Here is a 72,089-nt window from a genome sequence, read left to right as displayed (position 1 = left end):
TGAGCGGTGGCACATGTTGGAAGCCGTCTCACATCTTCATGGCGGTTCTAGTCCCAATCGACGGAGTCATAACTAATCATGTTTGCATTAAACTAAGACTATGTGAGTCTTTTGCCTCATTTCCGCTCGCAATGTACATCTCTCGTTGCTTAGATTTTACATGTGCACAGGGAATTTATGTCATAGGTATCTTTGTTGCGATGGAAAACGGTCACTGCCCTTGGCACCACAGACTTGGATGTGGTGTAGACCAATGAGAATCATAAGGTAGAGGAGGTCATTGCTATGTATGAGCAATGGTTGCAAGAGGAAAAGTATAGATTTGTAGGGTTGGACATTGAGTACACCCGTGAGAATCTTTATAGGCGATGGATAGTTGTCGTCCTGCAGCTATCAAGCGCGAACACATTCGTGTCCACCATTGTTTCACGGCAAAGGGGCAATCTGAGGTGCTCGATAATTTTTCCGGGCGCAAGGGAATAATCTGTGTTGGCGTCGACACTAGCAGAGACTGGAAGGTCCTTCTACAATCCCTTAATGTGATTCCAGAGATGCTCTACGTTGACATCCAGAAGGAGTTCTAAATTAAAGGTGGCCGAGAAAGGGACTCTATGGCAGACCTTGCAGAGGCCATCATACACCTCTCATATGCCTGCATGAAGAACGAATTCATGCCAGGATACCAAGACTATTGGGAGTGGAAGCCATTTACTACTTTGTTACACTTATCTTATGTTGTGAAGGATGCGTGCGTGGGCTAAGAAATGTATAGGAGGATCCTGGTCATGGAAGACGGGCTACGTCACCATCCTATCCGATCAACAGTGGCGGCGACCGGTCAGCCTTGAGGGACGGGTTGTGCATTTGATTCACAACGAATGAGGCATCATCGATGACTTGCAGTCGGCCAAGAAAAACATCTGCCCGCTAAACTGTGATTCCTTTAATGTCCATGTAGGATTGGTGTATCAGGTTAGTTGTAGTTACATTTTGTTGTTGTTTTCTATGTGGTCGATGCGTCCGTTGTATCTTGTGTTTGTTAATAACAATGAATAGTCATGGGTCCTGCAATTTGAGTTTCCTTGTGTGTTTATCGTCTTTGAGATTAGTCCCGACACTTTCACTTTGTTGATGCTTTAAGTTTTTGTTTAGTTCTTCCAGTATAGTATTACAATGTCGTTTATATAGTAATTCGTTTGGCCTCTTGTGATTTAAATATTTACATGTTGCCCATACGGTTGCTTAGTTTCTTAGTTGTAGTTTCAATTACTTTGCTTAACTTCTGGGCTGCAGCCACATGTTATCAAAAAAATCACAAAATAAAGCTATGGGCAATGATCATTGTCGAGGCTACGGAAACGCGGTATGAACATAGTCATTTGCAAACACTTAAGGAATTTTTTTCAAATAGTTCCCTGAACTGCCAGGCTGTAGTTGGTCTCTACGCCACTGTCGAACGAAGCATGAACAAGCCGACATGGGGCCCTAGCCGGCTAGAACAAGTGTCGGTGATGGTCCAGGCAAGTCACCCCCTCAAGGGCCGCTATGAGTTGTCTGATCTGCCCATGGTAAAATCGGACGCGCAGCTAAGCCAGGATGGTCGAGCATGACGTGACCGGGTAGAAATTATGGTTATGTCTTAGACCGAGCATAAAAGTCGGGTATGTGGGAGACAGCTATGTGAAATGGCTATTGGGTTGCCCTCACAAGCCAAAGAAGAATATGGGAAATGACCATCATTATCCTTCACTAGTAAATATACAGGGCAAATACAAACACATTATGGACATGATCACTTGCAGACCATTTGGAACAATCTTACATAAGAGATGAGCATGGGCGATGTAGATACGAACATCCATCAAACATTTCATCTAAATTTTCGATCATATTAGTTGCTTCTCTTCTTGATCTCTTCAAATAGTTCCCTTGACTTTCACTTTCATATAATTCGCTTAGCGCATCTCCTTCTTCCTCCAGCGAGAGGAACCCAGCATTTGGGTCCATAGAAGGGCCAAGCACATCCACTACACATGACTGCAGTGGCGCCCGCCTGATTAGAGCGCTCTCAGTGCCTTCCCGGAACGCGGGGGAGTGGCATTGCGCGGGTGCTAGCTGGCTAGGGTAGTTCCATCCTGCCAGAGACGAGACAGAAAAATTCTTGCATGTGTGTGCTTGACCCTACCGGGTTGGTTCCCTATTATGGCGGGCACATAGAATCGCTTGCTTTGCGCCGGGATGTTTCCCTCGGATGACTCAAAATGCCTTGGAATGGACGGTTGGTTGATCGGCCTAATAAGTTGGTCATTTTCACAGGCGTCACGTAAACACAGCCTTGCATACGTCTCTCCAACAAGTTGCACACCCAGGCACGATGCAACGCCTTTATTCAAGCTTTGCCTGCCTGGTACTTGTCGTCGCGCACCTTGTCCCGCTTACACACATGTGCGGCTTTCCTGGGTTTGTTATTCGCGTTTGCAAATAACTGTCGCCTTTGTCACCATCCACAATTGGCGCAGAGACCAATTGCAGACTGAAAATTAAGCAAACTATTTGAAGGACTTTGTCGCCACCCATGCTATCCCGTCGCGGGCATGACAGCCAAGATGTCCAAGGCTTGCATCATTCTTGGAGTTGTGTGTGTCGGCGTTCTGGGAACGGGGTCCCCAGACTTGTCTGCCTGCGGCCCACGGTGTGGCGCTACAAGCGGGCCCGTATGGCCCATCTTCACCAAAAAGCATTCAACACCCTGGCGACGGGCCAAGCCTCGCGAGGCAGACGACACAAGACCTCCTCGGGAGCGGCCTCACCAGGCTGGCTCACGAGGGGCGGAGAGAGCAAGGCAAGGCAAACCTCGCGAGGTTCCAATGACGTGAGCCATGATGATCGAGACCAGGCGGGCGCCAGCGCGCACAGTGTCCTTGTTTCCTCTTTGGTGCTAAGGAGGCAAGCGCAGGCGAGGAGTACCGAGGCGTCAAGCAAAGGTTTCCATATCGGTGCAACGAGACCAAGACCAGCAGGACGGCAAGATGGAGGTCACCATGGAGCCCAAGGCGGTGTCACCACCAGAGCCTTTGGCAGGCGAAGACTGCTTTTGTCAGGATAACTTGTACTAGCTGCCGCCTTTCAAATTGGCCATTGTGGCATCCCTTCCCGCTCAATATTTGGGGAGAGGACCAAGGCCTCTATAAATAGGATTAGCCACCATAGTAGGAGGAAACGGAGCCTCAGCCATCTCATCTTGGAATAGATCCAACCCATCCTCACACCCACCAAGCACAAGAACACCTCACCTCAGGAGGCTGTTCTTCCGCTTGTACCGTTCAACCTCAGCTCAAGAGGCAATCCACCACACCACACTGGAGTAGCGTATTACACCACAACGGTGGCCTGAACTAGTATAAATCTTGTGTCTCTTGTGTTGCGAGTTCGTCAAGCTTGCCTTTGAGATCGTGGCGAGGTTGAGGGCATGAGTTGGTAGGGGGAGATCTTCATGCGCACCCGGTGTTCGAACCTTGAGGGTTTTGCCGGAACCCGGGATCCGACATTTGGCGCGCCAGGTAGGGGTGCGCCGAAGCTTTCCTTTCGTCGATCCGCGTCCCGTCTCCTCGTTGTCTCCATGGCAGACGCTCGCCGAGCTCGCGCTAAGCGTCGGGCCGCCCTCACCGCACGTGCCGTTCAGACGGCTCCCATTGGTGGGCCACCCCGTCGTTCTCCGTCGCCTGCGGCCAACGCCGTCACTGGTCCGGCGGGGAACAAGCAGCAAGCCTCCTCGCTGGACCCTTTGGTGCGGCGGGACGGCCGCACTGCCACCCCATCGCTGATCCCGGTCGGCTCGTCGTATCACAACTGTCGCACTCCCACGGACATGCAGGCCGCGTTGTGCGTGGCGCGCAAACTCCTGCACTACCGCCACATCGACAACCTCTACGAGGACTGGCTCAACCGCATCGCCGAGCTTGTCAGCACCGCAGGGGGCTCCCTGTGCCGTCCCTCTCGCTGCCTCGCCCTCCGCCAGCTACGGGCGACGTGGCTCATGGAGCGCCTCCACCACCTCTGCCCCAAGACGGCACCCTAGCGCCAAGGCGTGCGGCCCCCCGGCGTGATCCACCGCGTCGGCCGCCTGTACGCGAAGAGGAAGCTACCAAGAAGTCCCTCGTTCGCAAGAAAATGCTCATGCGCTCCCGGCGCCACTACGACAAGACCGTGCGCCGCCTGTGATGGCGGTGCAAGGGCATCAAGGCCAGGCTCCGCATTAGCAAAGGGTCCCGGTGGCCACCGCGGGCTGCCGCGCTTTCACCCCTGAGCTGCGTAGCATCGCCTGGCCAGGCAAGTTCAAGCCATACCTGCCTCCGTGCTATGACGGCACCCCCGACCCCGTGGAGTTCCTGCAGCTCTACGAGTTGAGCATCGAGGCGGCCAACGGCAACGAGAAAGTCATGGCAAACTAGTTCCCCATGGCTCTCAAGGATGGCGCATGATCGTGGCTCCTGAACCTACCTCCAGGCTCCATCTCTTCCTGGAACGAGATGCGCGACCATTTCATCGCCAACTTCAAGGGCACTCGTGACCGCCCTCCGGCCGCGGGTGACCTGCGCCATGTCAAGCAACAACCAGGGGATACCCTCCAGAAGTACATCCAATGCTTCAACAACGTTCGTCTCAAGATCCCCAAGGTGGCGGACGAGGCCATCATCTTTGTGTTCTCCGATGGCGTCCGCGATGCCAAGATGAAGGAGGAGCTCGCCATCCACGAGGAGCTGTGCACATCCCTGGAGTTGTTCAACCTGGCGACCAAGTGCGCAAGGGCTGAGGAAGGGCGCATTTCCCTTCTTGAGCTCCCAGCTGCCGACCTGCAGGAGAAGAAAGCCAAGACCAAGGACGTGAAGTGCAAGGGAGCGGCCGTACTCGCGGCAGAGCCGGACACAAAGCGCGGCAGGGACCAGCCTGAGTCATGCAAGAGTAGCTGATCGTTCTGCACCTTCCACAACGTGCACAGCCACAACACCAATGATTGTCAAGAGCTCAGGGCCATTCGTGACGGACGCTTCGGTCGATGCCCCGAGCGCAACGACCGAGGCTACGGCCGAGGAGGAGGACGTGGCGGAGGACACTGGGACGACCGAGGCCAATGCCAGGAGTGGCGCGACCGGACTCGTGAGGACCACTGGCAGGATTAGCCTCGCAAAGGTGCCTGGAGGGATCAGCCTCGCGAGGACCGTCCTCAGGGCAATGCTGGGCTTCCTCCACTGCCGCCACCACCAAGAAGGAACGACGACCACCACGAAGACGAGGGGGCTAGGGGCTTCCAGGAGCCGCGTGCTATCGCCTGCATCTTGGGCGGAGCTCAAGCCCGAGCCTCACAGCGTATCTTCAAGCAGTTTGCTCACGAGATGAACGCAGCCCTTCCTAAGCTCGAGGCTACACGCCCGCTCAGGTGGTCCAAGTGCGCTATTACCTTCAGCTCGGCAGACCAGCTCAAGTGCGCGGCCACCCCTGGTGCTCTCCCGATGCTCTATTCACCCGTCATCAGCAACGTGCAAGTCACCAAGACTCTCATCAATAGCAGCGCAGGGCTTAACGTCCTGTCCGTCGAGATGTTCGACAACCTTCAAGTGCCCTATGATTAGCTTCAGCCTACCAAGCCTTTCTTAGGAGTGACCGACGGCTCCACCACCTCGATAGGTCGGGTCCGCCTCCCGGTCACCTTCGGACAGCATGACAACTACCGCACCGAGCTCATCGACTTTGATGTTGCCCACATCCGTCTGCCGTACAATGCCATCCTCAAGTATCCAGCCCTGGCTAAGTTCATGGCGATGACCCACCACAAGCTACAACGTCCTCAAGATGCCAGGAAGCGGCGGAATCATCACAGTCCCCTGCGAAGAAAGAGACGCAGTGTGCTCCCTTAAGCATGCCTTCCAAGCTGCAGCAATCGACGACCCTGACAGCAAGGGCGAGTACCCTCCTGAGGCCATCCCCAAGAAGAAGAAGCAGCTACTCTGTACTGGGCCTCAGGAGAATGGCGCCGCAAGTGGCACCATGTCAGGATCAGCGCCCGCGCCTGGGCGCCTCCCTTTGTCGCATAGGAAGGCGCGCCCGACGCCCTCCTCGGGCAGGGCTCGGGGGCTCTCTTCTGGAGGGCCTTAGACCTTGCCAGCATTACGAGGGAGGCGCTCGGGCATCATTTGGAGGTGTGCTTCGTGGCATGTTTCCCTCAGGAGGACACGGGGCGAGGAGCGCCCAGCGCTCAGGAGTTCATTACCAAGACCACTCAGGAACTGCAGGATGCGAGGGCCATGCGGGGCGATCGCCGCTCACCTGGCGCAGCCCCCCATCCAGGCGAGGATGCCGGGCTGCGCGTCTGCATCAACGTCCCAGGGCTCAACAGGGCCGCGTCTCAGGAGCTCTTCTAGCCTTCGTGCATGGGACGCTGCAAGGGCCCACCGCACAGCTACGTTCGCATGCCATTCGGCCTACCGAGCGTGGCATCCGCCTACCAACACAACTTGCGGCGCGTCCTGGTGGCTCAGGAGGCCAGGCACCGCGCAGTCCTGGCAGAGATGGAGATGGTCCTCAAGGAACCGCTTGGACCCCCAGAGCCTCCCGAGGTTCAGGGCCCCAGTGGCTCGTGAGGAGAAACCCCTTCGCCGCACACCTGGAGCTGCCCCAACATTCCTTCATCAACAGAATCAGGTGACATTTTCCAAGTTTATTTAGCTGGGAGCGCCCTCGGGGCTGCAGCCACATGGGTCCGTCCCTGTGGCGTGTAACCCTTTTTATGTCTTTAGCTTACCTTGCTGGCGGCGCCCCTCGGGCAGCAGCATCCCCAAGCCGCCCGGGCCAGACCCAGTGGCATGTTTGCTTTCCATGCTTAATCTATCTATGACTATCACCTGCTTGATTGTCACCTACCATAGGGGCTGCACACGCTGGCACGGCGCTTGTGCTTGGGTCCGTCCCTGCAACATCGACAAATCTGAGCGGCCGAGCTCTCGCCATGCGCGCCACCTCACCAGGCCCTCAGTGCCTTCATTCTCTGGCGGAGCAATCAATGGCCGCCCGGCTATCATAACAGCAACATGTTCCCTACCTCATGCTGACTTGCAGGAACCTCCCGAGGACCACGACAGGCGGCACCGCGGGCTCCCTCTTCTCCCTGGTAATCCGCTTGCATGCTAAAAGGGGGCTCCTGAGCATCGCGACTCAGGAGCTCTTACAAGCTCTCTAGCCCTCACCCCCTGGCCTTGACCACAGCATCGCGACCTGGCATACTAGCGGCGGCTGAGCTCGCTTGAGGGCCGGGACCTGAGGACATAGAGCGCGAAGGAGAGCGTGGGAAGAGGAGGAGGCTCGTACGGGCCTGACCTGGCTAAGCTACGACTGCCTATGCACGAGCATGGCGTCTCGCGAAGGACCGACCCTGGACTGCCAAGATAAGTTTCACGCTCGGGTCAACCAATCGCTATGGCATAGAGTTCTCATTTGTGTTGCCCCGCTGCGGCCACGTAGTCTCCCTTTCCTACCTCTCGGCGGTTGCTTGCGCGCCAAAGGGGACCTCCTGAGCATCGCGTCTTAGGGGCTCTTACTGGACCTCAAGCCGCTCACCTCCTGGCCTTGACCATGGCATCGCGACCTGGCATACCAACGACAGCTGAAACCTGCCTGGGGACCGGGACCTGTCGGCGTAGAGCACCAAGCCGTCGTGAGGTTGGAAAGGGGAAATCGAGCCGAAACAGAGCACGCACACGCACAACTTCATAATAAGGATAATATCAACAAAGGACATTGCGGATCCTTTACATGCCCCCACGGGGTACTTCTCGATTCCTCGCATGGGAACAAAAGGAAAGAACTTCTAGGATCCCTATCTACATGTGCCCCAGTGGCCGACACCATCATCAACAGTGGGCCACGGGAAGCTGGCGCCAACCTCACCTAGATCAGTGGCGGCGGCGGCCGGACGCTGCAGCCCTGCTCCGGGCTCGGCAAGAGCTTGGGGCATGTATCTGTCATCGCTCGTCTCCGGAGTCTCGTAGAGCTCGGGAGAATCGCTGGACTCCCAGGCATCGTTGCTACTTCCAAAGGAGCTACTGGCGACATGGAGAGCAGGCCCTGCCCCTGATGCTACGCCGTCCTGACGACCCCTTCTAGAGTAGCACTCCAGGCGGCGGCCTTCTGCGTCGAAGACCTTGAAGGACAGCATGGAGGCGCCGTCGTACTCGAAGTGGATCGCGAGGGCACCCTCCGCACGGCACACTCGAGCGACCTCACCCCAGCCTCGGGTCATGAATATCTTGCCCGAGGAGACGGCCTCAACTTCTGCCCCAGTCGCTGACGCGTCGCAGTTGGCGTGCTGCAGCCAAAGCTCGAGAGGCCCCCTCGGCGGCATCTCGGCAGAGAAGAAGGAAGGGAAGCGGATCCAAGTGCTCGGAGGCATCACCGCCCACAGCACAAGTTCGCGCGAGGAGTCCGTGGCGTGGACTCCAGGGGCAGCGACGCGCGCCACCGCGGTACGACAACCATGGCCGCGGCGCACACGGCGTCGCTCGCCGCCTCTTCCTCCTGAGCCCTCGGCTTGGGCGTATAGGGGCAACTGATACCCAGGAGGAGGCCACTCGTACCAAGGCCTTGTCACCTCCTGCACCACCACCACGTCACGATGGTGGACCGGCCTCTTCTTCGGCAGGAGCGGCCCTGGCTCGTCGCGGGGAGTCTTTCCTTTCTCCGCATCGAAAAACCTTCGGATGGGCGCCATTGGTGTTACTATTGGCAATGGAGCAAAGGGGGAGAAGCTAGCGGAGTGGGAAGAGATGGGCGACGGGGGCTCTGCCCCCCCTCCCCATTTATAGCAGAAGAAGGCCAACCAGCGCCCCCCACGATCACAGGTGATGATGGTTTTTCCTTGCATGCAGCAGGGACTCATTAACTCGGGCAGCTGCCGAGGCAACGTAGGGAAGCAGAGACGCCCACGCCCAATCAATCGCCACGCGTCGACCAAGGCTGTAGGTTATTGGGGCCCACGGTGCTCCGTGCTTGCCCTTTGGCTTCGCCTCGAAGCCAGGCCCGAGCGCGCCTTGGGCCCGGGGGCTACTATCAGCGTTCTGGGAAGGGGGGTCCCCAGACTTAACTTCCTGCGGCCCACGGCATGGCGCTGCAAGCAGGCCCGTACGGCCCATATTCACCAACAAGCATTCAAGACCCTCACGAGGGGCCAAGCCTCGCGAGGCGGACGACACAAGACCTCCTCGGGAGCAGCCTCACCAGGCTGGCTCACGAGGGGCAGAGAGATCAAGGCAAGGCAAACCTCGCGAGGTTCCAATGACGTGAGCCATGACGATCGAGACCAGGCGGGCACCAGCATGCAAAGTGTCCTTGTTTCCTCTTTGGTGCTAAGGAGGCAAGCGCGGGCGAGGAGTACCGAGGCGTCAAGCAAAGGTTTCCATGTCGGTGCAACGAGACCAAGACCAGCAGGACAGCAAGATGGAGGTCACCATGGAGCCCAAGGTGGCGTCACCACCAGAGCCTTTGGCAGGCGAAGACTGCTTTTGTCAGGATAACTTGTACTAGATGTCCCCTTTCAAATTGGCCGTTGTGGCATCCCTTCCCGCTCAATATTTGGGAAGAGGACCAGAGCCTCTATAAATAGGATTAGCCACCACAGTAGGAGGCAACAGAGCCTCAGCCATCTCATCTTGGACTAGATCCAACCCATCCTCACACCCACCAAGCACAAGAACACCTCACCTTAGGAGGCTGTTCTTCCCCTTGTACCGTTCATCCTCAGCTCGAGAGGCAATCCACCACACCACACTGGAGTAGGGTATTACACCACAATGGTGGCCCAAACCAGTATAAATCTTGTGTCTCTTGTGTTGCGAGTTCGCCGATCTTGCCTTTGAGATCGTGGCGAGGTTGAGGGCGTCAGTTGGTAGGGTGTAACACCCACGATGCGGCTATATCTCCCACGTGTCAAGGCACGACTTAGAGGCATAACCGCATGGTGGTTTAGTCGCAAGTGAGGTAATCTTCACACAATCCCATGTATTGAATAAGAAAGGGATAAAGAGTTGGCTTACAATCGCCACTTCACACAAATAATAAATTAAACATACGTCATCTAGAGTACAATCAAGGTCCGACTACGGAACCAAAATAAAAGAAGACAACCCCAAATGCCAGATCCCCGATCGTGTCAACTGGGCACCACTAGTGATCAACCGGAAAGGACACGTAACAACGGTCAAGATCTTCATCGAGCTCCCACTTGAGCTCGGTTGCATCACCTGCACGGGTATCATCGGCACCTGCAACTGTTTGGAAGTATCTGTGAGCCACGTGGACTCAGCAATCTCAGACCCGCGAGATCAAGACTATTTAAGCTTATGGGTAGGGAAAGGTAATGAGGTGGAGCTGCAGCAAGCACTAAGCAAATATGGTGGCTAACATACGCAAATAAGAGCGAGAAGATAAGCAACGCAACGGTCGTGAAGCTAGAAGTGATCAAGGAGTGATCCTGAGACTACTTACGCACAATCATAACACAAGAACCGTGTTCACTTCCCGGACTCTGCCGAAAAGAGACCATCACGGCTATACACGCGGTTGATGCATTTTAATTAAGTCAAGTGTCAAGTTCTCTACAACCAGACATTAAAAAATTCCCATCTGCCACAAAACCGCGGGCACGGCTCTCAAAGTTTATACCCTGCAGGGGTGTCCCAATTTAGCCCATCACAAGCTCTCACGGTCAACGAAGGATATTCCTTCTCCCGGAAAGACCCGATCAGTCTCGAAATTCCAGGTTACAAGACTTTTCGACAATGGTAAAACAAGACCAGCAAAGCCACCTGATGTGCCGACAATCCCGATAGGAGCTGCACATATCTCGTTCTTAGGGCAACACCGGATGAGACATCCTACGAGTAAAACCAAACCTCAAGTTTCCCCGAGGTGGCCCCGTAGTCTACTCGGTTCGGACCAACACTTAGAGAAGCACTGGCCCGGGGGATTAAAATAAAGATGACCCTTGGGTTGGCCGACCCAAGGGAAAGGTATAGGTTGTTAGGCAAATGTAAAACCAAGGTTGGGCCTTGCTGGAGGAGTTTTATTCAAAGCGAACTGTCAAGGGGTTCCCAAAACACCCAACCGTGTAAGGAACGCAAAATCAAGGAACATAATACCGGTATGACAGAAACTAGGGCGGCAAGAGTGGAACAAAACACCAGGCATAAGGCCGAGCCTTCCACACTTTACCAAGCATATAGATGCATTAATTAAGTAAGAGATATTGTGATATCCCAACATATCCATGTTCCAACATGGAACAAACTTCAACTTCACCTGCAACTAGCAATGCTATAAGAGGGGCTGAGCAAAAGCGGTAACATAGCCAAACAACGGTTTGCTGGGAAGGTGGGTTAGAGGCTTGACATGGCAATATGGGAGGCATGATATAACAAGTGGTAGGTAGCGCGACATAGCGATAGAACGAACAACTAGCAAGCAAAGATAGAAGTGATTTCGAAGGTATGGTCATCTTGCCTGAAATCCCACAAGGAAGAAGAACGAGTCCATGAAGAAGACAAATGGACGTAGTCGAATGGATCCTCACAACTCCGAAACGAAACCGAAGCTAACGAGGGAAGCAACCCGGAAAGAAACAAGCAACATAGTAAACAACCATCGCATAAACATGGCATGATGCGCAACCAAGTATGATGCATGTCCGGTTTAATGAGGCATGGCATGGCAAAGTGCAACAAACAATACTACAAATTAAGTGGAGCTCAATATGCAACGAGTTGCATATTGACAAAACACCAGATTCAAACATTTAGTTCTCTCCTGTTTATGTACCCAACAATATTAAATGTTATTAAACATGGCAAGGGGTGAAGCATATGAAAACTACCTATCTAGACAATTTTAAATGAGGCCAAAACAACAAGCAACAAGTCCGGAAAAATCCTCATGTGCAAATTATGGATTTGGTACTGTTCTGCCCTAAACCATATTTTAGAGTTGTTAAACATGCAAGATGACCGCACCAAGTTAAACTAGGCATTTTTCTACCTCATTTTCATATAAAGTTTATTACAAACCGAGTTACGGTTAATTAGTTATGAAATAAAGCATTTTAGCATGGCATTTAAGAAAATTAAACGAACAGCAAGTTTAAACATTTTAAACATGCATGAAAGTTGGATATTATGAAACTAGATGAAATTCTAGTCATTTTACATATATAAATTATTTACATGCGATGCACGGTTTGTGAGTTACTATATGGATGAAGTGCAAGGGCTAAACTGTAAAACTGCAGTTCTGTGGAAAATAGACAAATTCGTTTGGCAGAAAAAACAAGGACTGGGCCGAAACTGGCAGGCCCAGAAGTGCACAGGGAAGCTCGAGGGGGCTGCTCACCAGGCCTCATGGGTCGGTCGGTGGAGGAGGCCGAGCAGGCCGGTTGCTGGGCCGTCCACGCGCTGGAGCTGGGCCAGGCCACGCGATCGAGCGGGGAGGCCACTCGTCGTGCCCCTCGTCCTCCCGCACGATCAGGGGAAGGGGTGGCCATGGCAGGGGACGACGAGGTCAAGGTGTCGGGGGAGGAGGCCGGGACGGCGGGATCCGTGCAGGGAATGGATGGATCTGGTTGCCGGGGGTCAGATCCGGGCAAGGACGACGGAGGATGGAGCAGCGAGCTCCATGGCGGCACCGGATCGAGGGAAGAGGCCGGCCATGACATCCTGTAGAGGAACAGCAAGATGAGTGGGAGAAAGCCAGAGAGCCAACGCGGCGGCGGGGCTCGCCTGATGGTGGAGGTCGTCAGTGGCGAGGGTGCTGGGGTCCGGCGAGGCAGCAGCATAGAGGCGGCGATGGCGGGGTTTGATCTGGATCGGAAGCTCCTCTCTCGATCTGGATCGCTCGGGCGAGCGGGGCCACGGCACGGTTCGGGCGCCGATGGGCTTCCAGGGCCTAAACTGGGCTTCGGCGGGCCCTCGGCGGTGGGACGGGGAGGCAGGGCGACATCGCGCGCGTGGGTTGGAGGAGGGCACGGTTAGGTGGCGGCGGGGCTAATGGAGGCGCGACAAGTGGCGGCGGAGGACTTGCCCGGCGCGGAAAACGAGGCAGAGATGGAAGGTGGCGGCGGCTGAGGGTTAGGGGAGGCTAGGGGTAGGTTTTTTAGACTACGATTAGTCCGAAAATGGACTAGGGGGTCTATATATAGCAGGTTTTGCTAGGGTTTGGGTCTAGGGGGTTTCTGGAGCGTTTCGGAGCCTCCGATCATGATCGTGCGGTTCCAGACAGAGGGGGAACTAGGTGGGGTTTGTGGGCTGTATAGGAGAGGTCTCAGGCTGAGAAGAGAGAGACGGAAATGTAGCCCGGCAAGGTTTCCGGAGACCGAAAACGTCCAATGAAAAGACCAGCTAAAGTACCACTATATGTTTAACGGTTGGGCTATCAAACGAGCTCCGAATGCGACGAAACTTGACAGATGGTCTACCTACACTAAAATAAGACCGCACGCCAACTTTCAACCCATTCTGAGAACATTCTCCGGCCTCTTATAAAATACTATTTCGGACGTGCCGCGGGCGCGTGCTAGTGTGCCTGGCTCAGAATGGACAACGAAGAGAACTGGGGGACCCGGACGGATGCAAGTTTTGAAAACATGATGATGCAATGCACATGATGACATGGCAAGATGCAACACGCAAGAGAATGACAAGGAAACAACAGCGAATAACTGGAAGACACCTGGCGCAATGGTCTCGGGGCGTTACAACACTCCACCACTACAAGAGGATCTCGTCCCAAGATCTAGGATGGCACCGGAGGGAAACGGAAGAGGAAGAGAAGAGGTAAAACTAAGTTGCTTCTTTGACAAATGAGTGAAACCAAAGAACCTTGCAAGGTTGAACAAATTGAAATAAAGAATACAACAAAGATGAACAAAGTTGAAAACACTCCGTTAGAATAGAGGAGCAAGGAACACGACGAGAACCTGAAGGTTGAAAGACATAAGAAAAAGGTTGCAATGGACAAGAAGTACACGCAAGCACTCCGGTTGAAACGAGATGTACAAGGAACGATAAGGATCAATTACGACAACACTCCGGTTGGAAATGGAAGGAAATAATATGAACTTGGTAAAATAAAACAACTTGGATGAGATTCCGGTTAGAAGAGGAATGATAGCCACAACACTCCGGTTATAACAAGATAGAGAAGGAATAAGAATGATATAATTTGGACAGCACTCCGACTGTAAATGGAAGGAATTGAACATGAACTTGACAAGATGGAATGGATACTTGATGAAATCAACAACACATTGCCTCCGGAACTATTGAAAGAATGGCACAAGGGGTAAGAAAGATTTCAGACAGCACCCCGGTTGAGAAGGGAGGCAAAACTTGATAAGATGAGAGAACTTGAATGGAGGACACGACACTCCGGTTGAATGGATAAGCAAAGGAAAGAACATGATCTTTGGCAAAAATGGGATGATGGATCAAAGTGTGCAACATCACAATGCCTCCGAAACAAAAGATAGAACGGACTGACAGTAACGAAGAAGAAAACAACATCTTCTACGTCGAATTAATTTGAAAGCATCCTTCCAAGAATGTTAAAACGGAGTTGTTGGAAAGACCAACAATGAAACGGATAATCTTGTAGTGGGCTTATGGAAAACATCTCAAAACTGAGGTGAAGTTCTGCCACCGAAAACAATGATTGATCGGGAACAAAGAAGAGATGAAAAACTTCTTCACCGAGATAGGAAGGAGAAGATTGGATCATTGATAAGCACCACAATCGCAACCATCCTTAGGATAGGCTTTAGGTGAAATATAACCCAAGATAACTCCAACAAAAAGATTGATTGGTTGAAAAGGTCTCTTGAACGAAGAGAAAATTATGGATTTATAATATGTCCTTCTTGAAATTTGAGAATCGTGAAACACGGAGGGAAATTAACAAGAATGACATAACACCATCTCAAGAGATAAGGTAGGAAGAAGTGCACTTTGGAATGCACGATGAAGAATACTTGAACTCCTCAAAACAAGACATGTGTTGAACACCATGTTTAATTTAGAGTATAGCTTGGCAGATCTTAGCTTTGAGAGAAATCTTGAAGAACAATTGAAGAATGAAAGGAATCCTTGACGAACCACCATATAGAGCCTCCATGAAGAACTCCGGTAATAAAAGAATGATCAAACGGAAGGGAAAGTTGAAAAGAACTCCAGGAGAAGCCTTGCAATGATTAGATGAAGCTTTGAAATGATATAATTGAAATAACTTAGGGCTCCAGAAAAGAAAGATGAACAACTTGGAACCAAGAATTACCTCATGAACAAACTCCGTAAGAAGGAATTAATTCATCTTGAGGAAATAAGAATAAGAATTATGTTATGCATATCCTTCACCAATTTAAATTGATGACAAGCAATGGATTTTTCATACTACTTATCATCGTAGAAAGGATTAAGATAGATATAGCGCAAACTTGGGAAGGTCTTCAACGAATCGTCGGTAGGATTTGAAAGAACAAATGAGTTGATACGATAACGAAGGAAGAGAAATCTTGAACGAACCACCGTAAGAAGTGAAAACGACTGAAGAAAAGAGAATGGCTCTCCGAGAAGCATTAAACATGCACAAAGATACTTGAGTGAATTTAGATACAAGATGACGAAGAGATCATGAACAGATTGGAGAGTACTTGAATAATGCACCGGAAGAAATTGGAGATGAATGAAGAAATAATAATTTAGGAGAATTGGTGAACAAGAGCTGAACATTGAGAATGTTTAAATCTTTGGAATGATGGCCTCCAGAGAATCAAAATGAAAACACTCCTAAATTACTTTGGATGGGTGAAAAGAATATCTCCTAATCGAGAATAATTGCGAGGATGGCACAAAGCTGGAACCATGAATTTTCAAGAGAACAAATATGATTTGGAGGAAACTCTTCCTCGGTCTTCAAATCTGATAATGACGATGAGATACGCCACCATGAATTGTTGAGACACTCTGGAATGAAAATTAGAAAGGTTGAACCGACGATGAAAAGAATTTGAAAGATCTTGGAGAAAGACATATGACTGGCGATAATTCATTCTTGCGTCAACTTTGAAATGAATTTGAAAATAACTCCGGAAAATTAGAAGAGTCAGGTAAGATCTTGGGAAAAGACATGTGGTTAGGGCCCACTCAAAGGATACACCGTTGAACAATTTAAAAGAGAGATTGCACCGGTTGAATTAAATTGCTTGAATAAGATAACAACCTCGAAATAACTTGAACGGATCGAGAATGGAAACATGAATCTTCTAAGAGATCTTCAGCACTTCGGATATGAATAGAGAGAGATGAGCGATTAAGAGGTGCACCGGTATGAGAAAACATTTGAAACGGGGAAAAGATATGATCGACAAAGCTTGAATTGAATCCACCGTAGAAGAAAAGAGAACGAAGAATAATAAACTTGAAGCTCCATTAGTATCTTCCTGAGAATCACCGGATAAGAACATTGACGATAAAGAATGGAGAGACTTCCCATCAATAAGATGGATACTTGATTAAGAAATCTGAGTCCTCGAAGAAAAAGGGTGGGAGGTGGGAAAAACAAAGGCAACTTGGGACGGATGAAACAAATAACGTTGAGAAGACTTTGAGTTCATCTTGCGGATGTTGAAAATGATCGGATCCACTTGAAGAGGAGCACAACGGTTGAGAAGAAATTGAGATGACAAACTCGATGATCAAGAAGGATTAGTATTCCCATAGAAATATGAGAACACCGCTTAGAATGAGGTATGGAAACACTTTTGACTTCGAAGCAACTCGAATACCACAACAAAACAAAACAAGGATTGGCTTGCAAAATAAGCCGGAAACAAACATATGATAGATCCCATATCGTATCATGTGTCAGCTGGAAAGATTATTCTAGGATCTACTTGAATTCCCACTTATAAACTCCTGAAACTTTCTAGTTATGCAATCAGGTGTTGGGGATAAGGGGAAGCATAATATCTCACCCAAACTAACAATCCCTACATCCAGTTGTATCCATCCTTCAACACATAACCAATAAACCTTCGGAAATCGTGTACCTCAACCTTCGAAAAGCATCCTTTATATGAGTTATGGCAATACTCCCGAACTCTCGCCCCAGTACTAGGTGGCGTCGAGGTTATCTCACCAACAACTACATAAAAGAGATTTTCGATTTCGGCGAACTCTGGTATTCCATAACTGCAACGATAAAATTGTGACGACAACACCTCGGAGCTCAACTCCCCGGGACACTGCCATAACCCCTAAATGCCAGGAGGCACCAAGAACAATGTTCTCGTCACAAGACTATCGGAATGATTCCAAGATACCCGCGTGATCCTAAAAAAATTCATGAAATTTGAGGCGAGAAAAGTCAAAACTTCTACGTCAGGAGGCCTCACCAGAGCGACGAAGGGACTGAGGAGTAAAAATAATCCTACTCTTCGATATATATAATCCTAAGACTCAAAACATTTTGTTCTAGACTCAACAACGTCAGCGATTTGATCAAGCAGGGGGCTCCTAACTCGGGGATGGCTCTGATTACCAACTTGTAACACCCACTATGCGGCTATATCTCCCACGTGTCGAGGCACGACTTAGAGGCATAACCGCATGGTGGTTTAGTCGCAAGTGGGGTAATCTTCACACAATCCCATGTACTAAATAAGAAAGGGATAAAGAGTTGGCTTACAATCTCCACTTCACACAAATAACAAGTTAAACATACATCATCCAGAGTACAATCAAGGTCCGACTACGGAACCAAAATAAAAGAATACAACCCCAAATGCTATATCCCCGATTGTCCCAACTGGGCACCACTACTGATCAACCGGAAAGGACACGAAACAACAGTCAAGATCTTCATCGAGCTCCCACTTGAGCTCGGTTGCGTCACCTACACGGGTATCATCGGCACCTGCAACTGTTTGGAAGTATCTGTGAGACACGAGGACTCAGCAATCTCACACCCGTGGGATCAAGACTATTTAAGCTTATGGGTAGGGAAAGGTAATGAGGTGGAGCTGCAGCAAGCACTAAGCAAATATGCTGGCTAACATACACAAATAAGAGCGAGAAGATAAGCAACGCAACGGTCGTGAAGCTAGAAAGTGATCCTGAAACTACTTACGCACAATCATAACACAAGAACCATGTTCACTTCTCGGACTCCACCGAAAAGAGACCATCACGGCTACACACGCGGTTGATGCATTTTAATTAAGTCAAGTGTCAAGTTCTCCACAACCGGACATTAACAAATTCACATCTGCCACATAACCATGGGCACGGCTCTCGAAAGTTTATACCCTGCAGGGGTGTCCCAACTTAGCCCATCACAAGCTCTCACGGTTAACAAAGGATATTCCTTCTCTCGGCCGATCCATCTCGGAATTCCAAGTTACAAGACATTCCGACAATGGTAACACAAGACCAGCAAAGCCGCTCGATGTGCCGACAAACCCGATAGGAGCTGCACATATCTCGTTCTCAGGGCAACACCGGATGAGACATCCTACGAGTAAAACCAAACCTCAAGTTTCCCCGAGGTGGCCCCGCAGTCTACTCGGTTCGGACTAACACTTAGAGAAGCACTGGCCTGGGGGTTAAAATAAAGATGACCCTCGGGTTGGCTGACCCAAGGGAAAGGTATAGGTTGTTAGGCAAATGTAAAACAAAGGTTGGGCCTTGCTGGAGGAGTTTTATTCAAAGCAAACTGTCAAGGGGTTCCCATAACACCCAACCATGTAAGGAACGCAAAATCAAGGAACATAATACCGGTATGAAGGAAACTAGGGCGGCAAGAGTGGAACAAAACACCAGGCATAAGGCCAAGCCTTCCACCCATTACCAAGTATATAGATGCATTAATTAAGTAAGAGATATTTTGATATCCCAACATATCCATGTTCCAACATGGAACAAACTTCAACTTCACCTGCAACTAGCAACGCTATAAGAGGGGCTGAGCAAAAGCAGTAACATAGCCAAACAACAGTTTGCTAGGAAGGTGGGTTAGAGGCTTGACATGGCAATATGGGAGGCATGATATAACAAGTGGTAGGTAGCGTGACATAGTGATAGAATGAACAACTAGCAAGCAAAGATAGAAGTGATTTCGAAGGTATGGTCATCTTGCCTGAAATCCCACAAGGAAGAAGAACGAGTCCATGAAGAAGACAAACGGACGTAGTCGAATGGATCCTCACAACTCCAAACGAAACCGAAGCTAACGAGGGAAGCAACCCGGAAAGAAACAAGCAACATAGTAAACAACCATCGCATAAACATGGCATGATGCGCAACCAAGTATGAAGCATGTCCGGTTTAATGAGGCATGGCATGGCAAAGTGCAACAAACAATACTACAAATTAAGTGGAGCTCAATATGCAATAAGTTGCATATTGACAAAACACCACATTCAAACATTTAGTTCTCTCCCGTTGATGTACCCAACAATATTAAATGTTATTAAACATGGCAAGGGGTGAAGCATATGAAAACTACCTATCTAGACAAGTTTAAATGAGGCCGGAACAACAAGCAACAAGTCTGGAAAAATCCTCATGTGCAAATTATGGATTTGGTACTGTTCTGCCCTAAACCATATTTTAGAGTTGTTAAACATGCAAGATTAGTGCACCAAGTTAAACTAGGCATTTTTCTACCTCATTTTCATATAAAGTTTATTACAAACCGAGTTATGGTTAATTAGTTATGAAATAAGGCATTTTATCATGGCATTTAAGCAAATTAAACAAACAGCAAGTTTAAACATTTTAAACATGCATGAAAGTTGGATATTATGAAACTAGATGAAATTCTAGTCATTTTACATATATAAATTATTTACATGCGATGCACGGTTTGTGAGTTACTATATGCATGAAGTGCAAGGGCTAAACTGTAAAACTGCAGTTCTGTGGAAAATAGACAAATTCGTTTGGCAGAAAAAACAAGGACTGGGTTGAAACTGGCGGGCCCGGAAGTGCACAGGGAAGCTCGAGGGAGCTGCTCACCAGGCCTCATGGGCCGGTCGCTGGAGGAGGCCGGGCAGGCCGGTCGGTGGAGGAGGCCGGGCAGGCCGGTTGCTGGGCCGTCCACGCGCTGGAGATGGGCCGGGCCACGCGAGCGAGCGGGGAGGCCACTCGCCGTGCCCCTCGCCCTCCCGCACGAGCAAGGGAAGGGGGCGGCCATGGCAGGGGACGACAAGGTCCAGGTGTCGGGGAAGGAGGCCGAGACGGCGAGATCCGTACAGGGAATGCATGGATCCGGTTGCCGAGGGTCGGATCCGGGCAAGGACGATGGAGGATGGAGCAGCGAGCTCCATGGCCGCGTCGGATCGAAGGAAGAGGCCGGCCATGACATCTTGTAGAGGAACAGCAAGATGAGCGGGAGAAAGAGCCAACGCGGCGGCGGGGCTCGCCTGATGGTGGAGGTCATCGGTGGCGAGGGTGCTGGGGTTCGGCAAGGCAGCAGCGCAGAGGCGGCGACGGCGGGGTTCGATCTGGATCGGGAGCTCCTCTCCCGATCTGGATCACTCAAGCGAGTGGGGCGACGGCATGGTTCGGGCGCCGATGGGCTTCTAGGGCCCGAACTGAGCTTTTGTAGCGACCTGACCTGAATGGATCAAGTCTCTGTGCTTAAGTGTCATCCCTGGATCGGTATGCTGACACACACAGTACTCGAGGATTTATAACAGAGGTAAATCACATGTATAAAGTAACGTAAATACTATTACCTCGACCAAATATAGCGGAAGTAACAAGGTTGTGGATTCCCATCAACACCAACGGCAAAGTTGAGTGTAGAAATCATAACCCTAACGTATCACTTACTCGTCATAAGGTAATCCTGCAACATGAGACGTTGCAGCCACAAAGGGTCAGTACATTGAATGTACTAGCAAATTCACGCCATAGAGAATGATGAACAATGGCTATCACTACATGCATATTTGGCTGGTGGAAAAGCTCTATGGTTATAAGGTTTTTGCGAAAAGCCAATTTTTCCCTACTGTAAAGGAATAAATTTTATTTAACTATCATGGTGGTTGTTAAACATTGAGAATGGTTGACAGCATTCTCAATCCCAATTAAGCATCATCATTAAAACCCAGCAATATTCATTTAAAGTAACGTGATGAGATTCACATGATAATCCAAGTACTATATACTCAAGTTGTCCATAACCGGGGACACGGCTAACCATGATTAGTTTATACACTCTGCAGAGGTTTGTGCACTTTTCCACACAAGACTCGGTCGCCTCCGTTTGGTTTCTCGCACTACATGGTGTTTGAGAAGACGGATGACCGAGACATAGTCTTTCAGAAGCGCTATCACCTTACGATGGATAGACCGTTACACCTACTTTCCCCTACATCTGCTAGTCTACCCTGTAAGAGTTCGCATGACTTAATCAACTATGCTAGAGCCCATAATAGCATGTGGCTGCACACGGAAGTTTCTAGTATGAATAATCTCATGATCCCTTTGAGCCTGGGTGGCGGTCCATAAAAAAAAGGCAATCCTGGAATACCCAGGTGCCTCAATCCACCCAGATGTGTGTTTAAGTTGCCACCTTAAGTAAACCATTAATTAACAATCTCACATCTGTCATGAATACTCTCAAAAACCCAATCCCCGTCTACGAGCATAGCATGGCAATATAAGTATAATGTGATAGTAACTCCCAAGGTTTGAATGCAGGGCAATAGGTTCCTACCTCATCAACTACTTCCCAATACCCACATATGTTATCAATCCTACTCATGCAATGTTTGAGGGTGAAACTAATGCATAAAAACTGGGTATGAAAGGGATATGATCAAAGTGTGAACTTGCCTGCCATGTTGATGAAGATGATTCGCACTCAAAACTCTTGATAGTTCTACTCGTCACACTCCGGTCAATCTATCGTAAGCAAGCAATAGTAACCACACATAAGCAATCACTCAAAAGACCAGAAAAAACGGAAAAGACGATCTGGAAAACTTCAAAACCAAGCAAATAACTCTAAAACAATTTCTAATAGTACCAAAATTATGTGAATTTGGCCTTATCAGAAAGTTTAGGTCAAGAGCTTCGATTTGCAAAAAGAATCAACTCAAACGGAGCTACGAAACTCAAGTTATGATCAAACGAAGTTTGAATACAAAACTGGTTGAATTCAAATTTTAAAACTTTCAAAAACATGTTTGAGTTGGATTACTGGAAAGAGGGGATCATAACGAAGACGTGAGCGTTGGTTTCATTGGATTTGGACTAACGAGTAAAAAGTAATGATCGTTTGAAGTTCATGGACTAAACTGTAAATAAAATCATCACAGATAGGTCCCTGGCCGAAATTAAAAAGAAAAAGAAAAAACTAAATAACGAACGTTCGCTGTGAAAACCTAACCAGCGAACGTTCTCGAAATAACTAGGCAAAAGAAAAACCGATCTAGTAAAATAAAACCGAACTAAAGAAAACCTAAAAAGAAAACCGGGTCGGTTTGTACCGGTTTGGGGCGGTTTTCCATCGAAAACCACCGGCGGCAGTTAGCGAGTCCGGCGGCGGCGATGTTTGCCGCGGCGAGGCAGACAGCGGCGGCTTCGGCGTCGGCGACCAACTCCGGTGAGGCGGGGTGGTGGCGACGGCGGCCGAGCGGGCGGCGGGGAGCGGCGCAGGCGACGGCAGCGAGCGGCGCGGGTGGCGGCGAGCGGCGCGGTGCAGCGGCGGCAGCTCCGGCGAGATGCAGGGGCAGGCGGCAGCGGCGGGCAGAGAGAAGGGGCCCGGGGCCGCGCTATTTAAGGGGAGAGGAGGCCTCGGGAGGCGTGGAGGAGGGGCGAGGGCAGAGGCGGCGGGGCGCGGTGTCCGCGATGGACACGACGGCGGCGGCGCTGTCGTGGTGGCGGCGGTCTCCCGCTCGGGCGGTTGGGGCGACGGGGCACTGGGCCGCGGCCTGGCTGAGCTGGGCCGGCCCAGTTCGACGACGGAGGGTTTTTTTAAAAAAAACATTTCCAGACAAATAAAAATAATAAAAGAAAAATAAATAAAAATATTATATAGGCATATAATATACCAAAATTTGCAGAAAAAGATTTTCTACAACATGGACATTTTATAATGCCAAATAAAATCCACACTAATTCAGATAATTCAAACAGTGCTACTGCCCTATTAAATCCAATTAAAAACATTTTTAAAATACCAAAATGATTTCAAATTTATTTATCTCCAATTTTCTGATGTAGGGAATCATGTTACCCTATTTTCCATATATTTTATTTTTGGAGAAAAATAATTTGAATAAAATCCAAATAACTCCAAATTGAAAAATAATTCCAAAAGGACTTTGAAATTGATCCTTTGAAACTCCCAACTCATATTGCATATAATTTGAAGAAGTCATTTTATCTTCGCTCGTGAAAATCATTGAGTTGCATAAAGTTTCAGAATTGGAAATATTCTCAAATGGAATTCAAATATTTTCAACAACCCTTGTCATTTAAATAAATGGAAGAAGTCATGTCATCTTCTCTCCAGGGTTTCGTGGTGAAAAGAATTTGAATTCCTGGAGATCATAAATGCAAAATGAAAGTTTGGGAAAGTCCTTTTATTCCCTCTCATTTAACTTTCAAAAAGTTTCGAAATCACTCACTTTCAGACAATCAATCAAACAATCAATCAAATCTATCTATTTATTATAACATTCCAAAATTTAGAATTTTGGGATGTTACAAACCTACCACCCTTAAAATGAATCTCGTCCTCGAGATTCGGAGAGGCTAGAAAGAAATAGGTTGGGTTTGGGGTCTTCTCAAAATCCATCGATCATCACAGGGGGTCTGGGGTGCTACCCCCCTTAGAATCATTGTTACGGTCCCATCAATACTCATACACTCCATCCTTATTCTTGACGGGGCCGGTCTTCTCAGATCTTCAGTATAATTCTTTTCTCTGGGTTCTTCCGGTAATGGCATAACCTTTTCCTCAATTCTTCTCTCATTTCCTCTTGGTAAGGTTATTCCGAGATTGGGTCTTCTTAGCTGACGGGTCTGGCGCCAATACTAATCAACTATTGATATCTCATGGTGGTCAACAATTTATGGTTTCTCCTGCAGGAAATGGGTCTTGGTTGATCCTCACCGTATAACCTACGGTTGTCAAAAGGCTGCCGTGTACAAGGGAAAAATACTTATACCATTCTAAGGTTTAACAAGGTTTAATATCGTCGTCTCTCTACTATAGGCAAGTGACTCAGATTTACCATCCCATATAGCAAGGCGAACAATAAGAGTAAGTCGGTATGGTGATCAATCCATCCCGCACCCAAATCATTACCCTGTATATGCTTTAGTGAATCTCGCATTCTAACACTCGGTCATCCTCACAAGCATTGCAGAATTTCTATTGTCGACGAACCAAGTTCGGATAAATCCATAGATTCTGCAAGCCAAACAACCATCTATCGTTCCTTCACAATTCTTAGGTTTTGCGTAACTCCTATAAGATCGTCTGTCGATAAAATCGTAACTTCTTTCAGGGTTTTTCCTTCAGCAAGAATGTGCTTGCTTCTTGGCAGGTCCTGGGGCATGTGGGTTATGGCCCATCTCATCACTTGTAAACCTTGAACTTATCCTCTGGGAAACTTATCGTTATTCCAACATCCAACTTCCAGATTCCTAGCATACTTAAAATTCATCCAATTGTATTGTCTCCCTTCCTTCTATTTGTACAAGACTAAGACGTCATTACTCAAACTCATCATGGAGTTATAATCATTCCATAATACCAACATCATACCTCCTTTATATCCAATAGTAATTTATCTCTTCATCCGCATGGGTTATCCCACATACCGAGATATAAACTTATACTTATGGAGTCCATACTCCACTTCATGGAACATCATTATCCTTTCCAGGGTCAAGTGTCCTTACAGGGGAATATTGGCCATCTCTGCATGGCACTTCTTCAACTGGGAAACGTGAAACACATCATGAACTCCTGGCAGTCCTTCGGGTGACTCCAACTTGTTGGCCACTTCTCCCATACACTCCAAAACTCGGTACGGTCCTACAAATCTCGGGGCTAACTGTCCCTTAACTCCAATCTGTTTAACTCCGCGCAGAGGGGACACACGAGGACATGCTCTGTCTCCAATTTCATAGACTACCTCCTTGAGTTTTTTAGTCTACATAACTCTTCTGCCTGGACTAAGCTACCTTCAGTCTATCTCGAATAAACTTAACATTCTCTTCTGACTCCTTGACCACATTTGGTCAAAACAACTGACGGTCTCCAACTTCATCCCACATACTCTTGGGGTATCACACATATCGAGACAAAACTCGTATTCATTTTGTCCGAAATCCACTCAGTGGAGTATCCTTATCTTCTTCGGGGCTCAACGGTTCTTACAGGGTACTACCACCCTTAAAATGCACAAATCTTCCATAGTCCATATTTCTCATATCCTCAGAATGGCCAAAATTCTTCTTCATAGAGTAACAACTCATAAAATCCATATCAGTACCAACGATGCTAATTGTATTCATTCTCAAGTGATTATAATCTCTCGCTTTTCCATTACATGTCTCAACTCAACACCTCAATATAAAAGAAAATGTTCTCACTTCTACTACTCCATTTCTTTTGTTGCAAACTCAACTATCTAGCACAAGTTTTCTTCTCCTTGGGGCATTTTCTGGCAAAGTGCCCTACTCCATTACAACTAAAACATATTACTTCTGACAAGTCTCGAGGTTTCCTTTTTGGGCAACTGTTGAGGTAGTGCCCTGACTCCTTGCACCTGTAACAGGTGATACGACTCAGGTCCTTCCTGGAATCAAATCTGCTTCTCTTCCTAGACCTTTCCATTCCAATCATGGATTCTATTTCTCGTGGGTCATACTCTACTTCCTCCGTCGGGAATTCTACTAGATCCCCATTCATAAAATTCTGGGAGAGGTGTCCTTCTTCTCCACATGAATAGCAAGACTTAGTGCAGGGTTTACTCGGGTCCTCTTTAGGTGTGTCCTCCACATCTTCCTTCATCACGGGTTCTTCTAAAATTTCCATAAGGGCTCCTTTCTTTACTTCTTTCTTCAGTTGTACGGTTCTTCGTACCATGGGGTAAATGTGACACTGAGCAGGATAGTGGGTAGTCCATTCACACAATAAACAAGTAATCTGCCTAATTGGGCATTCTTAAACTGGGTGACTTCCTTCACAATTAGGGCATTCATCCTTGTGTTCTTTATGGGTGTGTCCTGTTTCTCCACAAATCTTGCATGCACAAGGTTTCTTCATATCCTTTCCATAAGGCTTCAATTTCTAGGACACGAACCGAGACTTTAGCAAAGTCAACTTAAAATCTTTCCAAGTGGTTACTCCTTGCCATCCATTGATGGTTTGGTACATCCTCCACCAAGTAGCAGCACCTCTTTCAAAGCACCGAAGAGCATGCTGGGTCATATCCTTTCCGACTATAGGGTTATTCTTCATGTGATCCTCCATGTTCTGAATCCATTGGTCCATCTCCAATTGACTCATCGGTCCAGAAAATATAAGCTCATCTTCATTCATCCTCTATTGGGTCCATGGGTTTGGGGTGAGATAAGAGAGATAGAGAAGGATACACACAATACAAACAAAAGTTTTTGAAAAGACAGATTTTATCTGTGGCTGTCGGAAAAACATCAAACAAATGACAGCTCACAAACGTCACATCTAGCGTAGGCATATAACAGGGGTTTGGTCTTCTAAAGGTCAATAAATCTTCAACGTCGCCAAACTCTTCCAGTTTTGTTCATATCTCCGATGGGCTTCTTCCGATCATGCTTGTCCTTCTCAAGTTCTTTTGCCAGATCATCTTTGTTGACGCGAAGTCTCTCATGACGTCCTTTATTATTCTGGAGTTGCGTCCCAAACTTTTTGGTTTCATCATCCTTGGCATGAACCATGTCCTACTGTCCTTCAGTTCCCGATGAATCTCCGGTATCTCGAGCTTTTGGTCCTCCAGCTTGGCTACTTTCAGCTTTTGGTTCCTGAGTTCTTCACGAAATGCTTCCTTGTCTAATACGGCTTCATGGAGCTCCACCTTAAACTTCTTGATGTACTACTCCAGATCCTGGTGATACATCGGCTAAGGTTAAAACTTCATATTGCTCATGGGTGCTCCATCAGCCTTCTACCATCCAATCCTTCCATGCATATACATGCTTAACTCAGCACAGTGAACAATAGCATAAGCGGGAGATAACTTCATGGATAGTTGTGTTTCTGCTCTTGTCATTTCCATGAGCTATCATTCCATAGTTGATATCTCCTGCCTTAGAGTTTTCTTGACAAAACTTTGAGGTTTTTAACTCTCCATGCTCGGTCTTTCTCCGATACACCTTGATCTCAAGTATTGACGGCTTCCTCTGCCAAGTTCCATAAGGGTAGCCTTCCTAGGTCACACAAATCTGGAAATTCTTCGGAGCCTCCAATTCTCCTAGTCTTCAGAGTTTTCAACAGTTGTAGTTTCCATTATCATAATGTATGGTAAAATCCTCTTCATTCCAAAGTGGTCTTAGTTGTCCGATATCTTGTACTTCTTGGAGTGGTCTCATCCGTCGAGTCCTCGAGTGGTCAAAAGGGAAAAAGGGTATGGTCTCACTAAAATGGAATATTTGAATAAGTTCAGAAGAGAAGAGAGGAAAAGATCTTTTTGAAAGGGAAAGTTGTAGAGAAAAATCTTTGCTATGGGCTTGCCAGTTTCTAGGGTCACGTCCTACAGTCAACATGTGCTCTGATACCATCTTGTAGCGACCTGACCTGAATGGATCAAGTCTCTGTGCTTAAGTGTCATCCCTGGATCGGTATGCTGACACACACAGTACTCGAGGATTTATAACAGAGGTAAATCACATGTATAAAGTAACGTAAATACTATTACCTCGATCAAAATATAGCGGAAGTAACAAGGTTGTGGATTCCCATCAACACCAACGGCAAAGTTGAGTGTAGAAATCGTAACCCTAACGTATCACTTACTCGTCGTAAGATAATCCTGCAACATGAGACGTTGCAGCCACAAAGGGTCAGTACATTGAATGTACTGGCAAATTCACACCATAGAGAATGATGAACAATGGCTATCACTACATGCATATTTGGCTGGTGGAAAAGCTCTATGGTTATAAGGTTTTTGCGAAAAGCCAATTTTTCCCTACTGCAAAGGAATAAATTTTATTTAACTATCATGGTGGTTGTTAAACATTGAGAATGGTTGACAGCATTCTCAATCCCAATTAAGCATCATCATTAAAACCCAACAATATTCATTTAAAGTAACGTGATGAGATTCACATGATAATCCAAGTACTAGATACTCAAGTTGTCCATAACTGGGGACACGGCTAACCATAATTAGTTTATACACTCTGCAGAGGTTTGCGCACTTTTCCCCACAAGACTCGATCGCCTCCGTTTGGTTTCTCGCACTACATGGTGTTTGAGAAGACGGATGACCGAGACATAGTCTTTCAGAAGCGCTAGCACCTTACGATGGATAGACCGTTACACCTACTTTCCCCTACATCTGCTAGTCTACCCTGTAAGAGTTCGCACGACTTAATCAACTATGCTAGAGCCCATAATAGCTTGTGGCTGCACACGGAAGTTTCTAGTATGAATAATCTCATGATCCCTTTGAGCCTGGGTGGCGGTCCATAAAAAACAGGCAATCCTGGTCTACCCAGGTGCCTAGACAGGCAATCCTAGAATACCCAGGTGCCTCAATCCACCCAGATGTGTGTTTAAGTTGCCACCTTAAGTAAACCATTAATTAACAATCTCACATCTATCATGAATACTCTCAAAAACCCAATCCCCGTCTACGAGCATAGCATGGCAATATAAGTATAACGTAATAGTAACTCCCAAGGTTTGAATGCAGGGTAATAGGTTCCTACCTCATCAACTACTTCCCAATACCCACATGTTATCAATCCTACTCATGCAATGTTTGAGCGTGAAACTAATGCATAAAAACTGGGTATGAAAGGGATATGATCAAAGTGTGAACTTTCCTGCAATGTTGATGAAGATGATTCGCACTCAAAACTCTTGATTGTTCTACTCGTCACACTCCGGTCAATCTATCGTAAGCAAGCAATAGTAACCACACATAAGCAATCACTCAAAAGACCAGAAAAATCGAAAAAGACGATTTCGGAAAACTTCAAAACCAAGCAAATAACTCTAAAACAATTTCTAACAGTACCAAAATTATGTGAATTTGGCCTTATCAGAAAGTTTAGGTCAAGAGCTTCGATTTGCAAAAAGAATCAACTCAAACGGAGCTACGAAACTCAAGTTATGATCAAACGAAGTTTGAATACAAAACTGGTTGAATTCAAATTTTAAAACTTTCAAAAACATGTTTGAGTTGGATTACTGGAAAGAGGGGATCATAACGAAGACGTGAGCGTTGGTTTCATTGGATTTGGACTAACGAGTAAAAAGTAATGATCGTTTGAAGTTCATGGACTAAACTGTAAATAAAATCATCACAGATAGGTCCCTGGCCGAAATTAAAAAGAAAAAGAAAAGACTAAATAACGAACGTTCGCTGTGAAAACCTAACCAGCGAACGTTCTCGAAATAACTAGGCAAAAGAAAAACCGATCTAATAAAATAAAACCGAACTAAAGAAAACCTAAAAAGAAAACCGAGTCGGTTTGTACCGGTTTGGGGCGGTTTTCCATCGAAAACCACCGGCGGCAGTTAGCGAGTCCGGCGGCGGCGATGTTTGCCGCGGCGAGGCAGACAGCGGCGGCTTCGGCGTCGGCGACCAACTCCGGTGAGGCGGGGTGGTGGCGACGGCGGCCGAGCGGGCGGCGGGGAGCGGCGCAGGCGACGGCAGCGAGCGGCGCGGGTGGCGGCGAGCGGCGCGGCGCGCGATGCAGCGGCGGCAGCTCCGGCGAGATGCAGGGGCAGGCGGCAGCGGCGGGCAGAGAGAAGGGGCCCGGGGCCGCGCTATTTAAGGGGAGAGGAGGCCTCGGGAGGCGTGGAGGAGGGGCGAGGGCAGAGGCGGCGGGGCGCGGTGTCCGCGATGGACACGACGGCGGCGGCGCTGTCGTGGTGGCGGCGGTCTCCCGCTCGGGCGGTTGGGGCGACGGGGCACTGGGCCGCGGCCTGGCTGAGCTGGGCCGGCCCAGTTCGGCGACGGGGGGTTTTAAAAAAAACATTTCCAGACAAATAAAAATAATAAAAGCAAAATAAATAAAAATATTATATAGGCATATAATATACCAAAATTTGCAGAAAAAGATTTTCTACAACATGGACATTTTTATAATGCCAAATAAAATCCACACTAATTCAGATAATTCAAACAGTGCTACTGCCCTATTAAAATCCAATTAAAAACATTTTTAAAATACCAAAATGATTTCAAATTTATTTATCTCCAATTTTTTGATGTAGGGAATCATGTTACCCTATTTTTCATATATTTTATTTTTGGAGAAAAATAATTTGAATAAAATCCAAATAACTCGAAATTGAAAAATAATTCCAAAAGGACTTTGAAATTGATCCTTTGAAACTCCCAACTCATATTTCATATAATTTGAAGAAATCATTTTATCTTCGCTCGTGAAAATCATTGAGTTGCATAAAGTTTCAGAATTGGAAATATTCTCAAATGAAATTTAAATATTTTCAACACCCCTTGTCATTTAAATAAATGGAAGAAGTCATGTCATCTTCTCTCCAGGGTTTCACGGTGAAAAGAATTTGAATTCCCGGAGATCATAAATGCAAAATGAAAGTTTGGGAAAGTCCTTTTATTTCCTCTCATTTAACTTTCAAAAAGTTTCGAATTCACTCACTTTCAGACAATCAATCAAACAATCAATCAAATCTATCTATTTATTATAACATTCCAAAATTTAGAATTTTGGGATGTTACAGCTTTGGCGGGCCCTCGGTGGTGGGACTGGGAGGCAGGGCGACGTGGCGCGCGTGGGTTGGAGGAGGGCACGATCAGGTGGCGGCGGGGCTAATGGAGGCGCGACAAGTGGTGGCGGAGGACTTGGCCGGAAACGAGGCAGAGATGGCAGGTGGCGGCGGCTGAGGGTTAGGGGAGGCTAGGGGTAGGTTTTTTTAGACCAGGGTTAGTCCGAAAATTGACTAGGGGGTCTATAAGGTTTTGCTAGGGTTTGGGTCTAGGGGGTTTCTAGAGCGTTTCGGAGCCTTCGATCATGATCGTGCGGTTCCAGACAGAGGGGGAACTAGGTGGGGTTTGTGAGTTGTGTAGGAGAGGTCTCAGGCTGAGAAGAGAGAGACGGAAATGCAGCCCGGCAAGATTTCCGGAGACCGAAAACGTCCGATGAAAAGACCGGCTAAAGTGTCGCTATATGTTTAACGGTTGGGCTATCAAATGAGCTCCGAATGCGACGAAACTTGACAGACGGTCTACCTACACTAAAATAAGACCGCACGCCAACTTTCAACCCATTTCGAGAACATTCTCCGGCCACTTGTAAAATATTATTTCGGACGTGACGCGGGCGCGTGCGAGTGTGCCTGGGCTCAAAACGGACAACGAAGAGAACTGGGGAACTCGGACGGATGCAAGTTTTGAAAACATGATGATGCAATGCACATGATGACATGGCAAGATGCAACACGCAAGCGAATGACAAGGCAACAACAACGAATAACTGGAAAACACGTGGCACAACGGTCTCGAGGCGTTACATAGGGGAGATTTGTGCGCACCCTAGTGTTCGAACCTTGAGGGTTTTACCGGAATCCGAGATCCGACAGTGTGTTTCTGCTGTAAGTAGGAGAGACATTGGAAGTAAACTACAAGAAGAATATTGACATAAAAGTAAACACTGGGAAGTCCTACTCATTACCATTGGTCAGGCCTATAGAATGTCGGTTTCTTGGCTCGATTAGACAAGTGTGTTAGCTCCGTTCTAAACTTATCGTTGTTAAGTTGATGATAATGGCCCGTCTGTCGGCATCCGCGCGTGGGGCTTGTTGCGGGTTATTTCATTGGCCACATGTGGCTACATGCGTGCACCGTTCACGGGCTATGCGGCCACATTTGTTGTTTGACGGGCAGTTGGGCCGCTTGTGTGGAGGCCCGTTCAGTTGGTCATGCGGTCCTATTCAGCCCGTCGGGCTCCAGCTTGCCGTGCGGGCGCCCGTTCGGCCGATGAGTCTCCTAGCCGGCTGTCTAAAGAGTCGCTCACACAAATGTTTATCCCTTTTTATGCACCTTTTTGATTGTGTGGTAGTTTTTTTATTATGGTGATCTCTCACTGAAAATATCAAGTAATTATTGTTCTCCCAAATGTAGGGTCTTCTATAACAGGTAACTTTTCGGGGCACGACATGTACACATAAATAGGAACGATCACTAGGGTGTAAGGCTGGTCATAGTGGGGAGTAACTTACACTAGTGTCATGCATATGACACTAGTCTAAGTTACTACCTTCATAATGCAAAATAACATAATAGTAATATCATAGATGGCTTCATTTATTAACTTATAGACTCGTCTTATCTCGTGAAGTGCTATGTTACAATAACATATTATGTTACCACCTCTCATTAACTACTTGCCACATAAGCAAAATTTTCTTAAAGTATGCTATGTTACTATCTAAGTTACTCCCACTATGACTAGCCTAAAGCGGATAAAGGTCAGACCTCATGGACAAATAAAAACGAGGTATGAACATAATTATTCACTCTAAACCATTTTTGTAGGCTAAATAATTTGTTTAACTTCTGTTTTATGTTTCAAATAGTTCATTTAAATTCTAAGTTGTAGTTGGTACCTAATGCAGGGTCGCAGAATTGTCTTTGAGAAAGCACGAGGCTTTGCGATTACGATTTGATCTCTTTTGCCCCAGTTTCCAAAGAGACTAAGGCGGTTTGTTCATTTAATTTTCATTTTATGTTTCAAATAGTTTATTTAACTTCTAAATTATAGTTGATCAGTTGGTCTCTTAAAATAATTCACTTGACTTCCCTTTTATATTTTATATAGCGAAGGAGGTTGTAGTTGGTCTCTGGGTCATCTAGTTACTGTAAATACTCCCTTATTTTCTGTTTATAAGACTCAGTTTAAAAATCTTTTCAACCAAGATAGATAATGAATGATGGAATAAATTTCATAGTTAGCAAAAGTAAATTGTGCGCTCACTGAACATGCGATGGTAAGTAGTAAAATTGAGACTAACCAAACAAAAAAAATAAATAGAGGTGAACCCTGTAAAACGGAAATTTGGGAGTAGTATGGACCTTCACCTCAAAATCTGAACCTGGTTAGTAACTGAAAATAGGAAAAAAAATATTTTCCCAAATGGTAAGTGTCACATGTGTGACACGAAGCAACATGGTCCAAACGTGCTTTTAAATTAAAAACCCATTTTCATCATTAAAAACTAGATCCCATATTGATATATTTTGATGATATTTTTTAGGCCAAAAATTGCCATGATGTTACACTAAAGTTGCCGTGATGTGTTACATTTTTTTTCTAGATTTAAAGCTATCATGTATTTCAACTACCTTGCACGACAAATTTTATTAGTTGACTATGGCAATTTTTAGTAATTAACCACAATAAATTTAATTCATGGATCATGACAATTTTTAGTAATTCATCATGACAATTTTAGTTTATAGATCATGGCAATTTTAGTATTTTGACCATGGCGATTCTAGTATTTTGATGGCAAATTTTAATGCATGTATAATGGCAAATTTAAGTAATTCACCATGGCAATTTTAGTTTCTGGTTCATGGCAAATTTGAGTTATTGCCTATGCATTTTTAAAATATAATTGATGACGGATTTCTTTCTAATTATGAACCATGCCAAAAATATTTCATGGACAATGGCAAATTTTAGTAACTCTACATGACAAGTTTAGTTTTTTAATTCCCTTTATTATAACATGTCAAAAATTACTTTAAGCGTAGAAGAAAAAATAGTTGAATACATACCATGCCAACTTATGTGTAGACACCATAGTAATTTATGTGCAATAGACATGGCAAATTTTGACCGCTAAAAAATATCATCAAAATATATCGATATGGGATCTAGTTTCAAAGTCCTCATCATGACAAATTTAGTGATGAAAACAGATTTTTAATCAGATTTTTCATTTAAGAGATAAAACATTTTAAAGTTTGGAAACCCCAAAAAAATTCTGCTAGCATCATCTGTTTTTGTCTCAATTTACATTCAAATGTGAAAAGAACGAAAAGGCTGACATGTCACAACAGGTGGTTAGAAAAGCATTTTGCCCGCCGACCTACTTCAGCCTACACATATGGGTGGAATTGCTTCGTGTCACATGCACATGTGACACGAATCAGGGCCCTTTTTTTAGATGAGCTCTATAAAACAGAAAGTTGGGAAAATACAATAAACACCGGTAATCTTATCTTGCTTTCTCTCACTTGCCCTAGAATACCCACATAATACATTGTTCTAATTGGCTTCTTGTGTCATCGGTGCAACGGGCATCTAGTGTTAGAAAAGATAAATCAACACCACCGGTCACCAATACGTAAACAGCTGTTTGTTTCAAACCCAATAATACGTGTACACCTTTCGTGTGCACACCTTTCTTCTTATTAACTAATCATCTTAACTTTGCTACAAAAGGCCATCCCAACTACTCACAAGGAAAGTAGAACATACTTCACCGGCACAAAAGAAACCAAGCCTGCCACATCAAACTTGCAAGGCTTCCCAATGGATGGATTCTCAAAGAGAACCAAGTCATCGACAGCTGACCATGTTGCAAGAAGGGCTTGCGAGTTAGAACTTCTGGATATGGGGATGAAGACGTCCACGCCGAAGGAAGACTTTTGCATGCACTAACTTGTGAGCTAAATGCACAGGCTTATACAAAAGAAGACTGTTTCTACCAACATGGACCCCGTAGACAAATATACAGCTGGGCCCAAATTAGAGTTAGAATTCAACAACAAAAGGAATTCGCCGTTACAAGAGCTATCTCCAGCAATCTAGAACCAAGCTGCTTGTAAGGTGGTGCCAAAATGGAACAGAAACAATTATCTACCTGACATTGAGGTAACTACAATTAGCTTCAGAGTTAGGGGATGCGGTGCGCTATCATCTGAGCGGCTTCCACGGTACGTAAGACCTAGCAACAAGGCACAAAATTGGAAAATTGAAGTAAATACTGACAATCGCTTACTGAGATAAGCTTGCGATGAAAATACTCAGTTAACTTGAAGATGTCACTGCAACAGCATTAGCATGTTTTATATTCAAGATTCAAGTCCACTAACATAATTAACTTGGCCCTTGCTATCCAGATTAAAAAAAACAGTCAAGTTATATGTGCATATTCCTTCAAATTTATGAGCAAATTCTGTTACTGGATTATTTTTCAAAGGTGTCGGCCAAAAGCACAACTTACAGCTAACTAGCTATATTAGGCAAACTGCATAATAATTGACGTAATGCAGCACCAAACGTAACTGTGTACTTGCCTAGACCTATTACATGTCAATTCCCCAAATTCTAATAGCAGAAAAATAATAGCTAGAAGAGAAATAAAGTGCGAGTGTTATCAGTTCCATAATGGTTGATAAAACTTATTGTGCAGTTCACAAAAAAGCATCTTGATGACATGTGCATGCATTGAAGGAATCAAACATGCTAAGGATTTGACAAAAATATCTTGCATTGCACTCACACAAACACCAAGAAATAACTTAAGGTAGGAGGGGATACCTGTACAGTAACTTTACAACAGAAAGCAATGTTCTGCAGAAGATATCAACCTGGAGTGATTATATCATCATCCTGCTCCCGAATTTGAAGGATGAGCATATAAGCCTTGAACATCAGGTCTCTGCTGCTGCTGCTGCTGAGTTTGAAGTTGCAGCCGAGCCTGCTGTTGCTGCCGCTGGGTGCCAATAACATTTCCATGTATAGGAACACCCCCTGACATTTGCCTTTGCAGCATGCCTTGGTTAGGTGCTGACAAGAAAGCTTCATTTCCAACAAAGCTATCTTGAGGCGAGCTAGCTAGCTGCGAGGTCGAGGCAACAGCAGTTGGATCTTGAGATGAATCCTGTTTCCGATGTTGTATAGATGAAACACCTGGGCTACCTGAGTCTGTACTCCTTGCAACTGATGTAGACGGAATTACCTGATTGACTTGATCAACAGGCAACTCGATCCTAACATCGCTGTTCATATGGCGGTTTTGTTGCATCATCAATTTTTGGATATTATTATGTGATGGATTCATGTGCCGCTGTTGTTGCTGCTGTTGTGTAGCCAATTGCGATGATGAATGAACTGGAGCTTGTTGGGAAGCTAACAAGGTCTGGTTGGGAGAACCCTGTATTGAACCTTGATTACCAATATCTGATGATTGTATTGGTGACTGCGGCGTATGAGAAGCATACATTTTTGGTTGATTCCCAGGCCGAGGCACTGATGGAATCAATCCCTTATTACCAGTAAAATACGCTGGGGCCTGCTGCATCATATTTGTATCAGAGACTTGGTTTTTTGAGGTTGCAGGAATGCCGCTGAGTTGAGTACCATCAACTGAAGGATTCTGCTGCGTCATATTCCCTCGACCTAAGCTCTTCACTAGCTTAGCTTGCTGGCTACCTTGATGCCGTTGCTGTTGGTTTTGTCTTGACTGCTGCTGAGCCTGTTGCTTCTTCTGCTTATGTGATGTACTATTGGCAGGCTGATTGGGAGGAACTGAGCTATCTTGTGGATGTTGCGTCAGGTGCTGCTTCTTATGCTGCGATTGTGAAGATGGGACAGCATTGACAGCAGATTGTGGCTGCGTTTGTGAACCATTCTGCACAGTTGGCACTGCACTAGCTGCAGAAAGTGGGTGCTGTTGTTGGGACATCATGGATTGTTGAATGTGTCTCTCTTTAGCTAACCGTGCATAAGCCCGATGCTGTGGGCTTGACTGGTTTGCCCCTCGGATATGAGAGTGCTGCGTATTTCCAAACATGTGTGCCTGTTGTGGCATCTGATGTGGTTGGGACTGCTGAACAGGAAATGACTGAACAGGTGAAGATGTTCCGGCATGGGGAAATGGTGTGCCACTGAAATGGATAGCCTGGCTATTCCCCTGTGGAACTTGCATCTGAAACTCCTGCACCATCATTTGTCTGTGCTCTTCCGAATTCTGGCCAGGCTACAAGAAACAGAGGTGTAGCATCAGCAATGCCGTACCCCAAAAGAAAAGGAGTTACTCCTATATTTAATCTTAGCTTTTTTTATTAAGTTAAATTTGATACCACAAGTACACCAGGTCAAGCAAACATCACTAACTGGGTCATACCAAAAGAATAAGAGATGCAAGAGATGCAAGTTGCTAAATGAATCACATTGTAATGAACCAATAGTATCTTACTCTCTAGCTGTGATATCCTTCACAAACTTCTAACGCACCATCTTGAAACGCACATCCAGGAATCACTTTTTATATACCAGAATACAATCTTTTGGTTCATTCATAGTAGTCGATGAAAATTGAACAATAATATGTAGCTGTTGTGGACATTAGTACATTGCCTTAAAGCAGCATCAGATGTATTACAGACAGACAGCTGGCAAGGTGTACAATTGATATGTGCAGGAAGGGACCGACTTGAACTTGGAAAGATGAGCTGGAGACAGGATTGGGAATGTTTAATTCAGAACAGCAAGGATTAGGTAAGTATGGATTCAGATACTCGTATTAGTGGGTTCCTAGTTAAGAGTACAACACCCTGGGTGTCAACCTATGTGTACCCAATCCCTCAGAGCCAGGCTGTCTAGCTATCTCCACCATGGTAGGCGGGGACGGTCCATGGAGCTTAAAAAACCGACAGGGTCACCGGTTCTGTTTTTTTCCGGTCAGACCAGCAGTCCAGTCTGGTTTTAAAAAACTATGATACAAACGACAGCAGAGCAGACAACTATAGCAACTCTGGCGGACGTAGCAGCAAAGCTCGATACACAAAGAGCAAGCGCGAGAAGAAGCTAGAAGCACTGTCGAAGGAGCTGCGGCAGTGCAGCCAGGCACAACAATGATAGAGATCGACACAACAGGAGCAGCAGCAACATACCCAAAAGAACCAGGAGTGACCACGATGTTGCTACGGAGCAAGGCCTACAGCAGTAGCTCCGGCAGCAGCAACAGCATTGTGTACAGATGTGACGTGTGATTCTGCAGCAGTAGCAGCAATGGTGCCAAGGCATGGACTTCTGGGAGAAACTAAACCATGGTCGCTAGCCTGCAGCTTGGGGACAAGCTGCTTGTCCAGGAGGGGTGCGTTGTGGACATTAGTACGTGGCCTCAAAGCAGCATCAGATGTATTGTGGCCAACCGGTCGGCCGGCAAGGTGTGCAACTTGTATGTGAGTTACGTACAGAAAGATACGCCCAATGAGATTCAAGGAGTCGGCTAGGGAAGAGTTCAGGAAGGATCCGACTTGAACTGAGAAAGATGAGTTAGAGACAGAATTAGGAATGCTTAATTCTGAACAGCAAGGATTAGGTAAGTATGGATTCAGAGACTCATATTAGTGGGTTCCTAGTTAGAGTACAACACCCTAGGTGTCAAGTTGGGAGGTATTATAAATGTGCAGGTCATGTAAGGTTTGGAAATCAAGCAAGAATAACCAATATGATCTCACCCAAAATTATTCTCTAGTCTCAATCTATGTCTACCCAATCCCTCGCTGCCATGCTGTCTGGATATCGGCAGCATGGTAGTTATCTCATTGTTGACCAGCAATCACAACAGTAGCTGGTTTGTCATTCTTAGACATATAGGAGGCCAAGGAAGGAGCAGGGTGAAAGTGGTTTTAGCATAACTTAAAAGCTGGTTTGTCATTCTTAGATATATAGTAGGGCAAGGCGGGAGCAGGGTGAAAGTGGTTTTAGCATCACTTAAAAGAGCAAGTGTCAATACCCATGAAGTCTGTGGGCTTCTCTCCAGATGGAAAGGTAAAACGGCCTGCTCAGAAAACAACCAGCAAACATTTGCTGCAGGTTGTCTGGGACAAGTATTGGCCTATATGGTAACCAACCAGTCTTGGCAGTAAATGTTGGAAAAACACTGTTTTGTTTATATTGGCACTGTCAGAGATGACGTGTATGACCAGACAGTTGTTAAGGATCATCAGTTAACCAGTACATCATTTTAGCAAGAAGGAAAGACAGATGGCATGCATAGTACTATCTACTAAAGTGCTTCTACTAAACCGGTCAGTGCAAAAAGGAGATACACTGAAATTTACATCTCATAATACAATATGAAAGGGGATGCGTACCCGAAGCATCTGCATCGGATCACGTGGCCTCAACATCGTATTTCCAGGGCCAGGTACAGAACCAGGGTGAAGATTTACCGAGTTTTGCATGCCTTGACCACTGGATAGCATGTTTCCAGATGAAACCATATTTCGCATTCCTGGGGAACCAATCCTTGGGAAACCCGGCCTTGCAACAGGTGCACATCGAGCAAGTCCAGTCATCATTCCCATACCATTAGCACCAGGCATCATTCGAACACCACGATCAACTCCAGCGGGCAACACACCAGGAACAGAAACTCCAGGCTGCTGAAGATTTCTGCCATTGACCATATGAGTATACTGAATTCTTTGTTGTTCGTCGCCCTGTAAAGAGGTAGGTCTAGGCACACGATACCTTTGAGCATACATGCAGAAACAAACATTAAAAGACAAATTTATTCAATATCAGCTAGAGAGGACAACAGGGTCATTTACCTAGACGGGGCATTCAATGTTGAAGGTGACGGCAAACTGCTTCCTAGTACCATACCAGGAGAACCTGATAACCTTGGGTTCACATTTGAAGTTGGAAGAGCAGGACTAATTGAACCGTGATGGTTCGGAAGCGTTAACACATTTGTATGTGATCCCGGGTAACCAACGGGAAGTGCATCCGGAATTGAAGTTATTGTGTCACAAAGATCAAGTGGCCTATAAATGTTTTGAATTAGAAAGAAGCATAGAACACAAAATGACCAGCAGTAGCTGGATTAGATAAGAATACACTGAATAATATAGGGGGGGGGGGGCGCCAATTAAACATCTAAAAAGGTTAGTTTGAAGTGTATGCACATACGTCAAAATGCCACCAGAGAAGTTGCTTGTGCACACTTGAGAAAGTGCAAGAACATGAGAGGTATGAAGTGGATTTATTGGCTTAAGCTCCTGCATTTCCCCCTTAATGACCAAAAATGAATACACACATAAAGGACAGACAGAGAAGAGAATCATGTCAGCTAGCAAATATTGATAATACTCAATGAGCACGATAAACAAAATAACACAAAAATTACAGCAAATTGGAAGGAAACATCAGAAAGATTATCAGACCAACCCAAGTAGCAAGGTTTAATCAGGAATTACATTTACATTGAAAAGCATGCATACGTTTCCTGTTTGGAGGAAATATCATATCGTGATCACTGTACCCAAATTGCCATACCCCTATGGCGTATCGGGGTGTGACATGCAAACAACTGTTATGTGGTTTCAAGTGATAATACATTGCTTCAACCTAGCGAAACCTAATCAAGAAACGGCTCAATATCGTCAATTTATATTTATACTTGATGTTCTTCCAAAAATGATCAGGGAAAAAGATGAGTAAACTATGTAGTTTACTTAAGATCAGGATCCAGTGGTCACCAGATTCCGCACAAATTTGGTGGCCAGTTTAGGTACAGAAAACTATAAAGTGAGACTCGGCAAACCTAGTCCTGCCCAGAAATAATCCTTATTTCAGTCAGAATCAGAAAACAAATCACAGAGGAAAATTATTAAGCAACTATTGCACTTGTGGCTGAACCGGAAAAAGAATAAGTTGTGTAATGGCAACTTTTTCCCCAAAATTTTGTTCATTTTACACAGGCAAGGGATCTTATAAATGTGCATAATACTCAAAGTCTCGAGCGTCTACGTGAGTGATGCCCATTTTGGAAAGAGAAAAACCTGGCTCGTGTGAGCCTGCGTGGCAAAGCCCCAGACTCGTGAAAGTATGGGGCCATTTTGACTCAACTCCACAGAGCGTCTAGGGGTATATATCAAAAGTAAATGGGGAGAGGATAGCCAATCTTCACAAACCTAAAATGAGGATCAGCATTCTCTGCATATCCAACAGCAGCAGATTATTGTCCTTACAGACAGTAAGGAAGGCATAAAACAGCATAGCAAAATTACCAGGAAAAGGAAACATGGCTACTACGAGGAAGGAAAATGGCAGCTATGCATCACGCAAAATCAAGTCAGTGTGAGGTTTTCAAAGGAAGATAATACTAACCTTTCTGCGACATGGATGCAATTTCTGCCCAAGGAATATTATTTTCTCAAAATGTGTCTTAAGAGTCTCTTCCTCAAACGGTCCTTGAAGGCGCTGAAACAGCTGTCTGGCGCTGCCCTGATATTCACACGAGGGATTCATAGTGTTAATTGTTGAAGAAATGACATTTTGTGTGCATCTCCGTGCAGCTTATTGGACAAGAAAAGGTGGCCTTATTCGTGAAATTTATAGCGATCAATAAAAGCTGAGCAGATTTACAGAAATCCTATAGCCACTAGATCAAGGATCTAGCAGTTAATATCATTTCCGTAAAAAAGCTACTCCCTCCGTTCCAAATTAAGTGTCGCTGATTTAGTACAACTTCTGTACTAAACCAGCGACACTAATTTGTAACGGAGGATAGGTATAACATAAATGAGAGAGCATACCTTCGGAATGCCAGGTAATGTGGATTGATAGTGTTGAGATGAGCCTGAGTCATCTGCACTGTCAGCGCCATCACCAGAACTTCTATCCGTCAGAAGCTTGTGACGGTCCTTACACTCATCAGGCCTTCTATATATACACTGCAAATGTCGGGATGGAAGAGTCCACCATTAAGGCATTAAGTAAGAAATTGATGACCAATGTTTTAAAGCCACCAGAATATGGTGAAAAATTTCATCCACATACAAGGAAGAAAGTAGTAATATTCAGCATTTCTAAAAAGAATTAACGTCAATCAATCATAAGTAAATGCTAGAAAAGGAAAATGGAAACAACATGAGTTAGATATTGCCTAAATAACATAATTACCTTCAGTTGGACAATGCTATTCAGTGCGTCGCTCACTAGTTCCCAGTTTTGACCCATATCATGTACAAGCACCACAAGAGCCTGTTTTTTTTTTAAGATGTTAGCAGTTTTCCGCAAAATGTTGCAAGATCAAGTAATTTCAAACATAGAATAACCTGATCCTCGAAATTTGACCATGGACTTCCAGGACCAGAGTGGCCAGTAGTCATCTGAAAAAGAGATCAACATTTCAGTAAGTAGTTGATGAGCAAAATGACAGAGCTGAGGTGTTGGCATGATAAATAAATATCTTGGCTCAACTAAAACAGTTAGGCTGGAAAAACATGAGGCTAAGGATCAGCTAAGTTTTGGCTCAATGTGGAGTCGACAGCAGCGATCTGACCAACAGATCAATATTTCAGAAAGTAGTTGGTAAGCAAAAATGCCATAGACGGCTGTGCTTGCATGCTAAACAATAATCTTGGCTGAAACAGAAAACGTTAGAAATAAAAAAATTGGCACAATCCAACAAGGGTCAGGTCAGACTGAGCTCATTTCTAGTTTAATTGAGCACGAAATCAAATTTGTGCTAATTTTGATCTCAACTGACCTTTGCTCAGGCTGGGAGCACAAATGATGAATATGCTAAATTTAAAGGTGAAAATCCTAAACATACTACTGAGCCAATTCAAGCAGCACAAAAGGTTAACAATCATCCCTCTATTCACGCTGGATAACTTCATCCAAGCCAGAAGCCCAGAATGTAAAATGAGGCAAGCTCATAATAAGCCTGGCTGTCTTTTCTTGAACTCAGTTAGTTCCCAGCTCTAGTTGTGACATAAGGAAGCGCATTACAGTTCAGCAACCAATGAGAAGGAAAAGCTTCCTGGGATGTCTGTCTTTTCTTGAACTCAGTTAGTTCCCAGCCCTAGTTGTGACATAAGGAAGCGCATACTGCAGTTCAGCAACCAATGAGAAGGAAAAGCTTCCTGGGTAATTGAGCAGTCCATTCAGTTACACAAGAGAACTTAGTTGTCTAATTGATAGTACTACAATCAGAAGTACATAACTAAAAAAAAGGGGGCAGCCCGGTGCATGCAGCTCCCACTTGCACAGGGTCCGGGGAAGGGTCCGACCACTTTGGGTCTATTGTACGCAGCCTTTCCCTACATTTCTGTAAGCAGCTTTACCACTACGCCAAGGCTCCCCTTCCAGAAGTACATAAACTATTAACATCAATTTGGTTTCAGCAAATAATGAATTCAAACTCAAATAGTTTTAATTGCTAACAAAGAAAAGTAATGCATGTGCAAAGAAAAATGGTTTTCATTTGTAAAGGAAAAGGCGCAGCACAGTAAAACAGTGTCTATGGCTATATGCAGATAAAGGTGCAAAACATATATACGACCAAAATGTCAAAACATATGAATACCTTCAGTGCTTTACTTTTTCTTCCACGATCCCGATTAGTGATGATCTTTATAATCTTCGTCGGGTTTACCATGTTACTCATTTGTGATGCTGCCGGAGAAGCCAGTGGGCCAACTGGTGTAAGAGCCTCTAATGAAATATCTGGCGCTTGATGTAACAGTTTAGTCTTCTTAGAAGCATGCTGACCATTTACCACTGTTAATAGATCAGCATCTAACATGTCAGAAGTTATTCTCGTGCCCCCTCAAATAAGAACCAATAATTCTCATGTTATATGCCGATAAAAATATGATGTCTGAAGCAGAGACAAAAAAGTTACCAGTATTCCCATTTGAATCAAACTGATTAGCCTCCTGTCTTTTCTTCAAATAATCCTTCTGGTACAGGAAAGAGACAGTATCCAGAAATTAGAGAAACTACATGCTTACTGTAGTTCTATTCAGAAATGTTTGGTGGTACTGAACTTTGGAGGCTCACAGTGCTGCATAGGGTTCACTACACCCTACAGTACTCTCTTAATCTCAAACTAGAATACACTCCATAACTCATAAAGGATGACTGAAATCAATCAATTATGTTATGCTATAGTTCACTTGCGTGCCTTCAAACACCATTTTAGCATGATGTTCACTAGTTTGTTGCTAGAACATGTATGTGTAGCCGCTTCAAAATGACTACAGGGCTATTTGGAAGAATTGTATTCCTTGCTGGAGTATCAGTATTCAGTTTGACCAAGCACAACCTAATGGATTGACCGTAAGAATGTTGGCTGCTTAATCACATACAGCTAAACATAATACCTGCTCATATTGAGCAATCAAATCAACCTGAGGCCTAGGATCAGGGGCAATGGCCTGAAACATAAGCAGAATAAACTTTCTCTACCAACCACAGTTCACAGAACAATGAAGAGAATTGCATTGAGAATCTGACCTTTCCAGACATCAAGGTATAGGACTCGGTCACACTTTGTGGTGCCTTGTACCCGGGGTGCTTAGGCTTTTTCTTCTTTTTAGACTTAGTAGACACCTCACTGCCATCATATATAAATTGTCTGTCAAAGTCAACAGTGGATTCAATATCTGCATTCTTCCTGGGGACAAAACCGCCTTGTAATGAACTTTGATCATCTTGGCAGGAGTTTGTGTCTCCACTAGAGGCATCTGTTTTACTTGTGAACTGAGGGGTTCCGGCAACACCAGCAGAGAATGGGCTTGCAACTCGCTGTCTAGCAGCTGTCCGTATGCGTTTTGTAGGAATGGAAAGGAAATCTGGAGGTCTTTTACTATTCGATAAAAATGGATGGTTTCCTGGCTTGCTCTCCGAGCATGGATCATAAGGCAGATCAACACCATTATCATACGGCCTTCTGCCATTCATCCTCTGCTGTTGTTTCTTCTTGTGACTCGATTTCGATGCCAAGCCACCATCATATGTTTCAGGCAATAAATAAGTGTATGCCTCGGCTTCATCATCTTCATATGCATTTTCCCTATGTAAATCTAAACAAAAAAATGAAACGTTGATAAGAAGATTGCATCACGTTACAGGTATTGAGAAGGAGTGGTATATAAACCTGGAACATAATCGCATGTAGATGGCTCATAATCCTCCTTGTGTTCAGTGTTAACAAATTTCTGTAATACAGAAATAGTTAATTTGACAGTACATGGATACAAAAGAAGTTAACTTTGGAATATAGTAATAAATAGAATGATGCAAGTAGTAAACATGGAGACTTATATGTGTAATTCCTCAATTTATAGCATAAATGTTCTTGTTAGTAATTTAACATTGAAATGACAACTGGTAATATCAAATGTCCATTGAGCCCATAACACCAATTAATCTCTTGAAAGCAACAGAACACTAAATTTAGATGTGCAAGAATTTTGTACACTCCACGACTGAAGCAACTGAAATATTTGCCAGGACAAACACTAAGTAGATTTTGTTTGAGCAACAAAACACTAAATAGTTAAAGCCCCAATCACATTTTAACAGAACTCCCACAAGATGGAAAAAGGGCATAATTGCTGCTTTGGTGTACCGAAAGTATCATCTTACCTTATTATAAACAGATATACACCCCACAGACTCTCTGTATGTGTGCATTGCACCAGGGGCTACCTCATAAAAGAGATTTGTCTGAAAGATAGGAAATGTATCATTAACCAATATTTAGGCAAGTTATTTGTGCATGTTCTTCTCATACTAACAAAAATGGTACCAGGCTTTATTAAGTAAATCATATAGAATGAGATGGAATGCAAAAGGACGTAAAGAAAGAAGGAAATTGTCAAAACCATAGAGCCAGATAGATTACTTCTGAAAGTTCATCTGGCACTTTTAAAATGCCAAAATCATTTAGCCTGTCTGGAGTTGATGGTGCTTCAGCTAATGAAAGACACTCAGACACATTACAGTTGAACTCCAGAAACCGAAGAGCGTAACTCTGAATATAATGGTGGTGAGACCACCTAGGCTTCTCTTGTTCAAAGGATTCATCACCCTGTTCAAATTCCATAAATCACATCAACCTTGCAGTTGCAACTTGCAAACATATCAAGCCTAATAAGTCTACAACAAAGTTTATGCACTTCAAAAAAATGACATGAAGCAACATTTGTAGCTATTTCATTCTGAGGCTACAAGAAAGCCAAAACCACCCTAGCCGTTACATGTAATACTCATCAGAATCAACGAATATGGAAAATATAAATAAATGATTAATGTTTTATTGATTTTTAATACCAGTTCTTTTTCTGCTTTGGTGCCAGCAAGCTTCATTTCTTCAATCCCCTTTGATTTCTCTATTTGTGACGCTTTAGGAATCTCACCACTAGTAGCTCGTAAAGTCTCAGCTGAACGCCAAAAATTGATTATGCCCTTGGCCAGAATTCTAGCAGCAGATTTCTGCTTTCTGTGAACAATAGCTTCTTCAAATGCTGCTCGGCCACTGGAAGCAATCCAGTTGCACATCTGGGCTGCAGCTGTACTTCTCCACAGACGCTCCTATTATATAGGATATAGTTAGGTTACATGTATGTAACAACAACGTTAAACAACAACATAAGAAATCTTACAGCTCATATGAGTGCAATGAAGAAAATAAGATCAGTTGAAGAAGTACCTGCATGAAATCATTTGCCATCCAAGCCATCTCCTCCAGAACAAATTCCCAGTGACTTTTCCGCTTCTTCTCCAAAGAAATATTGCAAAGAGCTTGTTCACCAGCTCTCTTAACGTTCAGCTGTCAAGTAATGACTTCCTTTTCAGTAACAAGAATACTGGCATAAAAGGAGAGCATTATATGACCATACCTCTATAAACCGAGCCCTTCTAAGGATAGAATCTTCATATTCCTTCTTTATCATAATAGGATCTTCACATTCCTTTTTCGTAACTCTTGCATCATTTCGGCTACATTTTGTAACATCGTTGTCAAAGTTACATGTAGAATATTTAGTTGATAGCACAGGATTAGGCATATCCTCTGTGAGCGAAGCAGGGGGCACATCAACAGAAGCCAACTTATCGGAGCCACTCAAAGCACTGGAACAGTTGTTGTTTCTATCCAAATCAGAACCTGCCTCCTTAGTCACTTTGTTGTGGTCAGAAGTAGCAGGACGTCCTGTATCCTTTTGCAAGTCAGCCACGTCGTTACAAACTTCAATTTCATCTTTCACAGCAGTGCAGACTTCTGGATGTACAACAGCACATCCGTCAACCACAGCAGTGGGGCTGCTACGGCCTTCCAGTTGGTCATCTCTTTTGTTGTCGTTATCACCAGGTACTGTGTTACTCAAGCCTTCATCAGAATTTTCACCAACCTTCACTGATACAAAATTAGCATTTTTACCTGAATGCTCATCAGTAGTCTTGGTGGCATCTGTACAAGTTAGATCCACTTCATTTTCATTAGATCTAGCAGTTTCTATGGCTGGCTGCAGAACAGAAGCCTCATTTTTGATATCAACTGCATGAGCATAAACCATTCTTTTGTCAGAGCAACTGATATCTGCCTTTTCAGGAGTGTGTGCTTCTCTAAAGATTTCGTTGTGTGTAGATGGCAAAGAAGCTGTCCTTGAAGAAGCTTCTTTTGTAATAGCATGAGGAGATTCGGCAGAAGCAGCTGCACTAGGCATCTGGCCACCTCCAGCATGCTGTGAATTATCAAACACGCTGTTTGATGAGATTTCGGGAGCTAGAGTAACATGTTGGTTGTTCGTTATTTCCTGTTTTTCTTCTTGCTTGCCTTCATGAATTGCTTGAACACTGCACATCTTCACTGCCATTTGATTATTTGGCGCATTATTCAACATATCGTTACCATTTGAACTTCTCGGTATTGGAGCCGCACTGGATGAGGCGCCATGATCATCATTTTTTGCTTCTTGTACTACACCTTTTGTATCTTCCCGATGAGAACTTAAAGGAGGAACTGGTGGAGACCTAATAGGCACAGTATTTACATTCTCCCTGCTTGACTTTGACCTGCGTCGAGCATACGCTTGGCTCTTTGCCCCATGGCGGAACAGACCAGAATCTTCAGCTTCTTTTGTGTTATTCTGGCCATCATTGCAAAAGGACATCTCGGGTTGAGGTGTGTTACTTCTTTTAGTGCCGCGTTTCACAAGTTTCTCCCCACCTATTTTGCTGGTATCTCCATCTAAAAGCATAAGATTATCAGCTGTGTTGGCTTCACGACATGAACTTCCTGGTCTGCCACTACTACCAAACGAATCTCCATGAGGTGATGCAGCAAATGTGAAACTACCTTTTGCTTCACTGCAGTGCAAGAAAGAACTAAAGACTTAAATCAACCAATAACAATGTAAGTGTTATCACATGACAGATCAGGAACTAATTATCACCTCATCACATTTTGTTCGGCTATCTGATCTGTGACAGAAGTGGACTGTACACTCAGCGACACTACATGTCCAAGTTTGAAATCCAAGGGATTGCCTCCCTGCATGATAGGTGAATAAACCAGGGGAAAATGAAAATGGACAACACCATATGATGATGTAGTTCGCACGTACCTTAACTAAAAACTCAAGCTCCCTCCTCCGTTCTTCACGGACATCATATTCCTGCCTGAAGTTTGTGTACAGAAAGGTATCAGGTATCCATCAAAAACGTAAAGTGAAGAATAACATGGTGGTAGATGTACCTCAGCTCCTCCTGAGCTTTCTCTATGGCCACACGGCGAGGGGAAGTTTTTGTGTCAGTGCTCAGACCACATTCAACAATTCCTCCCATAGAGCACGGCTCAGTATCCACTTGACCACAGAAGCAAGCTTTGCCCATACATCACTACAAGCGCATTTTCTCAGAACTCCAAGCCATCAAACGAGCATGACCTCCTCACAAATTCGCAAGACACAATAAAAACCTGACCTGTAAACCGATAGACCGTCATAAACAACAAGATAACTACAGAAAACAATAATAAACAGAGCTGCGAACAAATAATTGATCATGTAAACCAGAATAAAATCAATCCATACTAAAAATCAAATTAAGGGTTTTTATAAGCACAATAATTGCCCAGCCAAATATGACATGCGTCATCCTCTGCCCAATGGAACGAGCATGCGCAACGACATTACAACCTTTTGCATTCGAACAAAGCACACATAACAACAGATGGCTATCCTGACCAGTATCCGTTCATACACAGTGCATGCCCTGGATAACTGGGCAAAACAAATATCACATTTTCATCTATATTCCACGTCATCTCACACACTTGGAGGGACACACCGTGCCAACATCCCAAACCACGGCGCAGTTCAAGCCCAGCCATGCCAACGACTACTGTATACACACTGCCGAACACATAGGGAAGACTAGCACGGGCATTCCTCCACGCGTAACACAAATGAAGCGCAATTCAAGAGCAACAGCACAGTAACGCCACTCGAACATGTCTCCCCCCGCAGCACGGTGCCTACTCAACACCTCAATTGCGACCCTAGGCGACGGCGCAAGACAGAAGGGTACCGAGACGGGCATTCGATGTAGCAGGGGACGCACCTACGCAGCCCGCACCGGGAGCTAGGGTTAGGGTTTGCAACGGATGAGCCTGGAAGAGACAGGTGGTGGGTCCTGGCAATAGGAGGGGCTCCGGAGGAGGCCACCGAAGATCTATATTGCGGTATTGGGTTGCCGGAGGCAGTGGCGTCGCCGGAGATCAGGGACCGGTGGAATGCTCGCGGGGCGGTGGGGGTGGTACGTCGTAAGCAGGCAAGGCCACAGGAGGAAGGAGGGAGAAAGGGTTGCCTCCGTGCGTGCGGGTGCGGGCGAACTGGTGCGGTCTGACCCGATCGGCACGGGATTGGGCTGGCCTTCGCGCGATCGGACTCGTTGGGGTTGTAATTCGCGCATCGCTCTTTTTTTCCTCATCTACTGTCTACTACCCCTATATAAAAATACGAAAGGACGGAGAACTCATTTATTCTATCCATCAAATCGTATGATCTGACGGTCTACATTGCTCCAACATACTAAATGTGTTTTATGCTTTAATTACCCATCATGCCATTAGCCTGGCCGCTATCCTCTACTGCCTCTTTCAAAGAAAAACACAAAAAACAAAACCGTTGCCTCCCGCTAACTAGCCACTAATCCAATCTCCCCCGAAAACTAATCCCACTCAAATCACGTCCCCTCGATCTCGATACGATCAGTCTTGGCAAAACGCCTCCACCGCTAGGACGTCCTGCCGGGTCGGCGGCCGCTTCACGCTAGAGGGCGCCGTTGGGGCATGTAGCGCCGCCTGCCGGGAGATGCCGTGGCCGTGTATGAGGACCAGCTGCCCCCGGGAGTGGCTGTGTCCGCTGGCAGCCACGCCGGAGGGCGTCATTCGTCGCATCGCCCCCTTGATGCCGGCCAAGAGAGCTCAGGCGCCGCTTGCCGCTGTGGCGACGGAGGTCCTTCCGGTCTCCATGGGGCGCGCATGGCGTCCTCCGCAAGGCGGGAGCAGACGCCATCACAAGGGCCTCTGGAACAGCACCGGTACACGTATATATCAAGACATCGAATTCTTCAGTGAGCAAGTGAAGCTCTGATCCCTCTGCTGGAGTCCATGGAGATGAATGTGTAAGCGCAGTACAGGGTCAACCCTGACAGGGAGGTGCTGGAGATCTTACAAGCTGAATCCAAGGCCAAGCAGGTAATAGATCTACAGTAACGTCATACCTGTTAAATTAACCTACGTTTGATGGATCGTTGGTTCATATCTAGGGGATATCAGGATGGATTGAAGTGTTTATCTTCATTGAATTTTCTGCTGTTTGTGTTGATTTGAACCCTGAAATTGATGCATTTTGTTACCATTATGAAAATAGAAACCGAAGACTGGAGCACAAGCTAGCTAGCTTCTTCTTGCATGCCGCTACCTGCTAGCTAGCGACTACAGTTTGCAAATCATGGCCTTGCACTCTGTTTTATGCGATGTCTGCATATGTACGAGATGCATGCACTTGCTTGCTGAGTTGCACTCGAGGCGTATTGATTATAGGTTACCTTATGTGCAGGTACGGTCAACCACGAGCCCACACATACAGATTGAAGAATGAAGAATTGCATGAAATGTTACCGTCTGTTGGTGATAGTGCTTTGCATGATTTTAGGACTTAATGGATACACTGATCTGAATTTGATAGATGTTTCTTATTTAGTTTTTGTTTCAAACACATGCTTTAATTGATGAACACTGTTATTAAGGAAGGTCTTGTTCCAAATGCACATGCCTTCCATGTTTAACTCTGAACAGAATAAACTGCACTTGCTACAACCAGACTAAATTGAATGTATAGAAACATGTACAAGTTCCCCTATCCCGTTCGCCCCTCCGGCAATGGTCCGGCCACCCCAGCAATGGTCCGGCCACCCGAGCACGGATCCAACATCTAACATGTGAATCCTCGCCGTCCCCATCCTCAACGAAGCTACAGGGAGCAGATTTTGCGGAATCTATCATTTTGTGTTACATTTGTTGCCATCCAAATATTTTGCACAGACACCTTAAATTTTGCTGCGTGTGAGCTATGCTAATTTAAATTTACATGACATTTTAATTTCATATTTCGAATTAAGATGCCATCATCACTTTTGGTTGTGTTAGCTCTACTCCACTTTGTCATTTCTTGATGTTTGGATTGACCATATCTTAACGTCCATTATTGCTAACACTAGGAATTATATGCACATGAAGCTGAATTACAACATAGAAGACTTTGATCAAGATATACATTTTATATTTAGAAAAGATATGTAATAAGTCTTTTTATGTTCCCTCGGTAGTTATTCAATGTACCAAATTTATGAAATTTCAATTGATCAAGGGAGCATTGGTCTAATTTAAAAGAAGATTAGTAGCTTATTTGGTTCACGTTTATTTAGAAGGGGCAGAGAAAATTTCTTGATGAGCTTTTATTGTGTGTTGCACGTGCAAACTTATGTAATTAAAACTGTTGTGTTTTTAGTTAGGAATAGATGTATCCCGTTGGCATGAAACTATTTTCGATCTTCAAAACGAGCATTGGTAAAAACGTGTATTGCACGTGCAAGCTTACTAGTTTATTTAATATAATCATTCATCTATAAAAAATTAGCGTTGTCATGAAAAAAAGTACTCCCTCCGATACAAAATAGGTGTCACATTTTTTAACTGGGGTTAATTCAAAATTGCAACACTAATTATGAATCAGAGGTAGTATATATGATTTAAAACAAATAAATGGATGATGCATTTTTTTAGCACGGAATGCCGCCAAATCGATAAAAAAATTGACACTGCCAAATCGGTCATCGTGTGGATTCTTTATGTTAATAAAAATATCAGTTAACTATTTTGTGTGTCGCCACGGTTCAGAATTTATACATTTATACATATTAATAGAAGGAGAAGCATTTCTTATCATCGTAATTTTCGTACGTCATATTTTCGTCCATCCGCTCGCTCTCGTTTCTTTGCACGTCCGATGAAACGAATTGTCGCGCGACTGAGTTTAGGCTCATGAGGTCGGCTCACCTATCCTGACCCATCTGGCTGAGGCAAAAATAGTGGGAATCCTGGCTCATCGAAGAAGGCAAAAATAGTTGCCGTAGTGAGAGGTTGAACTCACGATCTTATGTCTTACAAACAAAGGTGGTTTCCTAGAAAACGAAGATGATAGCCAACTAATTTGTTTCAGTTTGCAATGACAAAAGTGGATTGGTTAGTTTATTAAATAGTCTCACTTCGGTCCCCTATAGGTAGTCTCATCAATCTTCTATATTTAAAAAGCTAGCCTCATTAACTATTTCTCTCAACATGCAAGCATGCCACATTATTGCACAACATGCACGAGAAAAGGCCCACACTCATTATCATATGTCTCGCAACATGCAGACATGCCACTTCATCATGAACATGTATGAAAAAAGACCTATCTCAACATGCGAATTTCTATTCTATTATTCTATTTATATTTAATAAAAATTTCACAACTATATAGTGATCAAACATAATAAATTATATGTAGTTCCAGTTTTATTCTTTTATATATGTTTCATAAAATGAATCACATTGAGATATGTTATAAAATATTCCGGCAACAACGTGCGGGGTATCTTCTACTCCCTCCTTCCATCTATATAGGGCCTAATACATTTTTCGAGACTAACTTTGACCAAATGTTAAAACAATAATATATAACATGCAACTTACACAAAGTATACCACCAAATTCGTATGTGAAAGAAGCTTTCAATGATATAATTTTCACATTATGCATCTTATGTATTATTAATCTTGTAAAAAGTCAAATGAGGTCTAGAAAAACGCATTAGGCCCTATATAGATGGAAGGATGGAGTATATCTAAATAGCTAGCCCCCACTAACTATTTCTCTCAACATGCAAGCATGCCACATCATCGCACAACATGCACGAGAAAAATCCCACACTCACTATCATATGTCTCGCAACATGCAAGCATGCCACTTCATCATGAAACCTGCATGAAAAAAGACCTGTCTCAACATGTGAATTTCTATTATATTATTCTATTTATATTTAATAAACATTTTACAACTATATAGTGATAAAACATAATAACGTATATGTAGTTCCAGTTTTATCCTTTCATATATGTTTCATACAATGAATGAATCACATTGAGATATGTTACAAAATATTCCCGCAACAACATGCGGGGTATCATCTAGTTTATATACGTTTTTAAGTTTTCTTGGTATCAAATAAGATGCCTTGGGATCAATAAACAGAGGTTGAAACATATAAGGAAGCAAAGACAAAGGAGACTTCGTTGGAGAACTTTAGAGAGATTAGCATCAGCAGTAAAAAAATGCTTAGAACATGGCCTTGGGAATCAGAATAGACGGAGCTTCAGAGAAGTAAAAGATAAAGGAGGAGGAGGCTTTCTTAGTTGGATACAAAACATGGGAGCAAGGAAAAAAATCAGCCTGGCACGTCGGCGTCAGACGGCCACGTCTGTACTCCGGCACCAAACGACAACAACTCAGCAAATCTATACCGCGATGAGACGCTAGAATTTGAGATCCTTCGACGAGGGTGACGTGGAGTGACTCCTACTGTAGGATCTTGCATGCCACAGGGCCGACGGAAGACGCATCCTTGAGCGCTAGGATCCAGCATCTCTGTGCGCCATTGCCCCGTTCTGCCTCTCCCCTCACATGCCCCCACTACAGCGTAGCCAAAGTTCTGTCGTCTCCCATGGCTGACTTGCCACATCAGCCAGTCCGGCGACCGTACTCATTGCCGAGTAAAGATCTGTTAGATTACCGCCCTCCCAAACTGTTGTTGCCGTAGCTATGCTAATTTCTTTTCCTTGTCTGGTTCTAGATTGGAATGATATGGAAGGGAGCAAGTTGATTAGAGAGAGAATGAGATGATACGCGGTGGTTAAAGGCTAGAAAAGAAGAGAAGATCCTAGATGGGACAAGGACAAAGTATGCGGTGGTTAAAAGTTGAAAAGGAAGAGCTTTCTTCATCTTGATTTTACACCGTCGATTTTTCTCCCATCCTTCAGTAATTCAATTTGCTTCTTTTTAGTATACTTTCTCTCATTCTTCAGCAATTCATTGCTTATTTTTATATATTCTCTCTAGTTGCAGCCCTGTTGATCCTAATCTCTTTAGGAAGGTTGTGCTTGGGAGGAGACATGTTGGATACTATACTTCAACCCCATGACCAGCCTGGATTCTGTCGCCCACCCTGTCATCGAGCTCAACACTCTACTACCTCGTGGGGTGGGCACCACCACGGCGGTGCGTGCAGGAAATATGCCCTAGAGGCAATAATAATGTTATTATTTTATTTCCTTATATCATGATAAATGTTTATTATTCATGCTAGAATCGTATTATCCGGAAACATAATACTTGTGTGAATACATAGACAAACCAAACGTCACTAGTATGCCTCTACTTGATTAGCTCATTAATCAAAGATGGTTATGTTTCCTAACCATAGACATGTGTTGTCATTTGATTAACGGGATCATATTATTAGGAGAATGATGTGATTGACATGACCCATTCCATTAGCTTAGCACCCGATCGTTTAGTATGTTGCTATTGCTTTCTTCATGACTTATACATGTTCCTATGACTATGAGATTATGCAACCCCCGTTTGCCGGAGGAACACTTTGTGTGCTACCAAACGTCACAATGTAACTGGGTGATTATAAAGGAGCTCCACAGGTGTCTCCAAAGGTACATGTTGGGTTGGCGTATTTCGAGATTAGGATTTGTCACTCCGATTGTCGGAGAGGTATCTCTGGGCCCTCTCGGTAATGCACATCACATAAGCCTTGCAAGCATTGCAACTAATGAGTTAGTTGCGAGATGATGTATTACGAAACGAGTAAAGAGACTTGCCGGTAACGAGATTAACTAGGTATTGAGATACCGACGATCGAATCTCGGGCAAGTAAAATACCGATGACAAAGGGAACAACGTATGTTGTTATGCGGTATGACCGATAAAGATCTTCGTAGAATATGTAGGAGCCAATATGAGCATCCAAGTTCCGCTATTGGTTATTGACCGAAGACGTGTCTCGGTCATGTCTACATTGTTCTCGAACCCGTAGGGTCCGCACGCTTAAGGTTTCGATGATAGTTATATTATGAGTTTATGAGTTTTGATGTACTGAAGTTAGTTCGGAGTCCCGGATGTGATCACGGACATAACGAGGAGCCTCGAAATGGTCGAGACATAAAGATTGATATATTGGACAGCTATATTCGGACACCGGAAGTGTTCCAGGTGATTTCGGAGAAAATCGGAGAGCCGGAGGGTTACCGGAACCCTACCGGGAGAAGTAATGGGCCATATGGGCCTTAGTGGAGAGAGAGGGGCAGCCAGGGTGGGCCGCGTGCCTCCTCCCCCCTGATCCGAATTGGACTAGGAGAGAGGGGGCGGCGCCCCCCTTTCCTTCTCCCTCCCCACTTCCTTCCCCCTCCTAGTAGGAGTCCTACTCCTACTAGGAGGAGGACTCCTCCTGGCGCACCAATAGGGGCCGGCCGGCCTCCTCCCCTTGCTCCTTTATATACGGGGGCAGGGAGCACCCCTAGACACACAAGTTGATACACGTGATCATATTCTTAGCCGTGTGCGGTGCCCCCTTCCACCATAATCCTCGATAATATTGTAGCGGTGCTTAGGCGAAGCCCTGCGACGGTAGTACATCAAGATCGTCACCACGTCGTCGTCCTGACGGAACTCTTCCCCGACACTTTGCTGGATCGGAGTCCGGGGATCGTCATCGAGCTGAACGTGTGCTAAAACTCGGAGGTGTCGTAGTTTCGGTGCTTGATCGGTCGGGCCGTGAAGACGTACGACTACATCAACCGCGTTGTGCTAACGCTTCTGCTGTCGGTCTACAAGGGTACGTAGATCACACTCTCCCCTCTCGTTGCTATGCATCACCATGATCTTGCGTGTGCGTAGGAATTTTTTTGAAATTACTACGTTCCCCAACAGTGGCATCCGAGCCTAGGTTTTATGTGTTGATATTATATGCACGAGTAGAACACAAGTGAGTTGTGGGCGATATAAGTCATACTGCTTACCAGCATGTCATACTTTGGTTCGGCGGTATTGTTGGACGAAGCGGCCCGGACCGATATTATGCGTACGCTTACGCGAGACCGGTTCTCCCGACGTGCTTTGCACAAAGGTGGCTAGCGGGTGACAGTTTCTCCGACTTTAGTTGAACCGAGTGTGGCTACGCCCGATCCTTGCGAAGGTTAAAACAACACCAACTTGACAAACTATCGTTGTGGTTTTGATGCGTAGGCTAGATTGGTTCTTGCTTAAGCCCGTAGCAGCCACGTAAAACTTGCAACAACAAAGTAGAGGACGTCTAACTTGTTTTTGCAGGGCATGTTGTGATGTGATATGGTCAAGACATAATGCTAAATTTTATTGTATGAGATGATCATGTTTTTTAACCAAGTTATCGGCAACTGGCAGAAGCCATATGGTTGTCGCTTTATTGTATGCAATGCAATTGCGCTGTAATGCGTTACTTTATCACTAAGCGGTAGCGATAGTTGTGGAAGCATAAGATTGGCGAGACGACAACGATGCTATGATGGTGATCAAGGTGTCGCGCCGGTGACGATGGTGATCACAATGGTGCTTTGAAGATGGAGATCACAAGCACAAGATGATGATGGCCATATCATATCACTTATATTGATTGCATGTGATGTTTATCTTTTATGCATCTTATCTTGCTTTGATTGACAGTAGCATTTTAAGATGATCTCTCACTAATTATCAAGAAGTGTTCTCCCTGAGTATGCACCGTTGCGAAAGTTCTTCGTGCTGAGACACCACGTGATGATCGGGTGTGATAGGCTCTACGTTCAAATACAACGGGTGCAAAACAATTGCACACGCAGAATACTCAGGTTATACTTGATGAGCCAAGCATATATAGATATGGCCTCGGAACACAGAGACCGAAAGGTCGAGCGTGAACCATATAGTAGATATGATTAACATAGCGATGTTCACCAATGAAACTACTCCATCTCGCGTGATGATCGGACATGGTTTAGTTGATTTGGATCACGTAATCACTTAGAGGATTAGAGGGATGTCTATCTAAGTGGGAGTTCTTTAGTAATATGATTAATTGAACCTAAATTTATCATGAACTTAGTACCTGATAGTATCTTGCTTGTTTATGTTTGATTGTAGATAGATGGCCCGTGCTGTTGTTCCGTTGAATTTTAATGCGTTACTTGAGAAAGCAAAGTTGAAAGATGATGGTAGCAATTACGTGGACTGGGTCCGTAACTTGAGGATTATCCTCATTGCTGCACAGAAGAATTACATCCTGGAAGCACCGCTGGGTGCCAGGCCTGCTGCTGGAGCAACACCAGATGTTATGAACGTCTGGCAGAGCAAAGCTGATGACTACTCGATAGTTCAGTGTGCCATGCTTTACGGCTTAGAATCGGGCCTTCAATGACGTTTTGAACGTCATGGAGCATATGAGATGTTCCAGGAGTTGAAGTTAATATTTCAAGCAAATGCCCGGATTGAGAGATATGAAGTCTCCAATAAGTTCTATAGCTGCAAGATGGAGGAGAACAGTTCTGTCAGTGAGCATATACTCAAAATGTCTGGGTATAATAATCACTTGATTCAATTGGGAGTTAATCTTCCAGATGATTGCATCATTGACAGAATTCTCCAATCACTGCCACCAAGCTACAAGAGCTTCGTGATGAACTATAATATGCAAGGGATGAATAAGACCATTCCCGAGCTCTTCGCAATGCTGAAAGCTGCGGAGGTAGAAATCAAGAAGGAGCATCAAGTGTTGATGGTCAATAAGACTACTAGTTTCAAGAAAAAGGGCAAAGGGAAGAAGAAGGGGAACTTCAAAAAGAACAGCAAGCAAGTTGCTACTCAAGAGAAGAAACCCAAACCTGGACCTAAGCCTGAAACTGAGTGCTTCTACTGCAAGCAGACTGGTCACTGGAAGCGGAACTGCCCCAAGTATTTGGCGGATAAGAAGGATGGCAAGGTGAACAAAGGTATATGTGATATACATGTTATTGATGTGTACCTTACTAATGCTCGCAGTAGCACCTGGGTATTTGATACTGGTTCTGTTGCTAACATTTGCAACTCGAAACAGGGACTACAGATTAAGCGAAGATTGTCTAAGGACGAGGTGACGATGCGCGTGGGAAATGGTTCCAAAGTCGATGTGATCGTGGTCGGCACACTACCTCTACATCTACCTTCGGGATTAGTATTAGACCTAAATAATTGTTATTTGAGTTAAATGCACTGACAGTCCTAAAAGTTTCATCAGGGTGTCACTTTAGTCCTAATTCTTTCAAAATGCACCTTTAGGTCCTCATTCTTTAGTAAGTGGTTCATGCGAGGTCCTTTTTCCATGAGCACTCATTGCCCTGCACGTGTGGCGCGTTGACCCACGCCACGTCGACAGAGGGCCCAATCGCCAGGCGAGAAAATTACACTGGAGGTCCTAAAAGTTTCTAGGAAGTGTCACTTTAGTCCTACTTCTTTCAAAATGCATGTTTAGATCCTAATTCTATAGTAAGTGGTTCACGCGAGGTCCTTTTTTGCACGATCTTTCTCTGACATGCTTGCATGACGCATTGACCCATGCCATGTCAACTAGAGGCCGTTGTGGTTGTTCTTTTTTTTAGAGAAAGCCCCTTGTACCCTCCCCCTCTTGACATTTCCCACCCCCCCCTCTCTCTCATGCCCACACCATCGCCATGGCTGGGGCAGCAAGCTCCTCGGCAAGGAAGCGAGTGACGAAGAGGAGCATTGCAGCAGCGTCGGCAGCATTGCCTCCTCCACAAGCTATAGAATGATCGTGCGAAAAAGGACCTCGCATGAACTACTTACTATAGAATTAGGACGTAAACGTGTGTTTTAAAAAAAAATAGGACTAAAGTGACACTGCTCAGAAACTTTTAGGATCACCAGTGTATTTTCCTCGCCAGCCAGTTGGGCCCTCTGTCGATGTGGCATGGGTCAACGTGCCATGCGGGCAGGTCAATGAGCACTCGTGAAAAAAGGACCTCAACTGAACCACTTACTAAAGAATTAGGATCTAAAGGTGCATTTTGAAAGAATTAGGACTAAAGTGACACCTTGATGAAACTTTTAGGACCTCCAGTACATTTAACTCTTGTTATTTGGTGCCAGCGTTAAGCATGAACATTATATCTGGATCTTGTTTGATGCGAGACGGTTATTCATTTAAATTAGAGAATAATGGTTGTTCTATTTATATGAGTAATATCTTTTATGGTCATGCACCCTTAAAGAGTGGTCTATTCTTATTAAATCTTGATAGTAGTGACACACATATTCATAATGTTGAAGCCAAAAGATGCAGAGTTGATAATGATAGTGCAACTTATTTGTGGCACTGCCGTTTGGGTCATATCGGTGTAAAGCGCATGAAGAAACTCCATACTGATGGGCTTTTGGAACCACTTGATTATGAATCACTTGGTACTTGCGAACCGTGCCTTATGGGTAAGATGACAAAAACACCGTTCTCCGTACTATGGAGAGAGCAACAGATTTGTTGGAAATCATACATACAGATGTATGTGGTCCGATGAATGTTGAGGCTCGTGGCGGATATCGTTATTTTCTCACCTTCATAGATAACTTAAGCAGATATGGGTATATCTACTTAATGAAACATAAGTCTGAAACATTTGAAAAGTTCAAAGAATTTCAGAGTGAAGTTGAAAATCATCGTAACAAGAAAATAAAATTCCTGCGATCTGATCGTGGAGGAGAATATTTGAGTTACGAGTTTGGTGTACATTTGAAACAATGCGGAATAGTTTCGCAACTCACGCCACCTGGAACACCACAGCGTAATGGTGTGTCCGAACATCGTAATCGTACTTTACTAGATATGGTGCGATCTATGATGTCTCTTACTAATTTACCGCTATCGTTTTGGGGTTATGCTCTAGAGATGGCCGCATTCACGTTAAATAGGGCACCATCAAAATCCGTTGAGACGACGCCTTATGAACTATGGTTTGGCAAGAAACCAAAGTTGTCGTTTCTGAAAGTTTGGGGTTGCGATGCTTTTGTGAAAAAGCTTCAACCTGATAAGCTCGAACCCAAATCGGAGAAATGTGTCTTCATAGGATATCCAAAGGAAACTATTGGATACAGCTTCTATCACAGATCCGAAGGCAAAACTTTTGTTGCTAAATTCAGAAACTTTCTAGAGAAGGAGCTTCTCTCGAAAGAAGTGAGTGGGAGGAAAGTAGAACTTGATGAGGTAACTGTACCTGCTCCCTTATTGGAAAGTAGTACATCACAGAAACCAGTTTCTATGACACCTACACCAATTAGTGAGGAAGCTAATGATGATGATCATGAAGCTTCATAACAAGATACTACTGAACCTCGTAGATCAGCCAGAGTAAGATCCGCACCAGAGTGGTACGGTAATCCTGTTCTGGAAGTCATGCTACTAGATCATGATGAACCTACGAACTATGGAGAAGCGATGGTGAGCCCAGATTCCGCAAAATGGCTTGAAGCCATGAAATCTGAGATGGGATCCATGTATGAGAACAAAGTATGGACTTTGGTTGACTTGCCCAATGATCGGCAAGCAATTGAGAATAAATGGATCTTTAAGAAGAAGACTGACGCTGACGGTAATGTTACTGTCTACAAAGCTCGACTTGTCGCAAAAGGTTTTCGACAAGTTCAAGGGATTGACTACGATGAGACCTTCTCACTCGTAGAGATGCTTAAGTCTGTCCGAATCATGTTAGCAATTGTCGCATTTTATGATTATGAAATTTGGCAGATGGATGTCAAAACTGCATTCCTGAATGGATTTCTGCAAGAAGAGTTGTATATGATGCAACCGGAAGGTTTTGTCAATCCAAAGGGAGCTAACAAAGTGTGCAAGCTCCAGCGATCCATTTATGGACTGGTGCAAGCCTCTCGGAGTTGGAATAAACGCTTTGATAGTGTGATCAAAGAATTTGGTTTTGTACAGACTTTTGGAGAAGCCTGTATTTACAAGAAAGTGAGTGGGAGCTCTGTAGCATTTCTGATATTATATGTAGATGACATATTACTAATCGGAAATGATATAGAATTTCTGGATAGCATAAAGGGATACTTGAATAAGAGTTTTTCAATGAAAGACCTCGATGAAGCTGCTTACATATTGGGCATTAAGATCTATAGAGACAGATCAAGACGCTTAATTGGACTTTCACAAAGCACATACCTTGACAAAGTTTTGAAAAACTTCAAAATGGACCAAGCAAAGAAAGGATTCTTGCCTGTGTTACAAGGTGTGAAATTGAGTAAGACTCAATGCCCGACCAACGCAGAAGATAGAGAGAAAATGAAAGATGTTCCCTATGCTTCAGCCGTAGGCTCTATCATGTATGCAATGCTGTGTACCAGACCTGATGCGTGTCTTGCTATAAGTCTAGCAGGCAGGTACCAAAGTAATCCAGGAGTGGATCACTGGACAACGGTCAAGAACATCCCGAAATACCTGAAAAGGACTAAGGATATGTTTCTCATATATGGAGGTGACAAAGAGCTCATCATAAATGGTTACGTTGATGCAAGCTTTGACACTGATCTGGACGATTCTAAATCGCAAACCGGATACGTGTTTACATTAAACGGTGGAGCTGTCAGTTGGTGCAGTTCTAAACAAAGCGTTGTGGCGGGATCTACATGTGAAGCGGAGTACATAGCTGCTTCGGAAGCAGCAAACGAAGGAGTCTGGATGAAGGAGTTCATATCCGATCTAGGTGTCATACCTAGTGCATCGGGTCCAATGAAAATCTTTTGTGACAATACTGGTGCAATTGCCTTGGCAAAGGAATCCAGATTTCACAAGAGAACCAAGCACATCAAGAGATGCTTCAATTCCATCCGGGATCTAGTCCAGGTGGGAGACATAGAGATATGCAAGATACATACGGATCTAAATGTAGCAGATCCGTTGACTAAGCCTCTTCCACGAGCAAAACATAATCAACACCAAAGCTCCATGGGTGTTAGAATCATTACTATGTAATCTAGATTATTGACTCTAGTGCAAGTGGGAGACTGAAGGAAATATACCCTAGAGGCAATAATAATGTTATTATTTTATTTCCTTATATCATGATAAATGTTTATTATTCATGCTAGAATTGTATTATCTGGAAATATAATACTTGTGTGAATACATAGACAAACCAAACGTCACTAGTATGCCTCTACTTGACTAGCTCATTAATCAAAGATGGTTATGTTTCCTAACCATAGACATGTGTTGTCATTTGATTAACGGGATCACATTATTAGGATAATGATGTGATTGACATGACCTATTCCATTAGCTTAGCACCCGATCGTTTAGTATGTTGCTATTGCTTTCTTCATTACTTATACATGTTCCTATGACTATGAGATTATGCAACTCCCGTTTGCCGGAGGAACACTTTTTGTGCTACCAAACGTCACAATGTAACTGGGTGATTATAAAGGAGCTCCACAGGTGTCTCCAAAGGTACATGTTGGGTTGGCGTATTTCGAGATTAGGATTTGTCACTCCGATTGTCGGAGAGGTATCTCTGGGCCCTCTCGGTAATGCACATCACATAAGCCTTGCAAGCGTTGCAACTAATGAGTTAGTTGTGAGATGATGTATTACGAAACGAGTAAAGAGACTTGCCGGTAACGAGATTGAACTAGGTATTGAGATACCGACGATCGAATCTCGGGCAAGTAAAATACCGATGACAAAGGGAACAACGTATGTTGTTATGCGGTCTGACCGATAAAGATCTTTGTAGAATATGTAGGAGCCAATATGAGCATCCAGGTTCCGCTATTGGTTATTGGCCGGAGACGTGTCTCGGTCATGTCTACATTGTTCTCGAACCCGTAGGGTCCGCACGCTTAAGGTTTCGATGATAGTTATATTATGAGTTTATGAGTTTTGATGTACCAAAGTTAGTTCGGAGTCCCGGATGTGATCACGGACATAACAAGGAGTCTCGAAATGGTCGAGACATAAATATTGATATATTGGATGGCTATATTCGGACACCGGAAGTGTTCCGGGTGATTTCGGAGAAAATCGGAGAGCCGGAGGGTTACCGGAACCCTACCGGGAGAAGTAATGGGCCATATGGGCCTTAGTGGAGAGAGAGAAGGGCAGCCAGGGTGCGCCACGCGCCTCCTCCCCCCCGGTCCAAATTGGACTAGGAGAGGGGGGCGGCGCCCCCTTTCCTTCTCCCTCCCCACTTCCTTCCCCCTCCTAGTAGGAGTCCTACTCCTACTAGGAGGAGGAGGACTCCTGGCACGCCAATAGGGGCCGGCCGGCCTCCTCCCCTTGCTCCTTTATATACGGGGGCAGGGGGCACCCCTAGACACACAAGTTGATCCACGTGATCATATTCTGCCGTGTGCGGTGCCTCCTTCCACCATAATCCTCGATAATATTGTAGCGGTGCTTAGGCGAAGCCCTGCGACGGTAGTACATCAAGATCGTCACCACGCCGTCGTGCTGACGGAACTCTTCCCCGACACTTTGCCGGATCGGAGTCCAGGGATCGTCATCGAGCTGAACGTGTGCTAAAACTCGGAGGTGCCGTAGTTTCGGTGCTTGATCGGTCGGGCCGTGAAGACGTACGACTACATCAACCGCGTTGTGCTAACGCTTCCGCTGTCGGTCTACAAGGGTACGTAGATCACACTCTCCCCTCTCATTGCTATGCATCACCGTGATCTTGCGTGTGCGTAGGAATTTTTTTTGAAATTACTACGTTCCCCAACAGTGGCATCCGAGCCTAGGTTTTATGTGTTGATGTTATATGCACGAGTAGAACACAAGTGAGTTGTGGGCGATATAAGTCATACTGCTTACCAGCATGTCATACTTTGGTTCGGCGGTATTGTTGGACGAAGTGGCCCGGACCGATATTATGCGTATGCTTACGCGAGACCGGTTCTCCCGACGTGCTTTGCACAAAGGTGGCTAGCGGGTGACAGTTTCTCCAACTTTAGTTGAACCGAGTGTGGCTACGCCCGATCCTTGCGAAGGTTAAAACAGCACCAACTTGACAAAATATCGTTGTGGTTTTGATGCGTAGGTAAGATTGGTTCTTGCTTAAGCCCGTAGCAGCCACGTAAAACTTGCAACAACAAAGTAGAGGACGTCTAACTTGTTTTTGCAGGGCATGTTGTGATGTGATATGGTCAAGACATGATGCTAAATTTTATTGTATGAGATGATCATGTTTTTTAACCAAGTTATCGGCAACTGGCAGAAGCCATATGGTTGTCGCTTTATTGTATGCAATGCAATTGCGCTGTAATTCTTTACTTTATCACTAAGCGGTAGCGATAGTCATGGAAGCATAAGATTGGCGAGACGACAACGATGCTACGATGGTGATCAAGGTGTCACGCCGGTGACGATGGTGATCACGACGGTGCTTCGAAGATGGAGATCACAAGAACAAGATGATGATGGCCATATCATATCACTTATATTTATTGCATGTGATGTTTATCTTTTATGCATCTTATCTTGCTTTGATTGACGGTAGCATTTTAAGATGATCTCTCACTAATTATCAAGAAGTGTTCTCCCTGAGTACGCACCGTTGCGAAAGTTCTTCGTGCTGAGACACCACGTGATGATCGGGTGTGATAGGCTCTACGTTCAAATACAACGGGTGCAAAACAGTTGCACATGCAGAATACTCAGGTTATACTTGACGAGCCAAGCATATACAGATATGGCCTCGGAACACAGAGACCGAAAGGTCGAGCGTGAATCATATAGTAGATATGATCAACATAGCGATGTTCACCAATGAAACTACTCCATCTCACGTGATGACCGGACATGGTTTAGTTGATTTGGATCACGTAATCACTTAGAGGATTAGAGGGATGTCTATCTAAGTGGGAGTTCTTTAGTAATATGATTACTTGAACCTAAATTTATCATGAACTTAGTACCTGATAGTATCTTGCTTGTTTATGTTTGATTGTAGATAGATGGCCCGTGTTGTTGTTCCGTTGAATTTTAATGCGTTCCTTGAGAAAGCAAAGTTGAAAGATGATGGTAGCAATTACGTGGACTGGGTCCGTAACTTGAGGATTATCCTCATTGCTGCACAGAAGAATTACGTCCTGGAAGCACCGCTGGGTGCCAGGCCTGCTACTGGAGCAACACCAGATGTTATGAACGTCTGGCAGAGCAAAGCTCATGACTACTCGATAGTTCAGTGTGCCATGCTTTACGGCTTAGAATCGGGACTTCAATGACGTTTTGAACGTCATGGAGCATATGAGATGTTCCAGGAGTTGAAGTTAATATTTCATGAAAATGCCCGGATTGAGAGATATGAAGTCTCCAATAAGTTCTATAGCCGCAAGATGGAGGAGAACAGTTCTGTCAGTGAGCATATACTCAAAATGTCTGGGTATAATAATCACTTGATTCAATTGGGAGTTAATCTTCCAGATGATTGCGTCATTGACAGAATTCTCCAATCACTGCCACCAAGCTACAAGAGCTTCATGATGAACTATAATATGCAAGGGATGAATAAGACTATTCCCGAGCTCTTCGCAATGCTGAAAGCTGCGGAGGTAGAAATCAAGAAGGAGCATCAAGTGTTGATGGTTTATAAGACCACTAGTTTCAAGAAAAAGGGCAAAGGGAAGAAGAAGGGGAACTTCAAAAAGAACAGCAAGCAAGTTGCTACTCAAGAGAAGAAACCCAAACCTGGACCTAAGCCTGAAACTGAGTGCTTCTACTGCAAGCAGACTGGTCACTGGAAGCGGAACTGCCCCAAGTATTTGGCGGATAAGAAGGATGGCAAGGTGAACAAAGGTATATGTGATATACATGTTATTGATGTGTACCTTACTAATGCTCGCAGTAGCACCTGGGTATTTGATACTGGTTCTGTTGCTAACATTTGCAACTCGAAACAGGGACTACAGATTAAGCGAAGATTGTCTAAGGACGAGGTGACGATGCGCGTGGGAAATGGTTCCAAAGTCGATGTGATCGTGGTCGGCACACTACCTCTACATCTACCTTCGGGATTAGTATTAGACCTAAATAATTGTTATTTGAGTTAAATGCACTGACAGTCCTAAAAGTTTCATCCGAGTGTCACTTTAGTCCTAATTCTTTCAAAATGCACCTTTAGGTCCTCATTCTTTAGTAAGTGGTTCATGCGAGGTCCTTTTTCCATGAGCGCTCATTGCCCTGCACGTGTGGCGCGTTGACCCACGCCACGTTGACAGAGGGCCCAACCGCCAGGCGAGAAAATTACACTGGAGGTCCTAAAAGTTTCTAGGAAGTGTCACTTTAGTCCTACTTCTTTCAAAATGCATGTTTAGATCCTAATTCTACAGTAAGTGGTTCACGTGAGGTCCTTTTTTGCACGATCTTTCCCTGACATGCTTGCATGACGCATTGACCCATGCCATGTCAACTAGAGGCCGTTGTGGTTGTTCTTTTTTTTAGAGAAAGCCCCTTGTACCCTCACCCTCTTGACATTTCCCACCCCCCCTCTCTCTCATGCCCACACCATCGCCATGGCTGGGGCAGCAAGCTCCTCGGCAAGGAAGCGAGTGACGAAGAGGAGCATTGCAGCAGCGTCGGCAGCATTGCCTCCTCCACAAGCTATAGAATGATCGTGCGAAAAAGGACCTGCATGAACTACTTACTATAGAATTAGGACGTAAACGTGTGTTTTAAAAAAAATAGGACTAAAGTGACACTGCTCAGAAACTTTTAGGATCACTAGTGTATTTTCCTCGCCAGCCAGTTGGGCCCTCTGTCGACGTGGCATGGGTCAACGTGCCATGCGGGCAGGTCAATGAGCACTCATGAAAAAAGGACCTCAAGTGAACCACTTACTAAAGAATTAGGATCTAAAGGTGCATTTTGAAAGAATTAGGACTAAAGTGACACCTTGATGAAACTTTTAGGACCTCCAGTACATTTAACTCTTGTTATTTGGTGCCAGCGTTAAGCATGAACATTATATCTGGATCTTGTTTGATGCGAGACGGTTATTCATTTAAATTAGAGAATAATGGTTGTTCTATTTATATGAGTAATATCTTTTATGGTCATGCACCCTTAAAGAGTGGTCTATTCTTATTAAATCTTGATAGTAGTGACACACATATTCATAATGTTGAAGCCAAAAGATGCAGAGTTGATAATGATAGTGCAACTTATTTGTGGCACTGCCGTTTGGGTCATATCGGTGTAAAGCGCATGAAGAAACTCCATACTGATGGGCTTTTGGAACCACTTGATTATGAATCACTTGGTACTTGCGAACCGTGCCTTATGGGTAAGATGACAAAAACACCGTTCTCCGGTACTATGGAGAGAGCAACAGATTTGTTGGAAATCATACATACAGATGTATGTGGTCCGATGAATGTTGAGGCTCGTGGCGGATATCGTTATTTTCTCACCTTCACAGATGACTTAAGCAGATATGGGTATATCTACTTAATGAAACATAAGTCTGAAACATTTGAAAAGTTCAAAGAATTTCAGAGTGAAGTTGAAAATCATCGTAACAAGAAAATAAAATTCCTACGATCTGATCGTGGAGGAGAATATTTGAGTTACGAGTTTGGTGTACATTTGAAACAATGCGGAATAGTTTCGCAACTCACGCCACCTGGAACACCACAGCGTAATGGTGTGTCCGAACATCGTAATCGTACTTTACTAGATATGGTGCGATCTATGATGTCTCTTACTGATTTACCGCTATCGTTTTGGGGTTATGCTCTAGAGATGGACGCATTCACGTTAAATAGGGCACCATCAAAATCCGTTGAGACGGCGCCTTATGAACTATGGTTTGGCAAGAAACCAAAGTTGTCGTTTCTGAAAGTTTGGGGTTGCGATGCTTATGTGAAAAAGCTTCAACCTGATAAGCTCGAACCCAAATCGGAGAAATGTGTCTTCATAGGATATCCAAAGGAAACTATTGGATACACCTTCTATCACAGATCCGAAGGCAAAAGTTTTGTTGCTAAATTCGGAAACTTTCTAGAGAAGGAGTTTCTCTCGAAAGAAGTGAGTGGGAGGAAAGTAGAACTTGATGAGGTAACTGTACCTGCTCCCTTATTGGAAAGTAGTACATCACAGAAACCAGTTTCTATGACACCTACACCAATTAGTGAGGAAGCTAATGATGATGATCATGAAGTAAGACTCAATGCCCGACCAATGCAGAAGATAGAGAGAAAATGAAAGATATTCCCTATGCTTCAGCCATAGGCTCTATCATGTATGCAATGCTGTGTACCAGACTTGATATGTGTCTTGCTATAAGTCTAGCAGGTAGGTAGCAAAGTAATCCAAGAGTGGATCACTGGACAACGGTCAAGAACATCCTGAAATACCTGAAAAGGACTAAGGATATGTTTCTCATATATGGAGGTGACAAAGAGCTCATCGTAAATGGTTATGTTGATGCAAGCTTTGACACGGATCTGGATGATTCTAAATCGCAAACCGGATACGTGTTTACATTAAATGGTGGAGCTGTCAGTTGGTGCAGTTCTAAACAAAGCGTTGTGGCGGGATCTACATGTGAAGCGGAGTACATAACTGCTTTGGAAGCAGCAAACGAAGGAGTCTGGATGAAGGAGTTCATATCCGATCTAGGTGTCATACCTAGTGCATCGGGTCCAATGAAAATCTTTTGTGACAATACTGGTGCAATTGCCTTGGCAAAGGAATCCAGATTTCACAAGAGAACCAAGCACATCAAGAGATGCTTTAATTCCATCCGGGATCTAGTCCAGGTGGGAGACATAGAGATTTGCAAGATACATACGGATCTGAATGTAGCAGACCCGTTGACTAAGCCTCTTCCACGAGCAAAACATGATCAGCACCAAAGCTCCATGGGTGTTAGAATCATTACTATGTAATCTAGATTATTGACTCTAGTGCAAGTGGGAGACTGAAGGAAATATGCCCTAGAGGCAATAATAATGTTATTATTTTATTTCCTTATATCATGATAAATGTTTATTATTCATGCTAGAATTGTATTATCTGGAAACATAATACTTGTGTGAATACATAGACAAACCAAACGTCACTAGTATGCCTCTACTTGACTAGCTCATTAATCAAAGATGGTTATGTTTCCTAACCATAGACATGTGTTGTCATTTGATTAACGGGATCACATTATTAGGAGAATGATGTGATTGACATGACCCATTCCATTAGCTTAGCACCCCGATCGTTTAGTATGTTGCTATTGCTTTCTTCATGACTTATACATGTTCCTATGACTATGAGATTATGCAACTCCCGTTTGCCGGAGGAACACTTTGTGTGCTACCAAACGTCACAACGTAACTGGGTGATTATAAAGGAGCTCTACAGGTGTCTCCAAAGGTACATGTTGGGTTGGCGTATTTTGTGATTAGGATTTGTCACTCTGATTATCGGAGAGGTATCTCTGGGCCCTCTCGGTAATGCACATCACATAAGCCTTGCAAGCATTGCAACTAATGAGTTAGTTGTGAGATGATGTATTACGAAACGAGTAAAGAGACTTGCCGGTAACGAGATTGAACTAGGTATTGAGATACTGACGATCGAATCTCAGGCAAGTAAAATACCGATGACAAAGGGAACAACGTATGTTGTTATGCGGTCTGACCGATAAAGATCTTCGTAGAATATGTAGGAGCGAATATGAGCATCCAGGTTCCGCTATTGGTTATTGACCGGAGACGTGTCTCGGTCATGTCTACATTGTTCTCGAACCCGTAGGGTCCTCACGCTTAAGGTTTCGATGATAGTTATATTATGAGTTTATGAGTTGTGATGTACCGAAGTTAGTTCAGAGTCCCGGATGTGATCACGGACATAATGAGGAGTCTCGAAATGGTCGAGACATAAAGATTGATATATTGGACGGCTATATTCGGACACCGGAAGTGTTCCGGGTGATTTCGGAGAAAACCGGAGAGCCGGGGGGTTACCGGAACCCTACCGGGAGAAGTAATGGGCCATATGGGCCTTAGTGGAGAGAGAGAGGGGCAGCCAGGGTGGGCGCGCCTCCTCCCCCCCGGTCCAAATTGGACTAGGAGAGGGGGGGCGACGTCCCCTTTCCTTCTCCCTCCCCACTTCCTTCCCCTCCTAGTAGGAGTCCTACTCCTACTAGGAGGAGGACCCCTCCTGGCGCGCCAATAGGGGCCGGCCGGCCTCCTCCCCTTGCTCCTTTATATACGGGGGTAGGGGGCACCCCTAGACACACAAGTTGATCCACGTGATCATATTCTTAGCCGTGTGCGGTGCCCCCTTCCACCATAATCCTCGATAATATTGTAGCGGTGCTTAGGCGAAGCCCTGCGACGGTAGTACATCAAGATCGTCACCACGCCGTCATGCTGACGGAACTCTTCCCTGACACTTTGCTGGATCGGAGTCCGGGGATTGTCATCGAGCTGAACGTGTGCTAAAACTCGGAGGTGCCGTAGTTTCGGTGCTTGATCGGTCGGGCCGTGAAGACGTACGACTACATCAACCGCGTTGTGCTAACGCTTCCGCTGTCGGTCTACAAGGGTACGTAGATCACACTCTCCCCTCTCGTTGCTATGCATCACCATGATCTTGCGTGTGCGTAGGATTTTTTTTGAAATTACTACGTTCCCCAACAGTGCGAGGGTTGGGTGTTGCGGCCCGGGAACAAAGGTGAGATTTGATTGCATAATTCAATATTCAACTGGGAAGTTGTTTGTTAAAAACTTTAAAATATCTAAATTGGCAGAGATAGACATGCCATCCATCTTCGCTCATAGGTGGTAAACTCGAAATCTAAATTTGAATGCTAGATCTAATATTTGAGCCCATGTTATAGCGATGTATGATATGTCTACAACGTATCTATAATTTGTTTATTGTTCCATGCTATTATATTACCAATATTGGATGTTTTATATACATTTAGTAGCAACTTTATATCATTTTTGGGACTAACCTACTAACTTAGTGTCCAGTGCCAGTTTGTTGTTTTTTTGCTTGTTTTTTTACTTTGCAGAATATCAGTACCAAACGAAGTCCAAATGCCACGAAACTTTTTAGAGATTTTTTTCTAGTTATAAGAGACCTTGGAAGCTTCTGGAGGCCACGAGAAGATGGCGGAGTGGCCCACTAGGCACCAGGGCGCGCCAGGGGCCTCTAGCGCACCTTGCTGGGTAGTGGGGCCCATAGCCCTTCATTTGACCTACTCTGCCTCTATAAATACTCTAAAATCCCAAAACCCTTAGGGGAGTCTGTGAAATAG

General features: G+C 44.9%; 1 protein-coding gene across 3 annotated transcripts; it reads right to left on the bottom strand.

The window, feature by feature from the left end:
• Positions 1-34,526: 34,526 nt before the first annotated feature.
• Positions 34,527-50,002, bottom strand: LOC100859945 (chromatin modification-related protein EAF1 B). 3 transcript variants are annotated; one of them, XM_044484420.1, is made up of 22 exons: positions 49,671-50,002; positions 48,838-49,064; positions 48,707-48,761; positions 48,536-48,633; positions 46,982-48,449; positions 46,792-46,911; positions 46,413-46,673; positions 45,985-46,170; positions 45,726-45,806; positions 45,235-45,295; positions 44,592-45,160; positions 43,978-44,035; positions 43,660-43,853; positions 42,404-42,457; positions 42,249-42,329; positions 41,882-42,019; positions 41,454-41,570; positions 40,254-40,354; positions 39,893-40,108; positions 39,434-39,812; positions 35,868-37,308; positions 34,527-35,271 (listed from the first exon to the last, which is right to left on the bottom strand). In XM_044484420.1, the coding sequence occupies exons 2-21, from the start codon at positions 48,972-48,974 to the stop codon at positions 35,935-35,937; spliced, it is 5,748 nt and encodes a 1,915-aa protein (XP_044340355.1). In that variant the 5' UTR covers positions 48,975-49,064; positions 49,671-50,002; the 3' UTR covers positions 34,527-35,271; positions 35,868-35,934. The 3 variants fall into 3 exon arrangements, with proteins under 3 accessions (XP_044340355.1, XP_044340356.1, XP_044340354.1); XM_044484421.1 differs by having other exon boundaries at positions 39,434-39,797; positions 49,704-50,002; XM_044484419.1 differs by having other exon boundaries at positions 49,704-50,001.
• Between the last annotated feature and the right edge of the window lie 22,087 nt (positions 50,003-72,089).

The sequence above is a fragment of the Triticum aestivum genome, chromosome 3A, assembly GCF_018294505.1.
Source record: "Triticum aestivum cultivar Chinese Spring chromosome 3A, IWGSC CS RefSeq v2.1, whole genome shotgun sequence".
Taxonomy (NCBI): domain Eukaryota; kingdom Viridiplantae; phylum Streptophyta; class Magnoliopsida; order Poales; family Poaceae; genus Triticum; species Triticum aestivum.
The sequence above is the reverse complement of the archived record's forward strand: the minus strand, read 5'-3'. Positions and strand labels throughout refer to the sequence as shown.

Excerpts from the sequence above, each read along its gene's own strand:
- LOC100859945 (XM_044484420.1), bottom strand. The coding sequence starts at position 48,974 with ATGGGCAAAGCTTGCTTCTGTGGTCAAGTGGATACTGAGCCGTGCTCT. Across the intron at positions 46,912-46,981 it reads GAAGGGCTCGGTTTATAGAG|CTGAACGTTAAGAGAGCTGG; the intron begins GTATGGTCATAT and ends ATTACTTGACAG. Across the intron at positions 43,854-43,977 it reads TGATTCAAATGGGAATACTG|TGGTAAATGGTCAGCATGCT; the intron begins GTAACTTTTTTG and ends ATCTATTAACAG.